The sequence below is a fragment of the Oreochromis aureus genome, linkage group 20 (genome assembly GCF_013358895.1).
Source record: "Oreochromis aureus strain Israel breed Guangdong linkage group 20, ZZ_aureus, whole genome shotgun sequence".
In the NCBI taxonomy this organism is placed as follows: Eukaryota; Metazoa; Chordata; class Actinopteri; order Cichliformes; family Cichlidae; genus Oreochromis; species Oreochromis aureus.
The window spans coordinates 264,188-335,743 of record NC_052961.1 but is presented as its reverse complement, the minus strand read 5'-3'; the positions used below and the strand labels follow the sequence as shown (position 1 = coordinate 335,743).

General features: G+C 43.1%; 2 protein-coding genes and 1 long non-coding RNA gene across 14 annotated transcripts; 1 reads left to right on the top strand and 2 right to left on the bottom strand.

The window, feature by feature from the left end:
- Positions 1-17,624: 17,624 nt before the first annotated feature.
- On the bottom strand, positions 17,625-18,804 carry LOC120435265. Its single transcript, XR_005609606.1, has 2 exons — positions 18,684-18,804; positions 17,625-18,352 (listed from the first exon to the last, which is right to left on the bottom strand). It is a non-coding gene; the product is annotated as an uncharacterized LOC120435265 (long non-coding RNA).
- rgs19 (regulator of G protein signaling 19) lies at positions 18,305-54,477 on the top strand. Of its 8 annotated transcripts, none has more exons than XM_039604493.1 (6): positions 18,305-18,409; positions 28,292-28,399; positions 48,286-48,458; positions 48,804-48,899; positions 49,325-49,559; positions 52,295-54,477. In XM_039604493.1, exons 2-6 carry the CDS (start codon positions 28,385-28,387, stop codon positions 52,487-52,489), a joined length of 714 nt encoding a protein of 237 aa, XP_039460427.1. In that variant the 5' UTR covers positions 18,305-18,409; positions 28,292-28,384; the 3' UTR covers positions 52,490-54,477. The 8 variants fall into 8 exon arrangements, with proteins under 8 accessions (XP_039460427.1, XP_039460425.1, XP_031608924.1 ...); XM_039604491.1 differs by having other exon boundaries at positions 18,312-18,420; XM_031753065.2 differs by lacking the exon at positions 18,305-18,409 and adding an exon at positions 18,845-19,060.
- A 3,324-nt stretch (positions 54,478-57,801) lies between these two features.
- On the bottom strand, positions 57,802-64,621 carry tcea2 (transcription elongation factor A (SII), 2). 5 transcript variants are annotated; one of them, XM_039603967.1, is made up of 10 exons: positions 64,394-64,621; positions 62,680-62,742; positions 62,328-62,433; positions 62,081-62,162; positions 61,813-61,964; positions 61,371-61,427; positions 60,991-61,145; positions 59,096-59,242; positions 58,953-59,024; positions 57,802-58,173 (listed from the first exon to the last, which is right to left on the bottom strand). In XM_039603967.1, exons 1-10 carry the CDS (start codon positions 64,496-64,498, stop codon positions 58,153-58,155), a joined length of 960 nt encoding a protein of 319 aa, XP_039459901.1. In that variant the 5' UTR covers positions 64,499-64,621; the 3' UTR covers positions 57,802-58,152. The 5 variants fall into 5 exon arrangements, with proteins under 5 accessions (XP_039459901.1, XP_039459903.1, XP_031608920.1 ...); XM_039603969.1 differs by having other exon boundaries at positions 57,802-58,118; positions 64,394-64,619; XM_031753060.2 differs by having other exon boundaries at positions 64,430-64,617.
- Positions 64,622-71,556: the final 6,935 nt, after the last annotated feature.

Sequence of the window (71,556 nt, the reverse complement as noted above, 5' to 3'; positions counted from 1 at the left end):
AAAACTGGACCTACCGAACGCATACCATCCGGTGTGCATCAAAGATGGAGATCACACTGATCTCAATCAGTGGAAGACGGCATTTAATACTCAACTAGGACACTTTGAATACCTGCTCATGGGCTTTGGACTCACAAACTTAAAAGGCTTGTCTTTGTATATCTAGATGACATTCCTATCTTTTCATGAGTCCCACGTCCATCTGGTCCTGCAGCGCCTCTTGGAGAATAAACTTTTTGTAAGCAGAGAGAAGTGTGAGATCCACCCAAATTCAGTCTCCTTATTGGGCTGTATTGTAGAGAAGGGGCAGATCAGGGTGGTAAATGACTGGCCCACACCAACCAGAAGCCACTCCGATGCTTCCTTGGATTCACCAACTTTTTCTGCCGGTTTACCCAAAAGCCTTTTCCACTCTCAAGGAACTGTTTGCAGAGAATTCTCTTCTCTTTACATTGAAGATCATTTCACTTTGAGTCATTACACGTTAGGTATATGCCACGTGTGGCTTCTGGGTAACAGTATACCAGATTTACTACTCACAGCTGAGACTTTTCTGATGTGAGAAATCTTAGTATTTTATCCCTTATTTAATCAGATTCCTCCTGAATTGGACCTGTGGGAGCTGATCTGACCTCCACACTGAAACATGTTGCACTGCGACTTTGTCTAGAAGCCCATTAAGTACTTCGACTGACTGTCAATCCAAGTCAGGTCTATTTCCGTAACCAACTTTCCTCTCTGTTTCTCTTTTCTATCAAACGTCTTCCTGTTTCACCCACGCTCTCACCACCTTGTCTCTCCAGAGGCAGAAACTGGAGGAGATAATGGAGGATCACAAATTAAAGCTGAGACCTAATGAACACACACACACATTAATTTGGTCCAAGTGAGTCACACTGAAAGCACTTAGCTTAGTTCAGTCTAGTCTGAGTTTAAGTGTGACGGACAGGAGAAAGTTCTCCTCTATCCTTCCATCCCACAGGTCGGCCATTTAAATAAATTAGATCAGAATCATTAATATTTCTATCAGACAAGCTCACTGGTTTAAAAGAAATATAAAAATGTGTGTAGACCAAAGATTTCCTAACTTTCAGGTGAAAGAATGAACCAAACCAATCGAAGAAGAAAAGTCTCCATTGGTCATATCCATAATGCATGGTTATTTATTTGAAATCTGAGCTGAACAGCAGACAGACTTTAAAGAACCGAGGAATTCTTTGTGGCAAACAGTGGTTTTATTAGTGGACTAGATTAAAGTATCCATCACATATAAATTATTAATGTGTACTTTATGGATTTTGTCAGCACAGGCTGCCTCATCCAAAAATGACCTTTTCATTTTCTCTGTGCTCTAGTTTCATAAAGCTCTGCATTGTCAGAATGAGATGAACTTAACATCTGTCAATGAAAATAATCTCATACCTGCTGACACTCTGTGCTCACTGATAAATGGTCAGTCCGTGGGTTGTCTCGAAGACGTGATATCAGTGATCAGTGTGTCATTCTGTGCTGCACTGTGAGCTGCATTCAGACAGGATTAGTGTGTGTGTGGCGGTCAGATCATTTCATGTCTGCAGTGAAGATGATAATCCTGTCCACATCAGCCCTGGCTGTGTTTTATATCTATAACTAGAGCTGGGCGATAAAACGATAACGATATGTATTGCGAAATAACTTTTTCTCGATAGAAAAATGAAACTATTGCGATAGACCTCATCTCTCTCTTCCTGTCTTATAAAAAAAAACAATAGCCAATAAAAATTAAGTAGCGCAGAGCCGAACCAATCACAGCCGCAGCGTCACGTCACATAACTTGTTATGTACAGCTCAAGTGCCAAGGCGCACGTGTGTATTTGTTTGAGAACCAGCCAGCCGCCGTGCCGGGTTTTTGGTGACCAGAATACCGAAGGAAACACAGATGACGGTTCCAGTGTCGGAGATTGTCGAAAGGAAAGGCCAGAGAAGTTCCGTAGTGTGGAGGTATTTCGGCTATTTGAAGTCTGACAAAAAACAGAGTAACGCGCACTGTAAATTGTGCCCAAAGCATGTTCCCACAAAGTCTGGAAATACAACAAACCTTTTTTATCACCTGAAGCAGTGCCACCCACTGGAGCACGCTCAATCTCTGACTGAAAGCGCTAATTCGTCATCGAAAACAACCAGGGGAATCCCTGTGAAGCAGCAACAGTCAGTTGAGTCGGCTTTTGCCAGCGTCTTACCATATGACAAAAAAGGTAAGAGCCATAGCAACATAACGAATGCCATAGCTTACTGTCTTGCTAAAGACATGCTACCAATAAACACGGTCGAAAATGAAGGATTCAAGCAGCTAATTAAGGTAATGGATCCTCGTTACCGACTCCCTGGACGTAAACATTTCTCTCAGACAGCAATATTATGTAAGTTGGTCAATTTTGTCTCTTTTTCTGTAAAATAAACTAAGATTTATTTTTAGAATTAATATTTTGTTTGTAAGTGGAACTGACAATTTAGTGGTCTGTTTTGTTTGTTCTATTTTGAAACTTAAACGCTTTAGCGGCTGCCTTTTGTGTACATTGTAATATTTGCCTTTATTTTGCATAAAACTGAAGCCTCATTTTAAGTACATCTGCCCTGTTGAACTTATTATGGAAAATGAATATTTAAATCAAAACAAGCTTCTGATTATTTCACATTTTATTTGTGAGCAACATCACATTTAAATCTTACATATATAGTTATTTGGCTTATATCGTGATATATATCGTTATCGCCTGAAATGAAAAAAGCATATCGTGATATGAAAAAATCTTATATCGCCCAGCTCTATCTATAACCCTCAAGATGTTTCCCACACCTGTGCAGACAGGGGGATGTGTGTGTTAATGCATTACTTTGAAATACGTGGAGACTGCTTCAGTCATATCTGACATTGCTGGATGGGGGAAGGCAGAGGAAGACACTAAAGTCATTGGGATGACTTGTCTTAGGAAAAGGCCCTAAAACATACAACATAAAACATCCTTCCACACAATAGGTACATGCTGTGCCCGTAAAGACTAATTATAAATATAATGAAATACAGGAATTAGTTGCTGAGCACAACATTTGAGCAAACAACGACAAATATTACCAGGTCCATGAGACAATGTAATTTGGAATTCAACTTTATTTATATAGCGCCAAATCACAACAACAGTCGCCTCAAGGTGCTTTATACGGTAAGGTAGATCCTACAATAACACATACAGAGAAAAACCCAACAATCATATGACCCCCTATGAGCAAGCAATTTGGCGACAGTGGGAAGGAAAAACTCCCTTTTAACAGGAAGAAACCTCCGGCAGAACCAGGCTCAGGGAGGGGCGGGGCCATCTGCTGTGATTGGTTGGGGTGAGAGAAGGAAGACAGGATAAAGACATGCGAGAGCGAAGTGCTCTAATAGGGTGATATGCAGTGTTGGGACTAACGCGTTATTAAGTAACGCGTTACAGTAACTACGTTATTATTGTGGTAACGAGCACGGTAACTAGTTATTATGCCAAAACCAGGAACGCGTTACTCGTTACTCGTTTTCTCTCTTGTTTATTTATCGCCCACTTTGCGCCAGAAAGAGGAAACCAGTGGATGTCGCGTTAAACAACAGCAGCACGTTTAAGCTTGATCAGCTGTTGTTAGAATTTATTTAATATTAATTTCTAGTATCAGCTGATGTTTGCTGGAGCCACAGCTGTAAAGCTGCTGGTCATGATATCGGTTTGGTTATTTCTCTCAGCTCTCATTCTCTCAGCTCTCAGCGAAGGCGGTCGCACTTTTCTCCTCTCCTGCCCTTATCTTCCCTGCTTAGCTTCTTGTGTCCTTGTCTTGTCTGTGTTTTATTGCTTTCCCTGGAACACTCTCTCACAGTCTGTGTCTAAAACCTAAAAGAGAATTATGGATTTGATCAACTGGTCTCTGAACGCTATTGACACCATCTTCTCAACGAGAAGTCTGGGCTCGGGAGAGCCCGAGTGCCCTGGAGGGACTTTCCCTGCCGGATACACGATGGACGGGTGGCAGAACTGGAGGGTCGTGTGCCTGGCGGGACTGTCGATCGAGGACGCTGAAGATATCTACCTATTCGGAACCATGGTAACAGGGTTCTTGCTGATCGGAGCTGGCTTGGCCCTGGCTTATCGGAAAATTGAGAGAGCGGAGCCGGCTGTCCAAATCCCCACAAGGCTGCCCGCTGGGATTGAAACGATTGGACGAGGTGCGAGTTCTCAGAAAGGGCTCACTGAAAGCAGCAGCATGGTTAAGAGCTTGGAGGCGCTTACGACTGCAGTGAATGCTCAAACTAACACCTCTGAGCGTATGTTGGATTACATCAGGAACGAATCCACCCGAAACAACAACTCAGGGAGGAAGCTGGACTACATCTCGGATCAGTTGGCTGCGGTCGTGAGGTCTCAGGATCTGCTCTGTGAGCAACAGAGTGACAAGATCTCGGGATCGATGGCTAATAACATCTTGGAGAAACTCGAAGCTATAAAAAAGGAGATTGAGAGACCAGTGTCGGAGTGCTAAAAAACAGCCTGAAATTCTTATGAGTTGTTTGCAAAAGAAAAATCACCATCATTATACGGATACCCCTTCGGCGCCAGCTGCGGGCTCAAGGCTGGAGCCGATCAATAACAATCCCTGATAACGACTATGTTGTGACTGTTCCTTCCCATCCCATGCAAGGCCACCTGAGTTGGCTGGAAGACTGTTTACTTAGCCTGGCAGGGCGAAGGACACTGTCTCAGCTTGACTCTGGACATACACACACAAATACACATACACTGATATGCACTCACTGATCCCCTTCCCCTCCCAACGTCTTCGAAGCTTACCTCCCCCATGAGGTGGACATCGGGTCAGCTGGAGGCGCAATTTTGCAGCGGTCCCAGATCAGATGTGCACATTGTGTTGATTGTGTCATATCCCCTACCCAACCCTGTGGCTTGTCATGTCTTTCATAATATTGTGCTGTGGTTGTTCATGTGCTTTTTTTGTGCAGAGGAGTTTTTTTGTTTCCTGCTCCCGTACTGTCCTACCATGGAGGCACAGCATGAGAGGAGGTCTCTTTTTTTCCTCTTGTACTCTCCCGTTGTTGTGTACATTTCGGTGTTCTTTCTGTAACGCTACCGATCTCCGACTTGTAACCCCAAGTGATGTCTGTAATGTATGTAAGGTCGGGGGGGGGTCCCAACTCACTGTGGGGCAACCTGCTAGCGACAAATAAAGCTGATTCTGATTCTGATTCTGGTGAGAGGGGAACATGCAGATGAAACCAGGAGATGTCCTTACTGAATCATCAGAGCTGAACAGGTGATGGAGAAACAGGTTTACCTTTTAGGTGACATGAATGAGTTGAAGGGAAGTTATGAGCTGTTTCTGAGAGACAAATAACACCAAGATCCTTTTCTACGTAGCTGACAGCTGGTAACTGTGCAGGGGCGGGTCTAGCAAAGTGTTGCCAGGGGGCCAGGTAGGGCATTAACAGGGAAACGGGGGGACAAGGAAATACTTTTCTTTATTATTCTCATTTAAAATGTCTCGTTTTTAAAAAAATAATTATCTGAGTCTTACAACAAACGATTGATAGATTGATACATATATACCATCAGAACAGTGTACATCACTGTCACAACAGTGTTTGTTTTCATTCAAAGGCTTTATGATTTTTCCTATAATGGCGGGCCGGTCTCTAGTCAAAATGCCCGGGACGATTTTTTTGTCCCAGTCCAGCCCTGTATGCAGCTCATCTGCAGTCTGGTGTTACCTACATCTTCCTATTCAGAAGGCAGAATTTCCAAGTTCTGAGTACAATCAAAAGCACAACGACTGCAGTTTTTGTGTTGGATGTAAAAAGCAGGCTAGAATCATGGCGGCGGTCAACGACGGTCCAGGCGTGGAATTTCTCTCGTGGAAATGTGCACATTATTTTTTCCTTTCTATTGGTAGGTGGCACAGTGCACTTGTGGCAAGTAAGCAAGCTAGAAGACTGGCAATCTGGCTGGGTATCCAGTTACGGAAGCAACACATTAACAAGAGAATTCTGAGTAAAACCAAAGTTACTTTCCCTAGTAACTAGTTACTTTGAAAGTAACGAGTAACTTGAAGCAACTGAGTTACTTTTTTAGAGAAGTAACTAGTAATGTAACTACGTTACTAATTTAAAGTAACTTACCCAACACTGGTGATATGGTACTACAAGGTCATTAGGATAAGATGGGGCCTGATTATTCAAGACCTTGTATGTGAGGAGCAGGATTTTGAATTCTAGATTTAACAGGAAGCCAATGAAGGGAAGCCAATACAGGAGAAATCTGCTCTCTCTTTCTAGTCCCTGTCAGTGGGGACAAAGAATGAACATCCCCATACCCCCACCCAGAATCACCGATGGGGTTCCTGCCTACGTTGGTCAACGGATTCTGGAGTCACATTGTCAGGGCTGGGGGTTTCAGTATTTGGTGGAGTGGGCTGGTTATGGCCCTGAGGAACATTTCTGTGTGCCATCCCATTTCATCTTGGACCCCTTACCATTTAGGAGTCCATTGAGGAGACCGTCTTGAGACTTCCATCACTGTTGTCCCATACCATTAGTCATGGAGAGTGGGGTCCTGTCAGGTAGCCAGGACACAACACGGGCGTATCTATTTAGTAATCCAGGCATTTTGCTTCATTACTGACATAAGGCTGGATCAGGTGGACCTTAAGTCCTCCATTAGTTATGCTGCAATTGGTCTAGGCTGCTGGGAGGATTCTCATGATGCTTGTGCATTTGTTTTTCAGTTGGTGTTTATACACCACATGTCTGTGAAGGTTCTCAGTCATCCAGGTCATCATAGTCTAAGCAGCTTGGAAAGAAAAGCGTCTGGACTTCTTTAAGTTTCTTGAAGACGTTTCACCTCTCATCCGAGAAGCTTCTTCAGTTCTAGGGTCAAATGGTGGAGTGTCCCAGATTTAAGCCCTGTGGGAGTTTTTACCCCCAAAGAGGGACAAAGGACCCTGATGATCCTCTACCGAATCACATGAGTCAAGGCGTGAAAACGGGTGTGGGTCACAATCAGCCAGGGTTTCGGGTGAGCTCATTGTGAAACCTAGCCCCACCCTATCATGTGATTTCCTGAGGTCAGATGGCCCAGGGTGTGAGTGGGCGTTGAGGCGTCTGGGAAGGATCTCAAAACTGGATTATAGATGGCAGACAGTTGGTGTCGTAAGCCCCACCCTCTGTTCAAAGATGGTCACTCACAGTGGACATAGATGGCCTCTTTCACTCCTCTTTCAAAACATCTGTCTTCTCACCACAAACACACACATTTATACACCACACTGCATTTAATCATTAGTTATTATTCATCACTGGCTCTCTTCTCTAGTCTTTGTCCTGTCTTCCTCCCCTCACCCCAACTGGACCATTGGGGTGAGGGGAGGAGCCTGAATCTGCTGGAGCCACATGCTCATAGGGGTTGTATGAGCGTTGTATTTTTGTCCTGTTCTCTTTCTATTATTATAGGGCCTTTATCTTACAATATAAGGCACACTAAGGCAACGCTTGGTGGTATTTGGTACTATACATATAAATTGAATTGAGTAGAATTGAAGAATATATGACATTTGACAGACTCCTTTGAACTGTCTTGAACATGTTACAGGCTAGATTATTAAAACCTTTCACCAATTAAACAAAACTGAGGTCATCATCTTTGGTTCTTCTACATCTAGGTCAGCTCGCCCCATATTTTAAAACTCATGCAAAAGACCTGTTTTTGTTTTGCTTTGACAAACAAATTTGTTTTGTTGTCATCCATGCCTTTATTACTTCACACCTGGATTACTGTAACTCCATCTACCTCTGTGTCCCCGCAGATGGTGCAGATTCAGCCGACTGCTGTCTGCTGCTAAAAAATATGAGCACATCACTCCAGTGCTGTGCTCTCTGCACTGTCTTCCTGTCCATTTTAGAATTCAGTATAAAATTTTACTGATTGTTTCGAGGCTCTTCATAGGCCTCCCTGTAGATTGTATTACAAATCGTATTCATTTACATTCAGCTCCTGGGTCTCTCACATCCACAAATATCTCTTACATCTTTCAAGGTCACGCCTCAAATAAAAAGCTGCTGCGCTGCGAGTCTGGAATCAGTTACCACTTGATGTAAAAAGAGTGCCCTCCTTCTTTGCCCTTACATGTGGGCTCAAACCCACCTTTACTCTTTGGGCTTTCAGCCCACCAACCTCTCATGTGTTGTTATATCTATAACTCTGTTTGTCTCCTGATGTGCTGTGGTTGTTGTTGTTTTTGTTGTTATGTATCTGTTTATTGTTGAGAGCCTCTTAATTCTGTGTTGCGTGTCCCCTTCCGACTTTTTTAATGTAATTACATGTTTGTGCGTATATACACTGTAGGTATACCTACTTTGTACAGTGAAAGCTGGGTTTTAAATCTGCTTTAGAATTACATTTATTAGTGCAGATCAGTGTGTACACACTTCATTTGACTTTACAGATGATGATGTGTATAAATAGTACATGTATGCATCCAGTTAACACATGTGGAGTTTTCCCTTCAGTAATGATGACGCAAACATCTGCATTATAATTAAGTCAAAGTTTGACCACTAGAGGGCGTCATAACTCCAAAACAATGTGATATAGATCAGTGGTTCTCAAACTTTTCACAGCGAGTACCACCTCATGAAATATATGGTTCTTGAAGTACCACCCTTATGACCGACATTAAAGTACAGTAGTATAGGCCTATTTAACAGCACATACAGTTTACACAAGACAACTTTATTTCTTATATGAATGTTATTTATTTTAACTGTCATAAACAGGATGTGACAAGTGATAATAATAACAACTGTACTACATTAAACATTTACAGCAGGTGGGATATCCATTCTTTAAGTGATGATGTATGAACCTTGGATGACTCCAAACTATTCTATATTTAATAAGGCTGTTGTATTTTTAACATGTTTTAGTGTTTTATGTCTTGTTCTATCTAATCTAAAAACAAAACAAACCTAAAAACAGTCAGTGATCACTGTCGGCTTCTCTCGCTTTTTATCACCACTGTTCATTTTAAAGCTCAGTTTTTAAACCCTTACGATGTAACTACAGCCTAGCCCATGCAGCAGTATATTAATGACTAACCTCGTATTGTGGATGGATTATCTCAGTTGTTCTCCTGACTGAAGTTTGATCCGTTTACAGCATCCTGCCATGCGATTGCATTTGTCCCTAACCATCGGGAACCCTCACGTTAACTTTTATCGAGTGGAAAAAAGTTAGCGTTCATCCTCCAGCTTCACTGTGTTTATGCTATGCTAACATAGCTGTGTCGCTAGCGATCACGTAGCACATCATTATATACCAGCTAGCCCAACTTCAGTAACCCTACAAACGTCACTGCTGTTTAGTTTTCTGTCTTCATTTATGTTGGAAGTGATAGCAGAGCTGTACGTTTGAATTTTTGCTGTGGTGGTTAAGCTGCCGGATTTTTGGCTTCACGACCCTCCTTCATAGTTCCTGTACGTCACGACCCACCTTACTCTCTCACATAGAGTGGGCCGTGAAACTCCTCTCTCTTGGGCCTGGGTGATGGTGACGCTCTCAAGCTCATGGAGAGCATACTGTCTTTGCTAGGAATGGATGACGGCGGATTCCTCTTTACTCACGTCTTCCTCCGACAGTTGCCGGTGCAACCTGGCCTTGCCAACTCCCTGCTGCTGGGCGCAAAGGATTACCGCCCCTAGAAGAAGCGGATCTCCTGGCTACCAGGAGCTTCGGCATCCGGGTGATAGTTCCCGACTCACCGACGGCATCTCCTGCGCCCCCACCGATTCTCCCGGGAGCCTCCGACTCATCGATGGTGGCTTGGATCGCGGCACCGTGGAAAAGGACCGTGTTTTTACCATCAGCATGACAGCGCCGTGGCACCTTTGCAGTTTTAAGGCCCAGGGAAACGAGCCTGCCAGCGCTCTGTAGTGGCCGCGACCGCTGGCGATAAGGAAAGGCTGCTCTTCATAGAGGACTCACACTCGCGGACACGTTTTCTGGTTTACTCTGGCTCCCAGAAGAGCCTCGGGAACTCTCGTGTCGTCTTTGCATACCTCCACAATGATATTTATTTAATCTTAAAAAAAAATTGGAGACTTCCCACGTACCACCAGAGAGAGCCCAAGTACCACTAGTGGTACGCGTACCATTGTTTGAGAAAGACTGATATAGATGATGTAAAGTTGATGAAGCCAAACTGAAGTAACCAGGTCTTCCTTTTTCTGCATCATCTAACCACAATGATTGTCTGTTTGTGGTTTGGTGCAGAGCAGGTGTTCATACAGCAGCCACAGCCTTTCATTAAGCTTTAAATTATTTTAGGAACAAAATATGTCTGAACCTTTGGAGGAAATATGAAATATTAAGTACAGTTTCGACCAAGCTTTGACATTTGACAGTGTGCTGACACACAGTAACACACTGCACCTCAGAGCTGGAGATGATTACCTGCTAAGTCTGGCACTGCAAAACTACTCCAGCATAGCCAGGATCACCTACAGTAACATCAGGATGATCACAGGAAACTGGTCATCAGCTAGCAAAGCTAACCGGGGTTTAACCTGCAGTTCACATGAAAGAGGCCGGGCTGGCAGCATCTGACTAATCATTATTGAGGAGTGGCATAGCTGTAATAATAGAAAAATATGAAGATGTTACACAGACTACAGACTGAAAGCAGGACAGCAGTGTCTGGTTCAGAGTGATTAGAATTGAGCTCTTTGTAGCCTTCAGTCGTTCAGACTGTAAAAGAGCTGCTTTATGAAAAAGTTTAGCATATTTGAAAGAAACCTGGTAAAAATGTGGACTGTGACTGAACGGACTGGTCAGTGTCACAGCTCGATCAGAGGGATTTGTAGTTTTTATTCTCTCAGCTGGAGTTTAACACTCTGAAAGAATAAAAACTGGAATCAAACTCAAGATCAGACTAAATCTGATCTAAGGCCAGCAGGTAAGATAAGATAGATAAGATAAGATCACTCTTTATTGTCATTGCACAGTCATACATAGTACAGTAGTACAATGAAATTGGAAAACTGTCCTACGTCGGCACTACATATAACACGACACGATATGACACATCACAACGCAACACAAACAACACAACACAGTATATTAACTTAGTAAATAAAAAAAGAAGAAGAAGTGTATGTGTATTGCACACTGTTATTATTGCACCTTGTTATAAATATAAATATTATTATTGTTATTGTTTTAAACATTGTTACCTCCCCCCTAAAAAAGTCCAGGGAGGTAGCCAATCAGGTCAGCTATTTGCATTGATCAGGGCTATTGCCCTGTTGTAAAAGCTGTCCTTGAGTCTGTTTGTTCGGGACCTCAGCAGCCTGAACCTCCTGCCAGACGGCAGAACAGCAGCTGGTACAACCTGGTACAACCAACTGCTGTTCTCTGATCAGATATTAATGTTTATAGTTCAATAAAACTAAAGCAAGGGTAACAGTGTGTATTAAACTCTGACGTCCATCATCAAACACAAAGACACCGACACTATTTTCCAGAGATCTTATTGGTCAGCAGACTGTGATTGCAAACCTACCTCTAATGTGGAACCACATCTCAGAACGTTGATAGAAAATACAGATTATTGAGCAGAGGAAGCTCTGCCCGGACACAGGAGCTGCAGGAGACCATGAGCTAGCTCACTGAGACGTCTCCCACTGGGATGTCTGACAGTTTACCGCTGCAGAGTCACAATCAACACAACAGAGTAGTGCTGTGTGTGTGTGTGTGTGTGTGTGTGTGTTTGAATTTATTTATTTAAAAGGGACAGTGCAGTTTAACATAGTTCACGTGCAAGACATGAAACTGATGTACCGCATATAGGTTTATAGCTACTGCTAATTTTCAACAATTGTCCCTTGTTGGGCTTACAATGTAAATAGATACATTTTACAATAAAACATACATTTTCATAAAACCAAATTACATCATAAATACAATTACAATTAATAGACAATAATTTAAAATAAAATTAAAATCATTAGTTAAAATGACTACATCTTTGATTTCCCTTTAACCACACTTTAACCTTCAATGTAAAGGATCTGATGTCTGTAATCCGTTTGATATCGGTTGGAAGTTCCACAGATGGCAGGCCTTTATAGAAAAAGCTGACTGACCGAATGTAGATCGGCGATATAATATCTTGCAGTTGCCGTTCACCTTACTCCTAGTAATACGATTACTATCTTGTCTCTCGATGTATCTATTGAGACACTCTGGGGCCATCCTATTTATACATTTAAAAACTAATTTAAGAAAACACAAATGATTAAAACTCTTAAAACTAAGTAGATTATATTTCTTTAAAATTTGACAGTGATGCCACCGAACAGATTTTTTATCCATTATTTTTAAAGATTGGTTATATAAGGATACCACAGGCTGAATTGTAGATGGTGCTGCTTGGGTCCAAACTGTCATACAATATGAAAAATGAGAAAATATCATAGAATGCATAAATAACTGAGCTGCTGAAGTGGGTATATAGTGCCGAATTAACTTAAAACAATTCAGATTAGCCTTGACCGTCTTAGAGATCTTATTTACATGCTTGTCAAATTTAAGATGTGAATCTAAGATTATTCCTAAAAACTTAAAATCTTTGACCTCCTTTATTTCTTCGTTCCCTAGGTTGATTTTAAAATCATCAGATGAACTTTGTTTCCTAATCGAAAAACACATAGAAACAGTTTTTTTTAAGTTCAATACAAGATGATTTTGTTCCAGCCATTTTTGGACATCATTTAGATGTACCGTTAAGGTGTCTGCTGCTTCACCAGGTGACTTTGTTTGTGTCCAGGTTTCACTTCCACCTTGGCCTGTGCAGCTTTGTGGGTAAAAAATAGAAGAGTTGGTTGGACTCTGATTCTGTGAATGTGGCAGATGAGTTAAGGTATGCAGTATGTGTGTGTGTGTGTTGTTTCTGGATGTTTCTCTGCTTCTCACTGTTGAGTCAATCGGACCTAAACAGGATGTTCATGCAGAGACTTAATTTTTCTGCTTTTCCGAACCTTTAATTTGTCCCCATAATTTCCATAAACAGATATTTGCATATGAATAAACATGTGTCTGGTTGTGCAGGAAACTCTGGTTTATGGTCTAGTGACCAATCACATCTGAGCAAACCATACAAACAATGCGTGCCTCATGCTCTGGAAACCACACACACTGGAAGCGAAACAGCTGAAACATGGACATGCCTTCACTCAGTGCAAAGTCAGTGGAGAGCCAGTGTAGGCGGAGCTAACATGTTCTGTTTTTATTGGCTGTCAGATATGTCACGTTCTGTGACGATGACAGGAGACATTTGCACCAGAGCAATAACCAGCCCTGTTCTGAGCTGATGCTCTCAGGTGAGTCACGTTCATAAACTGACCCAGGATCAGCTGTTTTGAGCTGATGTTTGCTGCAGAAACAAACCTGCATTAAACGCTGCGTGTCAGAAACTCAGTGTGCAGTGTTAGTGCCCTCATGTGGTGACAGTGTGAACTGCACAGTGTGCTGGTGGCAGCTCACCTGTGAGTTGATGTGTGTGAAAACAGGCTGAGAACACCTGAGAAAGACCGCCTGCTGAGTCAGAGTGAGCAGCAGATCAGCTGCAAGTGGTGGAAACAAATTTGATATCAGAGACACAATGCAGGCTGGGTTCAAAGGTCACCCTAATATCAGTCAGTGAAGGCTGCCGCCAAAACACAGCCAGAGGCAGGACAGGGTTTCCTGTTTCCTCCAGCTGTGGTTTACAAATGTGTGGTGTGTGCACTCGTTCAGTGTTACACAGGTGAGTCAGGGGCTGTATCCCAATTCAGGGTCTGCAGCCTTAAAGTACACAGCCTCAACGGTCCTCAAGGGCCGCGTACTCAAAGACCACTAAGGTCGGAAGTGTGAGGCTTGTAGGCTTGTAGGAAATGGGACGGTCTAGCCTCCGTTGCGCTGCTCAGGTTGCCTAGCAACCATGATAGCTGGAAACGTGTGGTTGACAGAAATGAAGGAGAACATATTTTGTTCATTTGTTTCTACATGAGCTTTGTGTGATTTGATAAGTATCTGAGGCTGAGACCACAGGACTGTAAAACATGATTGTTGGGCTTCATATCTGTACTGAACAGTCATTTTAAGATTAGCTAGCAAATAACAATTAGCTAATGTTGTTCATGAGACTAAAGTCAGTGTAAATATGATATGGCCAATATAGTTATTATATTAATCATGATTAGTTATTACAGCAATGAGTTTGAACTCTCAAATCAAATCACTTTTATTGTCACATCACATGTGCAGGTACACTGGTACAGCACATGTGAGTGAACTCTGTGTCAAATACTGAGCTTCAGTAAAGATTCAAGTAGCAGTTATTTATATTTCCTATCACCTTAAATCTTCACTCAAAGACAAGTATCTCTGACAGTGTATATACAGATGTATTATATATAAGAGACAAATATTGTTCGTTTAATATGTTGGCATTACATATTGACCCATTCACCTGGGTCTGGGCGCAGTTTCCCCCTCCAGGGGCAAGGGTACCTAGACCCGGGGCTTAGAGTACGCTTGGGGAGTGTGATTGTGTGTACAGTGTCTCTCTATGTCTGTCTCCACGTTGGGTGAGTGTTGAGAGCATGAGGGGTGGGAATAGATGTTTGTATCTGTGTGTGCCTGTTTGTCTGTGTCTATATGTCAGGTTGGGTATCAGACCCCACCTCTCTGGGGACATCTCAGGCCCTCCAAGGTTTGGAGGCCCATCTCCCCCCACCACTTCCCCTGCCGGTGGCAGACGCCCTCAGACATCGGTGCATTGGTGGTTCTTTGTGTCCGGGGGTGGGCGCCCAGGTACCCACCGGCTCACTCCTTGGCGGCTGCTTATCGGGCATGGAGCCTGGGGCTCGCCGGGCCACTTCGGGATGGGGTGCCCTCGGCCTCTCGGCCCGGGCTCGGTCACTCAGGCACAGCTGGCTGCCGGGCGGAGCTCACGGGCACGCCACTGCAACCCCCTGGCTTCTGCTCGCGGCTGCTGAGTGACCCCTCATCTGGGACTCTCCTCAGCTCTTTCTGGGATAGTGGCGCTGCTGCCCTCTGTTGGTCTTCCTTGGTCTCTTCTGTTCTGGGGCCTCTGGATGTCTGGAGTTTTGATCTCCTCCATACCTGCTTCATGCCCTGGAGGTCGGGGCAGTGGCCCCCACACCCTCTAGCAGATCATTACATGAAGGAACCTTTTAAAACAAGCGCTGTTCATGCTCACAGGTGTACACACGGTGATCACACACACAAACTACACCCTTTTGGGCTCCTACCTCAAAGCACACTGTGCGCTGTCGATCTCACGTGCTGCACCATAATGTTTAATATTTAGTATTTACTGTCATATTCCCATATATCATTGTGATCTTGTTTATTACTCTTGTCTTCTTCTGCTTGCTTTCTTTTTTCTTTCTCAACAGGTGATCCAGGTGATCGATATGTATTTTTTTTTTTTGTCTGCTTATTCTGTTGGTTTTTGTTTTTTGCCCTTTTTCCCCGTCCCTCTTCTCAGGTGTTTTTTTTTTTTTTTTTTTTTCCCTCTTTCTTTCTCCCCTTTTTTTCCACCAGTCAAGTCTGTCCCGTATTCAGCAAGTGAAAATAAAATAAACAATAAAGGTGAATCAGATGGACCATTACGGCAAGGCTGGGATGGTCCATTTGGTAAAGTAAATCCGTTGGGCATCTTTCTTCGCCTTTAGACAATAATTCTGATGGCAAAAGAGCCAAACGGGACAGGTTAAAAAAAAAAATATGTTGGCATTACTAAATTTGGCTCAATGCTTACATACATGTGTAAAAAGGAAAACGTACGAGCTGTGATAACTGTGTCTGATAGAATGAAGATCAGACTGATATATGAAATATTCCTTTATTGGGTGAGAAAATCAGACCATGTCATAACTGCTTTAAGTCATACAGAATAGATATCAGAGCCTTAAACAGGCTGACTTCTGCTAAATGGGTCAAACTGGGCAGAAACTATACAAACACATAACATCCTTATAGAATATGATGTAACACTATAGATCAACTTACCTCAGAATATATAAAGCATATAAACAATTACAGCAATATGATGCAACAAACACAGCAGTGCTACTAATCCAAAATACTCAAAGCTTCATAGAACTGAAACAAACATTTATTTTTAGCTCCATTCTGCTGCTGATACATACTTTAGGTTTCTGAATATTAAACTTGTTGCTGCCTTTCATAGTGTGTAACTTGAAGGCCCTGAGTACTTTCTCCCACACTGAAAACACTGGGATGATAACATTATTTGAACATTACCTAATAAGACTGATTCAGGACAGACAATTAGTTATGTTAAACTTTCCTAGCAGTCCTTCACAAACAGGGAACAGTCTGTCTATTCTCTCCATCTGTCAGCTGCTGCTGGCTCTTCCTCCTCCTCTTCCTCACACACTGCTGAGTTTGTCCTGGTGGATCATCAGGGGTGCAAAGCCTCACAGATGATGTGCAGCAGTGGGTCCCTCAGTCTGTCCTCACTCTGGACACTTGCAGTCGTCACACATGGAAATCAAATGTGTGATAAGCTGCAGGATTCAAACACAAGTGTAACTTATAAATACATGTTCATACTTTTATTCCACAATCAGAGAGAAAGAAACAGAGAGAGAGTGCAGGACAGACAGACAGGTGACAGTCTCAGGTGTACACACTGCTACAAAACAGCACAAGAGAAGGAGGATTTAGTGTTTGTGTTATTACGAGTGCTAAACAAGAAGAGTTCCCAGATGGTCCAGTGGACACATGTGTGACTCCTGTGATTAAAGCATCTTTCTTTCAGCTTAACGAGTGAACCGTCAGCTCGTTCAAACACACGTTAAAGTCCGTTTGGCTCGACACCACCGAACAGAGGCAGCAATATAACATAGCTAACATTAACAGTGTAGTGAATCCTGCTTGTGCCGTCATATTCAGGACTGCAAACCGAGCAGCATCACTGACTTTCAGCTTGTTGTGTTTGTGGATATATGACTGACTTTAATTACGCATAAAATCATCACATTCTCTGTAAGATTAAGGTCGACTATATATATATTTTAAAGTAAAGGCTTTAAAACCAAGTTACCGCTGAAAGTACAAACATCACTAATGTCACATAACTTTGCCGACATGTGGCCAACAGTAATGTTTTAATGTTCTCCATTATTCAACATATGCACATAAATAAGTGACATCATATTCAGTACTTACTTTTCACAGTTTACTCTTCGACCGCTCCGCTTCTGCCGTCTGCGGCAAAATGATCCACACCGACTGCCGCGCTATGAATTGTGGGATATGTTGGGCCACGAAGTCTACACCGCCACGTCCTTAAAATTCAGGGAATTGAAGGATGGCCGCATTTCGAACAGCCTTTGAATTGGGACAGCCTTCGGCGCGTCGCTGTGATGTAATCGGCCTTAAAATGCGGCCTTTAAGGCTGCAGACCCTCAACATATTCTATTTGGCCTCTCACATACCGATAAAATAATTCCAGGGAAAAAATATATTATTAATCTTCTGATTATTTTTGCCAAATTTCACATACATTGTACAAAATTTTCTCAACAGCGTCCAAACATATTTGCTTTTAAAGCCCTGTTTTCCAATTAACTCTTAAGAACAGTACTAACTCCAAAGCATGTAAAACACAAGAGCTGTGTCGAATGTATAGTTTCACTTGACTTATATGTTGTTTATTTATACCTTGAGCACCTTGTTTTTTCTTTCAGTTATTTTGTTTATCTGTTTTCTCCTAAAGTATGCGTTTTTGTTTACGTACTTGTATTTGTATACATAACTTGTTCAAGATACTGCAAGCTGTGGGATTTGTCATACCCTTTCTATATTCTACATTACTATGTATGTTTGTTGTTCAATTGTCTAAATAAAAAAAAAAAAAAAGAAAAAAAAAAAAAAAAAGGCTGCAGACCCTGAATGGGGACACAGCCAGTGACTCCACCTCACCTGTGCACCAGTTTAAGATGATGATCACTGAATGGAAACCAGGAAGGAAACCAATTCACAAAAACTTCCCATCTTCCGGCTCGCTCTTTGCCCTCTCCTTGGTGGATGGCGCCCCCTGCTGTTCACCGTGTGTGTCTGTTTGCAGAAGCCACAGGAAGCTGTCCAGCTGGTTCTTTGACTGAAAAGTTATTCAAGCCCGCAGCATCGCCATTGAAACAGAAAACTCAGGACTCAACATGACTGTCTGACCCCCCTCCCACGATGAGCTGCGGGGACATTTGTAACAATATCAGCATCGAAGCCGAACAATGATTTAAAGACAGGTAAAAAACAGGTGTGTAGGCACTGAGCAGTGACATCACCGAGGCTATTAGTTATCTCCGTTATCTGATTGAAACAAACTGCTCTCTGATCTTAATGCCAAGGATCAGCGCTGGCCAGACTTTAAACACCGGATCAGATACAAATGTTTCCTCTTTTACTCAAACGTCGTTCTGTATAGAAATCACGACACAGCTGCAGGTGTGTGTGTGTGGGTGTGCGTCTGTGTTACTGGACAGGTGGGTGTGGTTTGCTGTCTGGTGTGTAATAACTAACCGCGTGCTTCAATAACGTGAGTAAACAGTTGATAAAGTTTTTTTTAAACTCCAGCTCTCCTGTCTGCATGGACGTTATGTATCTGCGCATGCGCCGTGGCGCCCGTGTCCGTCAGGGCGGTGATCTCTCTCCTGTTCTGCGTGGCTGTCTCTCCCTCTCTCTCTCACTCACTCTCTGGGAAAAACCCGAGTAGGAGGAGGAGGAGGAGGACTCCTTCCTCTTCTCCGTCTTGTTCTGCTCCGGCGGCGGTGAGCGCTGATTGGAGTAAATGATAAAAAGCTCCCGGTGCGCGGCGTTGAAGGCAAGACAGACGCACGCGGATGTGCCTCCGGAAGCGCAGCGGAAGCCGCCCCGCGGACCTCCTTCATGCCCAGATTGTGAGTATGAGCTGCAGAGGAGGGGGGCGGGGGGCGCGCTTTCACTTCAAGCCCCCGTGCGGGTTCCCGTCCGCGGCCACGCCGCTCCCCTTCCCCCCCTGCCAACTAGCGGCCAGTGTGGGGGGGTGGGGGGAGAGGAGTACCCGTGTCTCCTTTCCTGCTTCCTCTCTGAATGACATTGGACCGGCAGCTCTGGGGGAGGAGTGAGGAGTGAGGAGAGGAAGGCAGCTCTTTAGTCTTCTTTCCTTCACTCCGTGCTTGTTTCCTTCAGCTCTCATGTGTGCCAAAGACCTGCGCAGGCTCAGTTAGGAGGGCCCGGTCCAGACCAGCAGGGACAAACTTTAATGGGTTAGACCGGACTTCTGTTCTTCTGCTGTGACAGATGTTCTGGTGTTGTTAGCCATGCTTTGGTGTTCTGTCACAGGTTCTATTTTCATGAAAAGACATTCTGGTGTTCTAGCAGAGGCTAGGATGTTCTGAAAGATGTTCTGGTGTTCTAGCAGAGGCTAAGATGTTCTGACAGATGTTCCCGACAAACGTTCTGGTGTTCTAGCAAAGGCTAAGATGTTCTGAAAGATGTTCTGACAGATGTTCTGGTGTTCTAGCAGAAGCTAAGATGTTCTGACAGATGTTCTGGTGTTCTAGCAGAAGCTAAGATGTTCTGACAGATGTTCCCGACAAACGTTCTGGTGTTCTAGCAAAGGCTAAGATGTTCTGAAAGATGTTCTGACAGATGTTCTGGTGTTCTAGCAGAGGCTAAGATGTTCAGACAGATGTTCTGACAGATGTTCTGGTGTTCTAGCAGAAGCTAAGATGTTCTGACAGATGTTCTGGTGTTCTAGCAGAAGCTAAGATGTTCTGACAGATGTTCTGGTGGGTTAACATGAGTTCTGTTGTCATGAAAGACATTCTCGTGTTCTGAAAGATTTTGACCTTGTAAGAGAGGCTCTGAAGATCTGTCGTAGGTTCTGGTGTTCTGACAGACGTTCTCGTTCTCTGACAGAGGTGTTGATGCCACTGATGTTTTAGTGTTCTGACACAGGTTCTGTTATCAGGAAACATTTTCTGGTATTCTTACAGAGGCTGTCATAGATACTTTATTGATCCCACAAGGGAAATGTTTGTGTTACAGGAGCCTGATAAAGAGTCCAGTCTACAATACACAACAAGACACAACACACTTAAAGGTGCCACAGGCGCCCAGCCAGAGCCTTATACTATAAGATTTAATATATTTACAACAGTGATAAAAACTAAGAAAAGTCCAAATAAAGTTAGTTAATAATGGTAAAAGTAAAACTGACATTTTATAACAGAAGTGCAAACTGCATTCAAAAACTATTTGTGCACTATCAGTCGAACGTTTGGACACACCTTCTCATTGAATGGTTCTTCTTTGTTTTCATGACTGTTTACATTGTAGATTCTGACTGAAGGCATCAAAACTACAGATGGAACTATGTAGTAAACAAAAAATAACTCAAACCATGTTTTAGATCCTTGGTAACATCCAGCCTTTGCTTTGATTCCTGCTTTGCCCACTCTTCTCATTCTCTCCATGAGCTTCATGAGGTCGTCTTCTGAAATGGTTCCCCAACAGTCCTGAAGGAGTTCCCAGAGATGCTGAGCACTTGTTGGCCTTTTGCCTTCACTCTGCGCTCCATCTCATCCCAAACCATCTCCACTGGGTTTAGGTCAGGTGACCGTGGAGGCCAGGCCTCCATCACTCTCCTTCTTGGTCAAACAGCTCTCACACAGCCTGGAGGTGTGTTTGGGCTCATTGTGCTGTCCTGGTATGTGGATGCAGGATGCTGTGGTAGCCATGCTGGTTCAGTGTGATTGGTCCTTGCCATAATATGAATTCTAACAGTTGTCAAATAGGGCTGTGTTTGACAACTGTGAACCCTGACAGGCACACCTGTGAGGTGAAACCATGTCAGGTGGCGACATCATGAAGCTCACTGAGGGAAGGCCGAGGGTCTGCAGTCAACAAAGCAAAGGGAGGCTACCTTTAGGAATCTAAAATATAAAACATATTTAGTGTTTTTATCAATCTTTCTTTGTTACATAATTCCATAAATCTCGATTCATATATTTGATGTTTGTATCTACAATGTCTAAAGTAGTAAAAATACAGAAAAACCATTCAATGAGAAGCTGTGTCCAAACGTTCGACTGGTAGTGTAAATGTAAGAAAAACAGCTGTATGAAGCTGTAATACAGTGACAGGTATGTTCACCTGTCAAAGAAGGAAGACTTATTATCTGTGAGGTCAAATCAAGGTCAAGTTTATTTATGTAGCACATTACCAACAGTCCATGCTGCACAAAATGCTTAACAATGTAAAACTCCACTAAAATAAATAAAATGCACAACAATGATGCAGTAAAACATAGAAGTGAGGAAAAAATAAACGAATAACTAAAACAAGTCAATAAAAACAACAACAACTAAGACTGGTAAAACCAAAATGTTCAGGTCAACATGTGTTAAAAGCCAGACCATAAAAATGTGTTTTTAGTAACTACTTAAAATGTTGGAGTGTTTGTGCAGATCTAATATTAAGACTATTCCAGAGTCTGGGTCCTGCCACAGAGAAGCCTCTGTCACCACCACACTTAAGTTTAGTCCGTGGAATAGTTAAGGTTAGTTCTGACCTCACGGTTCTTCCTGGAGCATAAAGAAACAGGAGCTCAGACAGGTGAGAAGGGGTTCGGCCGGTTAGTGTTTTAAAAACAACAAGTAAGATTTTAAATTGGATCCTGTGAGGAACAGGAAGCCAGTGAGAGGCCAACACTGGGTTACAGGCTCCTTCAGTTTAGTGCCAGTCAGCAGACGAGCAGCTGCATTTTGGACCAAGTGGAGACGATGGAGAGAGGCCTGGTCCAGACCAAAGTACAGAGAACTGCAGTAGTCCAGTCTGCAGGTAATGAACACATAAATAACACGTTCAAAGACATCAGCTGGAAGGCGTGGCTTTGCCTTGCATTGGACTACTGCGCTCACCTGCCTACACCCAAAGGCTGCTGTCAGGTCCAACAACAAGAGTCTAGAGTTAAGGGAATATCATTAGCAACCCTTCAAAGTGCCGCCTCAGCGCTGTGTACTGATTTAAAACCAGATTGAAACTTTTCAGACATCTCGTTAAGATCGAGGTGGGCCTACTGTAAATAGACCACTTTCTCCAGAACTTTGAAAGAAAGGGAAGCTTTGAGATTGGCCTGTAATTGGCCAGAACAGTTGGGTCCAGATTGTGTTTTTTAAGACGAGGCTGAACTATAGCTTGTTTAAAACATGATGGGGCACAGCCTGTAGCAAGGCAAGTGTTGATTAATCTGTGGATAAAAGCCCGACAGTATTAAAAGTATTTTTAAGCATACTTGGAGGAAGCCGATCTGATGTGCAGTGTGATGATCTTTGGTGATGAACTACCACAGACAGTTCACTCAAACTGAGACAGCTGAGCGCACAGGAGGAACACTGAGGTCTGGGGCAGTGGGCGACCAGACATAAGAAACTTTATCAGTAAAAATGCCAAAAAGTCATCAACTATACATCTGACAGCATCACATGGACTAAAAATAGGATTTAAAACATTATAAAGTACCTGAGGCTGTTTGTGGACACCAGGTTTGAGACAAACTGAGTGTTTGCAGTCTGTGCAGCCTCTTGGTAAGCAGAGAGACAGTTCCTAAGAATCTGTAAAGAAACATGCAGCCTATCGTTTTTCCATCTCCTCTCAGCGTGTCTGCAGTCACGTCTAAGGCTGTGCGTATGTTCATTCAGCCATGGCTCTGATAATGGCTTAACACGCACAGTCCTGAATGGAGCGATTCAGTCCAAGATATCAGTGCAGGTTGAATTAAAGGTGTCAGAACGTCCTCAGCACTTTCACAGCTGGAGTTCATTTTTCCACAATCCATAAATGCAACTGAAAATTTAGGTGCTATCAAAGTATTAAGGGCTCGTCCTTTGGGGTCTGCAGTGCACAGCTTATCCACAAACAGTCCAAAGTTAAAGTGAACAGCTCAGGAAAATGATCAGAGATGCACACACACCCAGCTCCTGGGACAGCACCGAGTCCAGTATGTGTGCTTTTTCACGAGTGGGACCGGTAACCCACTGAGTCAGGTTAAAAGAGTCAATAACATTTAGAAAGTCCTTCATCCCAGAAACTTCTTCAGTTCTGGGACTGAAGAAGCTTCTGGGAAGAGAGGTGAAACGTCTCCAAGCAACTTAAAGAAGTCCAGACGCTTTTCTTTCCAAGCTCTTAGACTACGATGACCTGGGTGACTGAGAACCTTCACAGACATGGAGTGTGTTTGTTTGTTGTGTCTTTGCTGCTCAGGTGTGAACTTGTTGGTGTCTCAGAGCAGATCTTAAATGAATGCAGGCATTTCCCACTCACAGGCTTCAGTTCACTTACTGCTAGTCCCGCCCCTTCCTGTGTCGATCACTGTTCTGACACTGCTAGATATCAAGTAGCTTTCTTAGCCTCTTCCTCCTTGCTGGTGATGCTGGTGCTGGTTGTGTTCACTCAGACCAGAACCTGTAGCAGGTGGAGACCTAAGAGAAACATGAAGGAGAGACTCAGAGGACAGGAGGCTGGTTTGATATATTTAAGGAGGCGTGAGCACACATTTAGTGTGCCCGGGAAGTGCCCGATAGTATGGACCGATGTTTGGATCGGGAACATTTCGAGGTGTGGTTTATCAGTGCTGACTCTGGGGCAGGGCAATATGGCCAAAAATATTTATGTATATATATATTTGAAAATTTGCAATAACGATATAACTGATGCGAGACAAAATACTTTACAACTCTACAACTTTATTAGTGCAAAACCTCATCAATGTATTTTCACTTAAACAAGCAGCTGTTTTTTATGTGCATTAACGCTTTAAAGCAGTCTAACAGTGCAAATGCAAATTCCTCGCTGACAGTTTAGCCAAAAGGCATTTCCATATCCTGAGCATAACCATGTATAATATCCACACAAGTTAAAAACAGGTGCTTTGCAACATGAAACTGCAGCGTGCCAAATAAACAAGTCACATATGTATTTTTCAGACCATAAGGTGCACGGGATTATAAGAAAACCAAACAGTCAGATAAGTCAAACTTTACTCATTATTCTTGCTTCCTCCACTTCCATACCATTGATTCATTAATGTTGAATTCTCTGGCAGCGGCTCTATTCTCATGTTCTACTGCGTGACTGATAGAGTTTAAAATCCACTTCATAAGCATGTCTCTTAACAGGAGCCATTTGTGGTCCTTATACACACACAATACGGTAATATTATGGTGAAGCACAGTACGTATCACTCCGCGAGGCTCCTGACACGATAGCCGTAATGCTCCGACAATCCATCAAGCGGTGCGGCTTCGTAGCTTAGCAAAGTTGTACTAAAACATTTTTGACAGATTTTTGAGCGCCGTGTACTGCATAAAATCGGTTCGAGACCAGAGTTCATGGCGCACCGGTTTATAAGGCGCACTGTCGATTTTTGAGAAAATTAAAGGCGTTTAAGAGCGCCTTATAGTGCGGAAAACACGGTAATAACGATGGCCCGCTTGCATGTTTTACAAAAAACTGTGCTTTGGTGGGTATCTGACGGATGAATGCCAAACCAGTTCCACACCACTGAAGTTGCACAATTTTTACAAACCAGTTCTGGTTCATCTGTTTCATTCAGCGATCCGCTTTCGCCCTTCTCATTCTCCGTCGCCGCCATGCTTTTTTCAGCCATGTGCGTATGAAAACAAAGGCGCTGCGCATGCGCGTTTTACCCACACTCGATCCCAATATTTCATTTTCTTATCATTGCCTAACATTATACCGGTATTACCGTGAACGGTATGATATGGTCCAGCCCTAGCTGACTACCCGGCTTTTTTCTGATGTGTGGGTGGGAATTTCAAACATTTCCCACTTGAACCACAATTTTTATCATACAAACAGTATTTTCTGTTTCGGCTGGCTCACTTTTATCACCACTAAATCCAAAATACTCCCCAAAAAAGGGCACGCACACAGCTTGGACCAGATGTGGCCCACATCTGCAAGTTTTACATGAGACTGCAAGGTCCTCGTGGCGTAATTCAGGTCTGCCTGACACGGGCCACATCTGGCCCACAGAACCTGGTCCAGCACCGCATCCGTGAGTCTCCTAACAGGGACTCTGTGTCATTCCTGCACATATGGAAAAAGTCTTTAGCTTTTTCTCTCAGACTTATCTCCATGTCTGTTAGAAATATTGCAGTAGCTCTCATAAAGACTATGAGGTTTGTTGAATTTCACAGGTTAACCTTGATCATGTGTTGCTAACCTGGAATTCAAACATGAGGCCAAGCAGTGTTGCTGCCTTGCTCATGTGAGAGGATTGAACCGTGTTCCTTAAATTTAGAACCGCATTTGGGACAAACGGACACAAAGTGTTCCTTCGTGCTTCCTTCCTTTCCTCGGTGTGTCAAGGACTCGTATAGCTTACATCAGGATAAACTGCAGTATGGGGATTTATGGGAATGTTGTCGTTATGACCATATAGGGTGCTGGCTCTGGTTTCAGGAGGAAGAGACACTGAAAAGCAGAAATAACGTGTTTCTGCATTTAAGGAATCGTATTTCGAGCAGCAGTTTTTACATCCAAGTCCCTCAGAGTGGAACAAACACCTGTCCGTAATCATTACTGATCACCTGTGGGTGCTTCGTATCGACCCTGTTTCCCTTCTGTCTGAGCACCCAGCCCTCCCTTCATATCACTCTTGGTTTTACATATTCAGCCTAAAAGCATGTTGGAGGTGAGGGTTGTGGGTCATTGCAATAATGTGTCTTAATGTGAAAGTTTTTGAAAGCCTATGGAAAGAAAGCTGTGCTGGTTTGTTTGAAGTCTGCTGTGAACTTTAAATAAAGCCACCTCTCAGATAGCCGCCGGAGGACGAGGAGCAGGACGGCTTTTTCTGTCTTCCTGTTGCCAGTTGGTACACACTTCCTCTTCCTGTGTCTTTCTTCATTATGTCTGTTGCTTACTTCCCCTTTTCAGACTGCTCATCTTCTTCCCTTCTGTCTGTTTCTCCTTTTGTCTTGTGTTTCTAGCACTCCGGCCATCTTTGCTTCACCGATGCGTACGTCTGTCGACTTTTATCAGACGATGCTGCTTCATCCGCCTGTTAAAGTAAAGGTCATATTCACTCAGAGAACCACAGCAGTGTGTGTGTGTGTGTGTGTGTGTGTGTGTGATTCAAGATTCAAGAACTTTATTGTCAATACAACAGTATGCACAGTATGCAGTGTACCGAAATGCCGTTTCACCCCAAGCCCCCCCACCTCCCCCCCTCTTTTATATTTATAAGAATATAAAAGATAAATCTCCAAGACATATAAATCTAGGAATTACAAATAAATAGTAACTTAAATTAGGAGATAACAAGGTACTATTACTATCTATACAATACTAACTGTACAATACAGAAAGGACAGAGACAATACGAAGGGGATTGTGCAGCAGGTGACTTTATGATGATGATGGTGGAGACAGAGTGGACAGTACATGAAGCAGATGTGCGACTGACGGAGGAACTTGTGATAACCCGACATTACCCAAGATGACGATCAAAGTGACTCTGTGTTACCCAACGTGTTGCGTAGAAGCGAGGAAACTGCTAAAGAAAAAACAAGTGATAAAATACACATGGAGTCAGCCTGTGACTCATCGTGGTGTCTCCTTAATGTGAGGTCAGTGGTTCGATCCCTGCTCCTTCGTCCTGGATGTTGTCCCTGGAGAAACCCCTGAACCCAGAGGTTTCCTGTCCGCTGGTGTGTCAGGGTGTGAATATAGAAAAGCTTACAGCAGTGAGGGTCTGTTTACAGCCTTTATCTCCCCCAGCCTTACCCCTAACCTCCCCCATTGTCAGCTTTTCCTATTGAAAGTGATAAAGAGTGGTGGCATGACGGCTGACCGCTGATTCTAACCTTCAACAGAACTTCTTCCTTCCAGAGTTGGAGAAAAAGTATTTTCAGAACCAGAAAGTTCAGTTACTCTGTTTTTCGGTCCATGTGTGACAGTGGAAACATCCTCAGCTCCACCTCTGATAGTGGGTGGAGTTCTCGTCTTTACGGAGACTTTGCATGAAATCACGGTGCACGAAAACTTTACTGTGTGTTTGCCTGAATAGTTCATTAACTGGAATCTGATGAACTGGATTCAAATCTGACTGTTTAGTACAGGTGTCATTGTTTCCTCTGCTGCTTTCTTGGTCACATGGTTTAAGCTCGCCACACTCACGTCCTCCAAATCTTTACAACCGATTTAATGCATCAGGAGCTCGTTCATCTCTGCTGATCGATGTTTGAGGTTTAACCCTTTATTGACGATGGGCCCGCCGACAGGCCCATTTTACAAGCGCTCTTTAAATGACGGCAACTCCATGATCGTTTATGCTAGAGAGAAAATGCGAACGCTTGGTGAAAGACGAGAAGACGAGCTTTTCGAAACTTTATGGTACATCATTAGAAAGCACGAGCAACCGACGGTCCAATCACATGTAAGAATTAATGATGCATGGCTGTGGAGAAGTGGCAACGCCCATAAAAAGTCCTGGAGATTTAAAAAACTGAGTGGCCCTAGGCTCAAAAACTTTATTGTACATATTTAGTATAGTTGATGTTTAGAGTTGATGTGTTACATTTTGTTCCTGTTGAATATCAGTTTCCACTTAACTATAAATCTGAAAAAAAAGAGTCTGTTTTTTATTTTTGTCCACTTTCAACTGTTGTTGCATTGTCACAACAATACAGTAATGTAAAATGACTGACAGATATTCAAAGCTGAGGTTATTCTGAAAAAAGGGGCAAAAGCCTTCACTTATAGAGTGATTTCTTCCACCAACATGTCAGAATCGTTTAAATATAAAGTTCATTAAGAATCTTTCAAAGTGTCCTTGCTGTTTTCACACTTTTGCACACGCACACACTCACTGTGGCCTTTTTTCTCTCCTCCGTTTGTGTGTGTGTGTGTGTCTGTGTGTGTCTGTGTCTGTGTGTGTGTGTCTGTGTGTGTGTGTGGACACCTTGTGAATAAATCTGCCTCTTGGTGGATTTGTTGGTGCTGTTTGATGCTGCATTTGTGAACATCTCCATGTGTTTGGATTGTATGTGCGTTTGTGCATTTTGCTGTGTGTGTGCGTGTGTGTGCATGTGTGTGGGTGTGCGTGTGTGTGTGTAAAGCAGAGGTCCGAGGCTGAAGAGTGGATGACATGCGTGTGCCCGGCCTGGTAACATCGCTGACGACGCGCGCTCTAACCGACCGGCCGCTCTCTCGACATGACGGATGTTCTGGTAAAGCCCTCTGACTGTTTGTCCTCTCTGTGTCCATCTGTCCGTGTGCCACACAAACACGTCCTCCTCTAGCAGTAATGAGGTCACATCACCATCAGGACTGTGAGAGTTGTACTCGCGCACCACACAATCATTTCTTTATGGACTTTGCAGCAGCAGACCAGGGAAGGTGCTGTCATGTTGTAACATGCACGAGAGCTGAAACTGGATGTAATGTGACGCTCATCTCGGACCAGAAGCGCATAAAGGGTTTTGTCTGTAATGTGTTGAGAAGAACAAGGACACGGGCCGAGCGAGCAGCTGGGCTGTGACAGCTGGGCTGATGTTGTGATGAGCTGTGAGGATTTAGCCTCAGGGATGTGGTCAGGTTGGTTTTCCTGTGAAAGAGAGAAACTTTGACAAGTCGAGACGGGACTGATTCCAGAGATGAACAAGTTCAAGAATGTAAACACTGCTTTTAGCAGCTTTTTCCTCCTTTTCGTGCCTCGGTGGTGTGAAGAGGTCCGTGCAGTCCTCGTGGCAGGGTTAGCTGTGTGTGTGTGTGTGGACGCCAGGTCTGATTCATCAAGTTTCAGAGAGAAACCAAGAACCCCTGTGTGTCACAATACCTCTGATTCTGCTTCCTGCCCCCCACCCTTCGTCTCTTCCTCCTTTACGGGAGTGAAGGCGTGCTGATTGATGGAGGCGTCGTGGCTGTTAGCGAGCGGCTGAAAGGAAGGAGAAAGAAGGACTGGTTTGTCGATTGTTCGCCGCTGAATCGTCCCGTCTCTGGTGAGCTGTGTGGCTGAATGCTTTCTGTGTGCTGGAGCTTTAGCGTGCTGCCATGGGCACTCCTGTCACCTTAAACATGATGGATGCAGGTACGGCGTGAGTCACGCCATGCTGTCGATACTGTTGATTATCGACCGAACTGAAGGTTCATAACTAAGATTTGAAAATGATTTCTGATCTCTGGGTGTTCGAGGAAAGGCAAAAGTCTTTAGTGGAGCATGCGTCATGGTCAACTGTATTTCTCAGTTCCTGAAAAGCTGAACAGTCTGGAAATGCTGATTTTTGTGTTTTGGCTCATAAACAACAATGAAAGGGCCCAACAGATTTTCAAGTTGAATATTTGAAAGCTGCAGAGGCGGCAGACATTCTGTATTTAAATAAGAAGTACAGATAGTAGTTTTAAAAATACTCCAGTAAATGTTGAATTACTAAATCAACTCTTTGAAGAAGTACCGGCTCTGATACGGACTCAGAGTAAGAAATGAAAGAGTAGCTCCCTGGAGGACGTCTGCCAGCTGCGCACACATACCTCAACCTTGTGGTATAAAAATGAGAGTATAAACTTTACTTGAGATGAATTTTCATTGTAATAAATGCAGTCAGAACATGAGCAGCTACCTACATGTTGGAGCCGGGGGCGGGCCAACAATAACCTGAACTATGCTCAATATAAATCTGCCCCAACTGTAAAGAGCAGTAAATTATATCATTTTTATTATAAAGCATGTTCTGTTAGAATACAGATGTAAAATTGTGGAGTAGGTCATAAACAGGGAAATGTTTAACACATAACTAAGAAATGCTTAATCGTCGTTTTCCAAATGTAAGCAAAGGCAGTAAGGGCCTGTGTGTGTCTGTACACGGCAGCGTGAACTCGGTTTGATTTACCTGCACGTGTAAAACATTGTCCTGTCTTTGTCTTTGCCCGTCTCGCAAACTGCACACATACAGTCTGTGTCTACTGACGTTTGCTGCGCTTACAGAAACGCTGTCATTGACTTGAAAAACGTTACTTTATGCTCCTCCCACTCCTTGCTTCTCAGCTTGATGCTGACATCTACCCTCGGTGAGGGTTAGGTCCAAAACAAACACCAACCACATTAACCCCTGACTACAGTTTTGCCTCTTTCATCTCTTTTTATGCGACGTAACCTGGTGATTCCTACACGAGTAGGATTGCCTTTCATGTCTTACAGTTTAAGCTCATATCGGTTAAACAAAATAACTACTCAAATAAAGTACAGCTCCTGAAAGTTCTACTTAAGTATAGTATTGAGGTATTTATACTTCATTTTTCCCACCTGTGCAGGGCTGTGGAGAATTCCACCTTAAATGATTCTCATCAGGTTGATTTTATATTCTGAGTGGGGGTAATACAGGCAGATCTTCCCTCAGAGTGTGTTTGCTCTGTGGGCTTTCTTTCTTGTCATCTTGACTCTGTTCATTTTATTGTCAGGAAGTCGAGCTACAGCTGATCCTGAGCCTGAATGTGGTCTTTGGACTGTTAATACCACCTTAATACCATTAGTGGTACCTGTCTGAGGACCCTGAGGAAGAGCACTGAAGCTGCTGTTTTTGTTGGGCTCCCATTTAGTTCTGTATATGATTTTTTTAAATCTCTAATATATATATGTGAGTAATAATAAATCCATGTTAAAATCCGTCACTACAATAGAAATGAATGGCCCTTTATTGTCATTGTACATGTACAACAATATTGTGGCTACTCCACACCAACTGTGTAGCAGTAAAAATCACAGAAATAGTAAAGACATCAGGAGTAAACAGGAAACTAGTGTTAACAGTCCGAGTGGCCCGTGGAAGAAGCTGTTAGTGAGTCTGGAGGTGTTAATGACCCTCTGTGCAGCCTGTCTGTCCCCCTGAGTAACAAACATCAGCAGGAGGAGAGCCTGAAGGCCAGCAGCAGCCCCTGCTCCAGGTTATTCTTATTCTAAGTGCAGCCACTGCTTGGCCTTCAGGTGGTGGTGTTGTGAGTCCGGGTGAGATCAGCAGGGTGGCCTCAAACAGAGCAAAAAAGACGTTGAGCTCCTCTGTGAGTTTGAGGCTTCTGTCGGGCATTGGGGCACTCTGGCCTTTGTAGTTGATGAGGGCTTGGACACCTCTCCGCACCTGATGGGGGTTGCTGTCGGTGAGCAAGCCCTCTGTCTTCCTCCTGTACCTCCTCCCCAGGTTGGCTCTGACAGTCCTGTATAAAGAACCGTCTCTCAGCCTTCGGCTGAGTTACGAGTTGTGATCAGAGCCTGGACTTCACTCGTCATGGGTTAGGAAAAACCTGGATGGTTTGGTCACTGTCACATTCTCTACACAGCACTTAATGTAGAAAAGGACAGACTGAGTGAAGGTTTCCAGGTCCCGCGGTTCGAAGATGGATCAGTCTGTCAGATCAAGAGAACAACATCTGGCCTTGTTTTAATGACCCCGGTGCTCAGAGGAGTTTGTTTCCTGAGAGGGGGTGTAGGCAGAGATAAGGAGCAGAGAGAGGGGGTCAGATTGTCCCATGTGGGGAGGAGTGTGGCTCTATTCCTGTACACATGGTACAGTGTCCTGTCCCCTCTGCTAGGACAGTTAACATGCTGGTGAAATTTGCAGGGTAACGATTTTAAACATGCCTTAGCAACAACATGGACGAGCTCTGGGTGCTCTCTCTGCTGTCTGCTGATGGAAGTTGGAGGTGGCTGAGACTTGAGCTAGTGTTGTAAACAATGGTAACTGTGGCTACCATTAACCCGTTCACCTGCACTGAATGGACTGAATGGATTCTAAGTGCGCAGTGACTGTCTGTGAGTCTACTGTTGTTGTCCTGAAGCACATGAGCACAGAGCCCACCACCCCTTCCCTTACCAGAGTCTTTGTTGTGGTCCTGGTGGTGTAACGTCTGGCCCGGTAACTCCACTGAGGAATCAGGGATGTTTGGATGCATCCAGCATGCAGCTACAATGAGTCGACAGCACTCCGGGCAAAGCAGTTGTAGTAAATCTCTGATTGTAGCTCCTTTGTTTTGTTTGTGAGGGGTCTGGCGTTGCTGAGGAAGATTGCGTTAATGTTTTCACACCTAGACGCAAGAGCCGCATCCCCACTTCAAACTCCGCCTCTCCCTGCACTGTTGCTGTTCCCAACAATAACCTACAGGGGGCCCGATGATCCTGCAATCTCAGGGATACTGGCGTACTAATCCGAAGAAGAGTCCGGGTGCAGGCTGAGGCCGATGTCTATCAGTTCGTGACGCCTGAAAAAGATCAGTGTATTGCAGGAAGACGCAGTGGAAAAAAAGGTGCACAGTATGTGTTTGGTGGTGGAGATAGTTTCACGGGGTTGTGAGCGAAGACTCGTTCTGTCTACCACCTGAGCTACAGCCACCCCTACCCATGAAGCCAGATAACACACACCAATGAGTTAAACTGCAGGAATGTCTTAAAGACATAAAGACCTGGATGGCCGCTAACTTTCTGCTTCTTAATTCAGATCAAACTGAGGTTATTGTACTCGGCCCTGAAAATCTTAGAAATATGGTATCTAAGCAGATTCTTACTCTGGATGGCATTACCTTGGCCTCCAGTAACACTGTGAGGAACCTTGGAGTCATTTTTGACCAGGACATGTCCTTCAATGCACATATTAAACAAATATGTAAGACTGCTTTCTTCCATTTGCGCAACATCTCTAAAATTACTAAAAAAATACTCGTGCATGTATTTATTACTTGTAAACTTGACTACTGTCATTCATTGTTATCAGGATGTCCTAAATATTGGCTTTTCTTCATTGGCTCTATAAAGCACCTTGAGGTGACTGTCGTTGTGATTTGCTGCTATAAAACCAAAATTGAATTGAAAAGATTAGGGCTGCTGCTCCCACAAAGAGAGTGTGCTGAAGTCTCCTGTGTGTTTCAAGTTCAGCTGGGAGGGGATCCCAGGGTGTCCAGGTAAAAACATGCATACAGACTGTCTTTAGTTCTTTCTGTAGCTGCTGCAGAAAGTGCGTTTTTCTTAGACTCTGTTTTATAGAATTCTGTCTGTTTGTTTCTTGGCCTGAAGCCCTTTCAGTCGATGCTAACATCCTTGTAGTCTTAAAATGGGCGTGTGGCAGCCTGTTTGGTTGCACTGTTTTTGTGCGTGCTCTGAATGCACGTGCACGAGCATAAACGTGTGTATGTTTCAAAAGGCTTCTCCTAATAAGGAGAGGGGCTGAATCTTGAGTCTGATGCAGTTTGTTGGAGCTGAAAAACCTCAAATGTGTCACCTCAGAACAGTTCGGTTGATTTAGACACCGCTGACTGTGTTCGAGTGTGAGCGCTGGAAAAGGAAACTAAGCCTGTGTGTCCAACATGTCAGTACAGCTCCTTTCCTTTCTGCCCCAGGCTCAAGTCCACCGGTGCTGTCGGCCTGGTCTCATGATGAAACAGAAATGTTCACATTTTTCTCTGCAGTCACCATGACTCAAACATTTATTTCTTTTTTCTGCATTTATGTCTTTCATTGTTCCATTATCACACTCCATGTCTTCATGTCTTTTATCAGACTTCATGTATTTATGTCCTTATAGCTCCAAGTCTGTCCTTTGTCCACATGTCTGCTGTTTCAAAAACAGTTTGAAAACAGAACAGCAGTAATCTGTTTTTGTCATTAGGACCTCTCCCTAACGCACACACACACACACACACACACACGCAGAGTGATGCTGCTGATCAGATCGTGAAATTATGAAGCGCTAATCTCTCAGATTAATATTTGAAATGAGCACTTAATTACTTAAACACAGCTCTGTGTTTCTGTGCGTGTGTGTGTGCTGTGTGTGTGTGTGTGTGTGTGTGTGTGCTGTGCGTGTGTGTGTGTGTGTGTGTGCGTGTGTGTGTGTGCGTGTGTGTGTGTGTGCATGTGTGTGTGTGTGTGTGTGTGTGTGTGTGTGTGTGTGTGTGTGTGTGTGTGTGTGTGTGTGTGTGTGTGTGTGTGTGTGTGTGTGTGTGTGTGTGTGTGTGTGTGTGTGTGTGTGTGTGTGTGTGCATGTGTGTGTGTGTGTGTGTGTGTGTGTGTGTGTGTGTGTGTGTGTGTGTGTGTGTGTGTGTGTGTGTGTGTGTGTGTGTGTGTGTGTGCCCAGCTGTGCAGAGACAAACTGTGCACACAGTAAAGGTATAAAACAAATTGAAATCCCAGGTCACCCTGACCCTTCCCTAAAGCGTGCTTGTGCTTTGACAGACACACACCTTAGTGGTGTGAGAGTTAGACTCTCTGCGCTCTGCGGGTGACCCAACGTAATAATACAGAGAAAAACCCAACAATCATATGACCCCCTATGAGCAGCACTTTGGCGACAGTGGGAAGGAAAAACTCTCCTTTAACAGGAAGAAACCTCCGGCAGAGCCAGGCTCAGGGAGGGGCGGGGCCATCTGCCATGCTGTGACAGAGAGCCAGACATGAGTAATAACTACTAATTAAATGCAGAGAGGTATATAATCAACATTTCTTTCCTGGTGGCCTCTTCATCCCTGAATGGGAGGATGATAATGATGATGATGATGATGATGATGAATAGATGATCCTCTCCCTCCACGGTTTTTTAAGGACGTTTTGCCAAGCATAGGGCAGGCTGTTCTTACTATTATAAACAGCAGTTTAGTATCTGGTGTAGTCCCTGCTTATTTTAATCATGCAGTAGTACAAGCCCTGCTTCAGAAACACACCCTGGACCACACTGTATTGGCTAACTGCAGACCCAGCTCCAAGACAGAACGGTTTCTGTCTAAAGTCCTGGATCACAAATTCCCAGTTGATTGAGAATGGTATACTGGAGGTCTTCCAATCAGGTTCTAAAACCCTCCATAGCACTGAGTCAGCACTCTTAAAGGTCTTCAGTGATATCTTGCTCACCTGTGACTTTGGCAATCATGTTGTTCGTGTCCTCCTTGACCTACCAGCTGCCTTTGACACTGTAGACCACAACATTTTACTGTGTCGCTTGCACCATCTTGCAGGCATTCGTGGTACTGCTTTGAATTGGTTTAGGTCTTATCTGTCTGACAGAACTTTTAGTGTTAACTTTTTAGGGAATAAGTCCTTCTCCACTGCTCTTCAGTTTGGGTCCAGCAGAGCTCAGTTCTAGGGCCTCTGCTTTTTTCATTATATTTACAGCCCCTGGGAACTATCCTCAGAAGGCATGGAATATCCTTCCACTGTTATGCTGACGACTCCAGATTTATCTGCCTCTGAAGCTGAGAGATGCCTTCTCTATTAAACCACTTCCTGCATGTCTAGGAGACATTAAATCTTAGATTACTCTAAAGTTTTTAAGATGTAATTCATGCAAAACTGAGGTGACTGAGTTTGGTCCTAGCGGACTTTGTGATCCCTCCGTTATTGATTTGGGACTCCTGGCTTTGTGTTTTAAGATGGACAGTGATTTTAAATTGGACAATCAAATTAGGGCTACTGTCAAGTCCAGTTTTTATCATTCAAGGCGCTCAGCAAAGGTAAGACTATTTATCCATGCGTTTACTTCATCTCGGTTGCATTAAAGTGATGTAGTTTGGAGTTAGTTGGTTTCTTTTCTCGCGTCTGCAGCTGGTTCAAAATGCTGCTGCACGACTTTTAACCAGAACTTGTAAAAGAGAGCATGTAACTCCCATGCTGGCTTCACTGCGTTGGCCGCCTGTATATCTTAGAGTTTGATTTTAAATGCTTAAACAGTCTTGCCCCACCTCCACCTTAATGTAATGTGCTGATTAATTTAATTTAAATTTCTTAAATGTAATTTATTGGTTTTTGTTTGTCATTTTAAGTGTACAGCACTTTGTTTTCAGCTGGGAGTTGTCTGAACGTGCTATATAAATAAATTGCTTGCTAGATGCTATGACCTACAGTAGCATGCTGTAGTGGGTACTTGGCCCTCAGTGCTGATATAAACAATACAAACCTGTGGTGACATAACAGTTCGTAGCGAGTACGATGGCACCATGTTTCGAGTACACGTCTCACTTCCTCTTTTTCTGTCTGTTTAATGGGATCATTGGGTCAGGGCGTTAATCTGATTTAGCTGGACGACTTAAAGATGTCTCTGACACACACAGACACATTGTTTGCAGTGTGGCTGAGTCTGTGTACACCAGCAGGGTGGATTTTACATGACAGCATCCAGCTGTGACTGTAAAGCAGACGTCCATCTTTAACTACAGTAACACTGTAGGAATGACAGACAATCACAGACAGAGTGGACGGTGATCGGACAAAGTCAGTGACTGTCTGAAGGACCACATGCAGCGTTTCCTCCCTGCAGTCGTTCCTGCAGCAGGCTTCCTGGGCGTCCGCCTTCAGTTTTAGATTTAATAACTGAGAAGCTGCTCAGTTTCACGCCTGCTGCAGCGGTCAGTCTAAAGCTCCACAGACGGAAGATTCAAACCTTTCTCAGGTCTCAGCTGAATTTTGGCTGTTTTTGTGACGTCACAGCCTCGTTCACGTATTTGCTGCATGCTCACACGCTCTGCAGCGCTGGCATCCAGCACACGGCTCACCAGCAGAGCGAACAGCTGGAGACTGATATGAGCAAACGTAACTGATGCAAAGACAAAGAGTGATGATGGTGGCTTTGACCTGGAATTAAACACCAGTGTGTGTCTCTGTGTGTGTGTATGTGTTCATGTTTACAGTTGTTTCTCAGTTTTTTTTTCCTTTCATACAAATGTGTGTCTTCAGGCAAATCATTGATAAACTAAAGCAGGTTTTATACTTTCTGTAACACGTTGGGTCCCTGTGAGGTCAATTCGTCATTGGACAGTGAGGGTGAGGGTCTGAACGGACGTCCACTGATATTGACATTACACTGAACCTCCCACACACTCTCCCAGGAGCTGATCTGCACAGATAATATCTGTAAGGTGAAAGAAACTGACTTAAACGTCAGCATTAGTCCATCAGGTGGTTTGAAGAATCTGCATAGTTCTGTCATTCTTCAGGTTTCAGAGCCAGTTCCAGTCCAGGACCACAGCCCCACCCTGTTAATCCAAACAGCTGATGTTTAGTGGAGGGTGGTGAGCCTCAGTGTTCTGCTCAGAGTGAACCTGCTTGTTTCTACTTTTAGTTTCTGAATTTTAAAGAGTTATTGCACCATTTGTGTTGGTTGGTTTGAGTAAACTCAATCTGGCTTCAGGTTAATTGCTGGTGAACCAGCTGGTCCAGCCCTAACTATATGATAATAATGAATTACAGTAGTCCAGCCTAGAAGTAATAAATGCATGAACTAGTTTTTCAGTGTCACTCTGAGACAGGATGTTTCTAATTTTAGATAAGATAACCTTTATTAGTCCCACACGTGGGGAATTTGTTGTGTCACAGCAGAAAGTGGACAGTGCAAAGTTGCAAAGCAAAAATTAGAACAACTAGGATAAGAATAAGATACTGTACACAATAGAATAGAATAGAATAAAATACAAATGCTATATACAACTGAATAAAATACGACGATGTCAGAAAACGAGTATTTGTACTTAGTGTTATTGGACATGTGGTGATGTGTGTTTGGTTAGTTGAAGTCTTTGTTGTGGAGTCTGACAGCAGTGGGGAGGAAAGACCTGTGAAATCTCTCCGTCCCACACCGTGGGTGCCGCAGCCACTGAAGGAGCTGCTCAGTGCTGTCACAGTCTCCTGCATGGGGTGGGAGATGTTGTCCAACAGGGATGACAGCTTAGCCACCATTCTCCTGTCACTCACCACCTCCACTGGGTCCAGAGGGCATCCCAGAACAGAGCTGGCCCTGCGGATCAGCCTGTTCAGTCTCTTCCTGTCCGCAGCAGAGATGCTGCCGCCCCAGCAGACCACACTGTGAAAGATGGCTGAGGCCACCACAGAGTCATAGAAGGTCTTCAGGAGTGGGCCCTCCACTCCAAACGACCTGAGTCTCCACAGCACGTACAGCCTGCTCTACCCACAACTCCGCCCTGCAGGAAGCACTGGGTGGAGTTCCTCACAGCATTACTGGAGGCCAAGGTAATGCCATCCAGAGTAAGAATCTGGTTAGATACCATATTTCTAAGATTTTCAGGGCCGAGTACAATAACTTCAGTTTTATCTGAATTAAGAAGCAGAAAGTTAGTGGCCATCCAGGTCTTTATGTCTTTAAGACATTCCTGCAGTTTAACTAATTGGTGTGTGTTACCTGGCTTCATGGATAGATAGAGCTGCGTGTCATCTGCATAGCAGTGAAAATGTATGCTATGTCTTCTAATGATGGTGCCTAAGGGAAGCATGTATAATGTAAATAGAATTGGTCCTAGCACTGAACCCTGTGGAACTCCAGCTGTTGGAGCTGTGAGTAGCACATCACAGAAAATCCCAAATAGTTTGTTTTCAGTCTTCCGTCCGATTGTTCAGACCCACAGAAATGATTTAAATCATCATGTCAGCAAACTGTCATGAATGTTACTGTGGCTGTGATTCTCCTCCAGATCATCTCACAGTAATGCGAATTTCCATCCATCCATCTCCAGCCCCCCTCCCCCCATGACTGTGGGAGCCCACAGTGGCACAGAAAAAACCCACAGCCACGTTTAACTTTTATTTTAGGACAAGAAAAACCCTGAAGCAGAGATATTCTTCAACTGTGAAAAATAAAAACATGACTCACACACACACAACTGTGTGTCACATGTTGGGTCTCTTTCACTTCCTCTTGCTCTTCCTCTCTTCTATTCACGCCCTTTATTTTGTAAAACCCTGGTTTCTGTTTCCTCTTTTGTTTTTGTCTCTCCTCCTTTTTGATGTTACTTTGACTCTTTCCTGTTTTTTTTCTCTCTTTCTTTTTTGTCTTTTTTCCATCTCTCATATTGAGGTTCTGATTTTAGATTTTTACTTGTTCAGCGTTGTTTCAGCTGCCTGCAGCCTTCAGTCAATGAGATGAACTTTTTGATGTTGGTGTCAGACTCGCAGTAATAATGAACGACCAGTCGTGCATCTGTTTCTGTGCATGCAGTGAATACAGATTTGTTTACTGCATGATAGATTTATGAAGTAGGAAACATCCCCGATCTTTCCCGATCATTGCACTCAAATATTTCACATTTAGGACTCGCTGTGCAAAACAGCCAGAATGATTTAACCTGAGCAGTGCTCGGAGGATGCTTCATAAGGCCGAACAACCAGTGTAGTTCACTTCCTGTCAGCTCTGTGAGGATCTTCAGGAACAGTTTTCCAGGCTCCTTGAAGGACATTCAAATCTCTTCTTTGGATGTTTTGTTCCCGGTCAGGATGATCCCACGCTGCTTCAGTCATGCTAAGGTCTCTGTTCCCCCGTGCGTTTCTATCCAGCTGTGCTTTCACTGTGTTTGGATCATTGTCATGCGGTGTGTGAAACTCCCACACACCGACCATGATGTGGATCCATCTCTCCATCAGACCTGTTCCTCTGATTTCTGAGTGGTTGTGCGATTTCCATACCTCAGCCTTTCCTTGTCTTTCCCTTCATTATTGCTGTGTACGAATTCAGGGGAAGGATGCTCATAAGGACACTACCTGCCTACGTCACAAGGTAGTGTCCTTAGATGGACGGGTAGTCAGGAAGTGAGCGGCTTGGACAGCCCCCTTTTTTTCTCCATAGAAACTTTATTGAACAAACAATGAGTATCCAACATAACAGATGGGCTGTGGACAGCCTCCTAGCCTTCAACTCCGCCCTTACTTGCGTGTTTTTCCGGTCGCTAGCGCCACAGTGCGAAAACTTTAAAATGGACCCAGAAATGTCGCTCCGTTGTTTGGACAATTTTAATTCTCGAGGAGCTAGAAAAACCTTATCGTCGCCGCCTGCACGTTTTGTACCTTAGGCTCATCAGAGACAATCATATCCAGGTAAAATAATTTCCTTTAATCTACACGCATTTAGGAATTACTTAGCTAATTACACGGATAATTGAAATATCGCCGGCGTTGTGCCAAAAAAGTGTTCGCCTGCTAAAACTGATTTCCAATGTTTCCGAGTGTAATATGTGTAATATCTTTATGTATGTTGGTAAATAGACTTCGGTGAACATGGTTTACTAAGGGGTTTTATATATACAACAATTACCTGTTGTTCAAGTATCTTTATAACTTTATAATGTAGGTACAATTGATATATTTGTTGCGCTGTCTGCTGTTCTCTTGGCCAGATTACTCTTAAAAAATACATTTCTAATGCCAATAAGATTTTTTTTTTTAACTGGATGAATAAAGGATATATAAAAGTCACTGCCAAAAACTGATTGCAGCTTCTACCTTGTTACAGGAATGTTGCTGGTGGCTCAAAGTGACTTGATATCACTAATGAGGGAAACATTTGACATGTTTCACGTATTATAGACCAACAAGTTATTCATAGCAGGTTAAATACGAGCAATCAGTTTAGGGCAAAAACCGGAAATCAGTTTTTGGCAGACGATCATTTTTTGCCACAACATCGGTCATTCTCACACATGTACTGTATCATATAAAATATATAAACTAAATATCTTTGAAACGTATAGAATCTAATCTTTTGTTTGTTTTTTACATAGCACTTTATCAAACTGTTGTCTGCTACAGAGTTACAAGTATTATACTAATAACATAGCATCCACCATCTCCTGCTTGCATATTTCTGTGAACATCTTAGTGGTGTGGCAGCCATGAGTGAGCCCTGCAAACCGTGTGGCTGGAGGATGCAGTGGACAGTGGGAGGAAGCATCCTAAAGCTCTCTTTGCAGACCACCCTGTGTGATTCTCCACTCGCCCACCAGAAAAGACAAACCGCAGGTCTCAGTTGCAGCAGCCCATCCACGTCTGATCTTGCTCCGGCAGATTCAGCAACACTGCCAGAGACTTCCTGTAATCTATTACAGTTGTTAAAGATCCAGGAACAGGTCACTCAGGTTAATCCTGTGTGAACAACTGAAAATATTGTTTTTCCATCTTTACATACTGTGTATTTGAAATATTCTTGTTTAATTGTTATTGTTATTTACTGTATTGTTATCAAATAAATATCCAAGTAATATTGTTCAAAGTTAGCGTTATGTTCATACGTGTTACAAATGCCTGTAAATCAAATTGAGTTCAGCGACAATTACTGTTTGTTTGAATCAATTTATTAATAACATAAAACCTTTAAACTAATGCAACACATATAACAATGTAACAAATATATTCAAATAAATAAATTTCTCAATACATAACTCATTTGGGAACTAATCTTTCTGGAAGTGAAAACAGTCTGTCCGTCCTCTCCCTGCTCTCCTCTCCTCAGCCTCTCTTTGCTGCCTCATGTCCTCTCTGATGAGGTCTGGCAGCTCATCATCTCTTTTCCTCTTTCTCCCTGTCGTAGGTGGCTGAGCCGCTTCGTCATCACTGTCGTTTTGGTCACCCACTGCTGCGCTTGGCCCTGGAGTGTCCTCAGGGAGAGAGGAAATTAGGACAGGAGGCTTAATGGAAGGCATCTGTCCTATCACCTCATCCATGAGGGCAAACCAGGGCCAAGTAGCAGCAGTGGGCTTCCCACTGACCCCCTCTCCTGACCCTGGATACTCGCAATCCTAAAGGCAGAGGAAATCAAAAATGACAGCAGGCAAATAAAAACACCACAACAACTCTTAGTAATTGCACAATTGTTAACTTGTGTTCTTAAGAATTATCTTCTTGATAACACACATACGTACTTTGTATTCTTTAAAGTTATCCCGTTTCTTCTGGCCTGCAAGGGGGTGACTTTCCTCTGCAGGTCCATCTTCTCCAGAATTGTCCTGATCACACACAACAAATAAGAGAAGAAAGGAAACCATGGCAACTATGTTAATCCCTAAGCCCAAAGGTTTTCACAGCAGAACACCAGAGGAACACCGTCTGGACATCACAGGTTCTGTACAGCAGCGGTCCGTGAGTCGTTTGGTACCGGGCCACAGAGTTAAGGCTCCGGTGTGAAATTTATGGTTTTCAGGGGGTTTATCGTTAACTCGGTTTCCCTGAGTCTTTCCCTTGTTGTAGTTGTGTGTCTTATTTTGAAAGAAATATTTACACGTTACCATAGCGACCAGAGAGCATTAAGCGGCAGAGAGGAAGATGTTACTCTCAATGTTGGCGCATTTTCAGGAGGACACTGCTAATAAAGTTACACAGTTACACAGTACATTCACGTTTATTATTATATTTACAAAATACCACAGTTTTTGTCTTGGTCGGATCATTTTATGTGGTTGTATTTATCCGCGATACCTTAAAGGCTCCGTGTCTGACATAAACCGATCTGTGGCGCAAAAAGGTTGGGGACCGCTGCTGTACAGCATGAGGGTTAATAGGACCGCACTCATATGAATATGATGTGTAAATTGATTTATTCTTGTACATCCACGCCGTAGCGGCCCAATTCTTCACCCCAGTGAAGAGGTGATCGTTTTCTCCTCGTTTTAATAAATTAAGCCGTTTGGTCTTTGTTCCCCACAACATATCACCAATTCGAAAAAATCAAAATTAGCTGTATGTAAGCGGCAATACATGAAAAATCGCGGGACCCCCGATACAAGCTGGTTTACGGTTATTTTAAAGAAAAGAAAAGAAACATGTCTATGCAGATGCCCAAAGCTTAACAAAACGACCGCTATAACAATTTAACTTTTGTACAACCAGATTTTCATATACTTACATTTGAAAGTGTTTTCCTCTCCTGCTTCAACCACCATCGTTATCAGAAACAAATCTCCTCTATGACCCGCAATGAATCCTGGGATATAGTAGGACACGAAGGATACATCGGACCATCCTTAGAATTCAGGGCAAAGTAGGACGCATTTGTCGCCACATTTTGAGTGCTCTTTGAATTCGGACAGTCCTTGTCGCGTCGCTGTGACGTCATTGCCTCCAAATATGGCATTTTAAGCATCCTTCCCCTGAATTCTGACACAGCCCATGGCTTCCTGATGCTACCCTTCCAGTCAGACCATTTCTGATGAGGCTTCAGTGAACAGTAGATGATCATCGCTCAGTGTCCTGTGTCAGGTCATTGCTGGACTTGTTCCTCTTTCTTCAGTTTTCACCTGCCAGCTGTTTGGGAGTCACCTTTGGTGCAAAAACACTGTTTTATTTCAGACTTTGTCATCGTTGGTATTTTTCAGAGATTCGACTAAAGAAACCGGCTGCTGATAACAAAAAGTCTCAAGTCTTTGGTAAGGTGTCTGCTGTGTACATCCTTGAGTTAGAAGCCTTTTTATGCAGGGCTGGACTGGGACTAAAAATCGGCCTGGGCATTTTGACTAGAGACCGGCCCACCAGGATAGAGATTGAAAATGTGACGTCATTCAGGGGTAAAACCGCAAAGGATTCTGGGAACTTGTGGCAAGAGGTACTAGCGCACGCAGGCTTTCAATTGAACTCAGTTACACAGCATAAACAGAAACCTAAAAAATGGCAAGAAGCTGTTGTATTATTAACTGCAATAGCCGGTCGCATGACAGCCACGGGAAGCCGACGGGCCGAGAGATCTTTTTTTTTTTTTTATCGGATGTCGTTGAAGAGAAATTTTTTAAGCCATGTTTCCGAAGTAAGAGCCGACGGATGGTCTGGATATACCAAATATAACGTCTCAGAACACTCCAGCTCACATGTTAGTCTGCTCCAAGCATTCCCACAAAGGTCAGTGTTTTGTAGTAGTTAATACGTCATTTTTCTTAACATAATTGGTGATATAGGTTACAAGCAAGTCTGGCACTGAACAGAAATTGTCGCGCTATGCTCCTTTATTTATTGTGCATAAATAGTGAATTGTCCTGACCCAATATTGCATTTCGCTTCTGTTATTACCACGGTACATTGACGAAAACATATACTTTTATTCACAGGATAAAACAGTTGTTTTGTATCACTAATTGTCCAGTGCGATTACAACATACAATATTATTGTCACTGCTACATTTCTGTAATGCGCACCAGAAATTATTTCCACTACTAATTAATTACTGTTGAGCTCAAAGGTTATCTTAATAAACGGTTAACAAATGTGTATTTATGATGACGATTTGTGAGACTGGTAAACTTACCTTTGTTTGTACGATGGTCTTTCGTTCTACACAGTGCATTTCAAGGTCCTGTACCCATCCGTCGGTAAACTGTACCTGAGCTTGTTGCAATGACCTGAAGTTACTAAAAACTTCATGAGTGTATGCACTCACTCCAGGAACCGTATAATTATAAATCTGAGCGTGGTGAAAGTTGGGCAGCACGCTAACGTCTTTTGTCCACTCTGTGTGCTGGTAAGGGTCTGACCCTTTCACTCCTTTGATTTTTTTCCTTGTATCTTTTCTTTGCCTTTTCGTCGAGTCTGTCTTTGTACGGACCGGCATTGGTCTCCTTCGTTTTGTACATTCCTTTTTTGTGCGGCAAAGAAAAACCAAGAAGGTATTGGAACCGGAGAATGAACGTTTTGCGGTGCTGCAAATGCTTGCATTTGATGCGGTACTTGGATTGTTTTGCCACAAGTTCCCGGAATGCAATGCGCGAAAGTCACGTGATCTGTCAATCGCTATAGGAAAAACCATAAAGCCTTTGCATGAAAACAACTGCTTTGATGTACACTGCCTTGTTGGTAAGATAAGATAAGATAAGATAAGATAAGATAAGATAACCTTTATTAGTCCCACACGTGGGAAATTTGTTTTGTCACAGCAGGAAGTGGACAGTGCAAAAGTTATGAAGCAAAAATTAGAATAAAATAAGAATAAATACAGTACACAACTGTACAGAATAGAATAAAATACTATATACAGTAGAATAAAATAGAATAAAATATACAATAAGATAAAAATACAATACAAATGCTATATACAACTGAGTAAAAATACAACGATGCCAGAAAAGATTATTGCACATTAGTGTTATTGCACATTTGTGGATGTGTGTGTTTGATCAGTTGAAGTCTTTGTTGTGGAGTCTGACAGCAGTGGGGAGGAAAGACCTGCGAAATCTCTCCGTCCCACACCGTGGGTGCCGCAGTCTCCCACTGAAGGAGCTGCTCAGTGCTGTCACAGTCTCATGCATGGGGTGGGAGATGTTGTCCAACAGGGATGACAGCTTAGCCGCCATTCTCCTGTCACTCACCACCTCCACTGGGTCCAGAGGGCATCCTAGAACAGAGCTGGCCCTGCGGATCAGCCTGTTCAGTCTCTTCCTGTCCCCAGCAGAGATGTTGCCGCCCCAGCAGACCACACCATAAAAGATGGCTGAGGCCACCACAGAATCATAGAAGGTCTTCAGGAGTGGGACCTCCACTCCAAACGACCTGAGTCTCCGCAGCAGGTACAGCCTGCTCTGCCCTTTCCTGTAGAGGGCGTCTGAGTTATGAGTCCAGTCCAGTTTGCTGTTCAGATGAACACCAAGGTACCTGTAGCTGTCCACAGCCTCAATGTCCATACCTTGGATGTTCAGTGGTTGCAGTGGAGGATGTTTGTGCCTGCAGAAGTCTACCACCAGCTCCTTGGTTTTACTAGTGTTGATCTGGAGATAGTTCAGCTGGCACCAATCCACAAAGTCTTGAGTCAGTCCTCTGTACTCCTTGTCCCCATCAGTGATGAGGCTGATTATTGCAGAGTCATCAGAGAACTTCTGCAGGAAGCACTGGGTGGAGTTGTGGGAGAAGTCTGCAGTGTAGATGGTGAAGAGGAACGGAGCCAGAACCGTTCCCTGTGGGGCCCCCGTACTGCAGACGACCCTGTCCGACACACTGCCCTGAGTCCTCACATACTGTGGGCGGTCGGTGAGGTAGTCCAAAATCCAGGTAGTGAGGTGATGGTCCACTCCAGAGTTCTCCAGCTTGTCCTTCAGAACCGAGGGGAGAATAGTGTTGAAGGCACTGGAGAAATCAAAGAACATGATTCTCACAGTGCTCCCAGCGGTCTCCAGGTGAGCGAGGGAACGATGTAGGAGGTGAATGACGGCATCATCCGCTCCAATGCCAGGCTGGTAGGCAAACTGAAGTGGGTCCAGTGATGAGCTCACAAGGCGCGAAGCTGAGCCAGGACCAACCGCCCAGTGTCTTCATCAGGTGGGATGTCAGAGCCACCGGCCTGTAGCTGTTGAGGTCCTTGGGGCGTGAAGTCTTTGGCACTGGTACAACACAGGAGGTTTTCCAGAGCTGTGGGACTCTCCCCAGCCTCCGGCTCAGGTTGAAGAGGTGCTCCATCACACCACACAGTTGGTCCGCGCAGGACCTGACGACCCTCGAGCTGATGCCATCAGGACCCGCTGCCTTCTTGGCTATAATCCTCCTCAGTTCCCTCCTAACCTGGGTGGTTGAGAGAGACAGGCTGGAGCCTTGTGTTGAGTGTGTATTGGATGGTATATATGTATCAATCTAATAAACTTAAACCTACACCATCCTCCCTATTTTGGATTTTAAACAGTACATAGCGGAAACAAAAAGACTGCTTGGTCGAGTTAACCTCCTGAACTATCTACAACACATGGTAGAAACCTTAAATTAAGACCAAGAACACTAGAGGTGAGACATGATCATTAATTAATATTAAAATTAATAAATGACAGATTTAGTGATATTTTCATAAACACCTCCTTTCCTTTTTTTGTTCTTCATTTTCTTTAGTTCGTCTATAAGATTGCTAAACAAGGGGGAGGGTGCATCCGACCTCCTCGGCTGTAATTGGTCCAGCCCAGAGTCGATCATGACCAATTGGCCAATCCAACACCTTTCATTATATATACCCTTCCTAAAAAAAAAAAAAAAAAAAAAAAAAAAATTCCATCGGCCCATAAAAACAAAAAATCGCCAGCGGCCCACCGGGCAAATGCCCGGTATGCCCGATGGCCAGTCCAGCTATGTTTTTATGCTTTAGTGCTTCATCGGTCAGAGTTCAAGGGTTAAAAACACTCCTGTGAAAATGTTCAGTTACAAAGAGTGAACATGGGTGAAAAAGCAGCCGAAGTCCAAAGAAGAAGAGCTTCAGAAAGCTGGAGAACTGTTGCTCAAGAGCACTTTAAAGATTGAAAGAAAGTAAATAAAACCAAAGAGGGGTGGCTGAAAATATGGTGCAAATGGAAAAGAATGTGTCCCTGTTTGTTTACAGGTGCGTATTACTTGTGCAAGCTCGCTGTCATTACTGTAAACAAAGGTTATTATGGGAAGGCAGATTTTAAGCTCGAGTTTTTTCCTGTGCCCTGAGCAGGAAGCAGCGTCATGATTCTGAGTCGTCACATCATGACTGAGCCCAAGATCATCAGCTGAAGCACCTTTAAACTCAAACTGTTAACTGTCTCCTCCCAGTTTTTTCAAGTGGTCTTGTTTTAGGTTGCACCCCTCAGTCGCTGTAGTACCTGTGCAGGTAGGCCAAACTGAGTGCGTTCCAATAGACCAATTTGCTTAGGAAGGTATCAAACTGAGACGTGACAGGAAGTGTCTGCGGTGTTCCAGTTATCCAAACACCAAGAAAAGGAGCTTCAGTACTTCCTTTAGCATAGGGTACATGCTGAAGTTACTGTGTTATTGTGCCACATGCATTTACGCATTCATGGCTTCTGTGGGTGGAGCTAACTTGTACTGACTGAGCGTGAGCTCTGAGTGTCAGGACAAGGCCAAAGACATTACTGAGCATCCAAGTGCAGCTCACGCCTTCCTTCAACTATCACAAACACAACAGCCATGACTTTTTTTTCTCTTAGATTTTGTTCAATTTGCAGTAAATTGTGTGTCACAGACTTTTTAATTCACAGTTGGGCGACTCAGTGAAATATTCTCCTCCTGAAAGTGAAACTCTTGGAAATATGTTTGCGAGTGTTTACAAGTGTCTTCATGCGGCTGCAGTCATTGAATGTTCCTTCTTCTTTAAAACTCCAGCCTTTTTATTGAAGGATAGTTTTCACATCCTGTTCTCGTTTATACGAAGTAAACTGCAGGAATCTTCTGGATATTATAGTTTCAATACGGTCGACATCTAGCATCATGTTGTGAAGCACAGATGAATGTAACACATGAATTATACTTCTTACTTGATAATAATAATATTATAAATTGAATAAAAACGTTTTTTTCTCTAGAAAGATCAAAAATTGCCTCAACATTAGCTGTAACGTCTTTTCTGGTATCACCCTCAGCATGTATCTGTACAGTACACAGGTCCGATTCCGGCCGAGCAAGGGGCGGAGCTCACCATGGGCGGAGGTCGGAGCGAGACCTCGGCACTGACCGGGACGGGAGGGCGGCGGGGCATGGCCACTACCCAAAATTCCCAGCGTCCCAACACCTGCTGCTTCTGCTGGTGCTGCTGCTGCAGCTGTTCATGGTGAGACACACCTGCCTTACCTGGTGCAAAGATACCTGTGGTCAGTGCTGCCCTTAACATAAGATAAGATAAGATAACCTTTATTAGTCCCACTGGTGGGAAATTTGTTTTGTTACACCAGAAAGTGGACAGTGCAAAGTTACAAAGCAAAAATTAGAAAAACTCTGGAATAGGATAAGAATAAGATACTGTACACAACTGTACAGAATGGAATAGAATAAAATACTATATACAACTGAGTAAAAATACAACTTTGTCAGAAAAAGACATCGTGTGTGACTGTGCTGTTTGTGCGAGTTTGTGTGTGTGCGTGTTTCCTGTCTGAAAGCTGTTTTATCATGTCAGTCTCACTGTCAGGAATGAAGAGGAGAGGCAGAGGTGGAGGAGGAGGAAGAAGATACCGGACACAAAGATGGAAACCATACCAAACTGTGAAGCTTGGTGAGTAGCCACGGTCGATCGTTCTCCGCTCGACCTCAAAAACATGAAAAACACTACTTTTTCTGCACTGCAGAAAAATGCCACCAGGGGGCAGTATGACCTCAGCTGAGCTCAGCGAGCCGTGAAACATGTTGATGGGAGTAGTACACAGTTTGGGAGTAAGCTGAGCCTGAATGTGCGTTTTATTTACCTGCAAAGGAAAAGTGTTCAAACACACGTGTGGTCTGACCGTGCCTAAATCAGTTTATTCTGCATTAACAGCTCTAGGATCTTTACAGACTCTCAGTGTTTAGCCTCGCACCTGCAGTTAAGTCAGAAATATCCAAATATTCATACGTTCAGTTTGATATCAGCTAACAGCAGACCACTAACATACACAAATGAGCAGATGAAGATGAACAAAGCTTTCCCCGCTTCTTCCTCAGCACCAAACCATCGTTAGAAGAGATCCGGCTGTGGTCTCAGTCCTTCGACAAGCTGATGAGGAATCCGGCAGGTCGAAATGTTTTCCGGGAGTTCCTGCGGACAGAGTACAGCGAGGAGAACATGTTGTTTTGGCTCGCCTGCGAGGACCTCAAACAGGAGATGAACAAGAGCGCCATTGAGGAGAAAGCTCATTCCATCTATGAAGACTACATTTCTATACTGTCACCAAAAGAGGTAGGACTGTTTTTCAGCTGGGGTTACACCTGTGGTCACTGTTTGGAGGACCAGTGTGCGAACTATACAACAGCTGCACAGAGCTGTAAGATGTAAGGTCTAAGTCAGAGCCGTGATCGCTCTGTTACAAAAACACTGGATACAGGTTCTGACACCAGGATTCACTTCCTGTTTCCGCATTCTCATTGTTATCATCGAAGGGACCAACTTTAGACTTTTTGGGGAAAAAATCCTTCATTTCATCCCAAACACTGCAGAAAGAGTGCGTATTTCTCCTACATTAGCTTCTAAAATCCAGGTGTTTACAGGTGCACCCTACAGCCGTACGTCTTGGATTTTCAGCACTGGCACTGTCAGTGTTCGGGGTTTTTTTCTCTAAGGAGGTAAAGAAAAGATTTAATTGATTTCAGCAGTTGAAATGACAACTTACAGCACGTTGGACCGACTGTCAGCACCACCAAGTCTGAGGCCATGCTTCTGGAGACTTCTCTCCAACCTCTGGCTGTGGAGGAGCGTCTGCTCTGTGACTTCTGAGTCAGCTGGTCTGTCGGTCGAGCCACACCCGTGGATGTGAGCTGTGGGGAGCAGAAATGTGTCTTCAGTTATCATTTTTGCTTCTGACAGTTCAAAATGAGTCAAACTGTATTTCCATAACATTTATCTAGATAGCATCAGAGAGAAAAACAGAAAAGTTCCCAAAAGCAGGTTTAAAAGGTTTTTAGCTGCTTTGAGAAAGAACCCAACGAGGTGTCAGACTTGACCACTTTCCTGGGAATTCTCCAGATGTTAAGATTTTCTCATTGTGAAAGTGGAGGCTAGTGTAACCCACGGCAACATTCAGTCACTTGCGTGTGTGTTATTGTGGCTGCTTCATTTCATCAGTGCTGCAGGAATCACACCGTGTGTGACTTTGGGAGATAAGATTCACGCCTAGCTGTCTGCATTTCTCACCTTGTGATGACCTCATGTATCATTTAGAGAACATCCCATTATTCTGTGAGGTTTGTCCTTTCAGCTCTGTTCATACATGAAAACATAAAATCATTATTCTTTCATTTTACTGCACATTACTCTCCTCGCAGCTTCACGGAGACAGAATGAACCACAGTATTTAAGAGTTTCATGAAATATAGGAGGACAGACTTTCTCCATCCATGGTGGAACTATTTGGAGTTACTTTGCTACTTAGAAACACCGGGAGGAGACGCAGGTCCCGTTTGGGGCCAGGAAGAGCAACCAGTGTAAAAATCCAACATGGAGCTCTGCACAGTGACTCGAGGAGCAGCTGAAACTCAGATTTTTCAATAAGAAAATTTGCTTCCCGTATCATGTAGGTGGGAATGCACCCATAAGCATTTTGGTGCAGTCCATTGTTGTAACTGCGGCTGTCAGAAACTTAGGATTCTTTTAATTGAACAAATTGGTAATCAGTTATGGAAGTTACAGTTATCGTACCATAATTTCTTTATGTAGCTTAGAACACATGGCTGACCAAAGTGCTGTACAGCAGAAGTATAAAAAGTACAATAAATAACTAACAATAGAATAACAGTGTCAGTTACCCACTGAGTCAAGGGCCAGTGAATAAAAATGAGTTTGGTTTTTTTTGTGATTAATATTTTATTGTATTTTTAGAACACTACAGTCCACTGTAGATACAGATTACATCACATAAAAAAAAGCATCAGCATAGCAGCAGAACAGTAGAGAATACAAAACCAAAATGAGGGGGGACAAATAAAACAAGAGATAAACAAACAAACAAACAAAAAAACCACACAGCCAGCCTTTGACTACGTGGGTCTTACTGCATGCCACACTCTGTCATCCCTGAGAGTACTTCGTCAGTATTCCAATGTCTGTCAAGCATTGAGTAATATTTAGAGACTTCATGACCTCCCCCAAAGATTTTTTTGATGTAGCTAAGATATTCAATAGTTGGAGGTGGTGTGGAGGAGGAACCAAATGTTTTGAGCAATAACTGCTGGAGCTGCAAGTACCTCCAAAACTGACTCTGTGGCAACTGAAACTGTGCTTTAAGGTCATTGATGGACTTGAGAATTCTCCCCTGACAAAGGTCTCCAAGAACAAGTATCCCTCTCTGGACCCACAGTCTCTAGAAGAACAGAGACTTATTAAGGCAGAGTTTGGGATTGAGTAAAAATTAGTTTTTAAAAACCACCTCTGAAGTAGACCGCCTGACGTGAAGAGGAAGAGCTTCAGGGTCTCCTCTAAGTTTCAGCTGCTCAGCTGACCGGAGTGAACGTATAAGGCACACATCCTAACGTTTCATCATCATCATCAGGTGACTCCTCCAGTCTCAGCTGACTGCAGGTTTCAACCTTATAAACAGGACATTTGCACAATGACTGAAACTAGCAGCACTGAATGAACAATGGGCTGGGAGGTCAGTTCCTTGAGTGACAAAACGTTTCTCCCACTGAAAACCTCTAGATGAACAGAATCAGCCTTTTGGGATTTACTTACCTGGATGACTGAGCATCAAGACATCCAACGTTGTTATTGTTATTTCCATGTTAAACACATGTGGCGACAGTAGCCTGAGTTGGGTTTAGCAGCAGCTGTTCAATGCTGTGTGACGGGTGAAGAGTCTCCCGTGAGCTCCTATCAGTCACGTCTCCAGCTCCAGGTTGGCTGGCTCATTAGTCACACTCTTTCTTTATGCAGTGAAACCTGAACTGCTTTGTTGCATCAAAGTGTGTTTTTCCCTGCAGGTGAGTCTGGATGCTCGGGTTCGAGAGGTGATCAACAGGAAGATGCAGGACCCGACGCCACACACCTTTGAAGACGCCCAGCTGCAGATCTACACGCTGATGCACAGGGACTCCTACCCACGATTCCTCTCCTCCAACATCTACAAGGCGATGGTTCACGGCGGTTCCCGTACGCCCTCTGAGTCCTACTCCTAAACATCTTCATCCAACCTGCGCTCCGCCTCCATCCAAATCTTTTAAGCAGTCATCACTCCATCCTCAGCTCTTCCCACGTACTCGTCTTCATCGTCTCTCCACTTCCTGTTTTCTTCCTTTTAGTCACACTCCTGCTCACTTTATTCTTCTTTTGTAGTCACCTTCTCTTAATGTGGAGATGATCATTTTGAAAACAAGAAAGAAACCCTGGAAACAGATTTACAATGTTTATAAAAATCTATATATTTTTCTCGAATTTGAAATCTTAATCAGGCCTTTGATGTCAGTTTGACCTTTTTATGTGCAGGATCAGAGTGTCACCATGAAAAAACTTTATCCTCAACTTTTCCATGAAGAAGAAAGAAAAGCTCCCATTGTGCATGTTTTATAAAAGTGCAGTGATTAAAAACTAGCAGTTAAATATTAAGACAAACTCCTGGCCAATAGTTTCGGCTCAGCGAGGCTTTGAGCTCAAACAGATGAATTTTAATAGCAGTGAACTTATTGATTTTGGGTGATTTATGAGTTTTACTTCACTGAAATCAGACTGAGCTGATCCCTGATCCATCCCTGCCTTCCTCCTTCTCACGGTTCTCCTCCGCTTTGGTTCATGTTTCCCACCCACTCCTGAGGGCACCAGCGAGTGACACTGAAGTTTTTCTGGGACGATTGTTTTTTCAGTGGGAGAAATATTCATGTGTGCCATCAGCTCTTTGTGGATTTTTACCAGCCTTGCCCCTTAGCGTCTCCTTTCACAGAGCCAGCTGACTCCTCCACCTCGCGCTTCAGGAATGATGCGGCTCAAAGAAAAAGATGGATGCTGCGTCGTTCCCTTTCTCTGTTGTTGAACTGGAAACACGACGCTTCCTCAGACGCTTCATCTTTGGTAGTTCGCTGGATCGATGACTTTACTCCTGACCACAGGGGGGCGCCGCTTCCTCCAACTACTGATTAACAAACGACCACATGAATATTTTATATCACAGAACCGAACGTGGAACATTTCACCTACTTTTGTTTGTCGTGGTCTCTCCTCATCCTGGTTTTTCCAGAAGAGGATGACCCAATGAGACTGATTACACCCAACACACGCACACACACACACACACACACACACACACACACACACAGAGCAATAAAAACACTGGAGTTTAGAAAACACACACACAGACTCAACACTTTCCTTCCATTAATGGTCAGAAAGACACACATTTGAGTTTCAGTGTAAACGAAGCTGCTGTGACCGTAATGATGATTATTATTAATAATTAGTCTGCAACCAAAAACTACTATCACTGAGAGATGAAATGTAGAGAGTGCAAAGCTGCAGGTGGACGTTTGTGTTGTAATAAATGAACATTGTGTCTGCCTCGTGTCGCAGAGACCACAAGAAGGAGGTGTTAAAAATGACACACAGGAGGTTTTGTTTGTGCGGGTGGAGAACGTTTCACTGTTTACGACCAAGAATAACGCACAGGTGAAGTTGGAATTTTATCTTCTTTAAGTCAGACGTACACCGCCATCACGTGTGGCGTTTATGGTCGCCACATCTGTTTTTTTTACAAATTTATAACAGGCCCTGTTAGTATCACACACACACAGACACACACCGGGGCTGCCTACCTGGGCGTTGCTGCTGCTGCTGCTGACCTCTGCGACCTCTCACTTTTGACCTCACCACTGTCTGTGGCTCCTGATTAGCTGCAGGAGGCCACTGGGCTCATCTGTGGTTGGTCCATTCAGGAAGGGGGGCGGGAGGAAATCCCAGGTGCAAAAAAGCAGCCCATGTTGTGAGGCAGACGCTTCCTGCAGTGCTTCATGGGAATGCTGGTGTTGTAGATGGAGGCGAAGACCACAGGTTCCAAACAGGAGATGCCTCCGTCTTCAGCGGACCGGTCACGCGATGCATTTCTCTTCGTATTGTTGATGTTATTTATTTTCTATTTTGTTAAAACTGTGATTTTAATTGTACAAATATAAAGAGAAAACTGAAGATCCAACGAGAGGCTGCTTGTTTTGTGACAGAAATGACCTGAGAGGTCAGACAGCGTTCACACCTGTGTTAACACCAAGGACCGAATCTCTAAAATCTCCCAGGCTAAAACGTTGTTATTATGATAACTGACCAGCACCAACACACACACAGATTTCATTAACCATGTCAGGGTGCTAGCTCGCTGGTTTCCCATGTTCTGATGGTAGGATTTCTTTCTAACCTTCGGTCTCGATGACGAGGAAAACCTACTGATCAACGGTGACTGCAGGGTTGGTGAAGTCGGGCCAGCTGATGTGATGATGAACCTGAGGGCTCTATGCTCGCCACAGATCACCAACACGTTTATCTGACTTTGTGGTAAAGTCACAGACTTCGCTTTAATCTGTGACAAATCGTCCATCAGGCTGTGGGACAGGAAGCTTCGATGTTTCCATTGATACCGTCTAAAGTCTCACAGCTTTAAACAAACAGCACCGAGTCCATTCAGACGCAAAATAATTCAAATCTTTAGATGAACCAGTTTCTGCTGCTGTCAGATTATTTTACCATTAGATTTTATCTTTTCCAGAGGTGCTGTACTTTTATTTATCCTCATCATCTGATAAAGCATCTGAGCAGGGGGCGCTCACAGGGATCATTTGATAAGAAACAAGACTGACGTGACGTGTCAAATACCTTTTTTATGAGCCCGGCTTAACAGAGAAGGCTGGTAATCACGATACCTGTTATCTCTGACTGGGGTTTTAGATTTTAGTCCAAAAGGTCAGGATATATAGAACTTTAGGTCACGGTTAGCTACAGAGCTAATATAAAATCATCAACACAGGAAGCAGGAGGGTAAGGGTTAAACTGTTCCCAGTAAAGGTCACGCTGTGTGAAGGAAGGAGACAAACACCATCGTACGACAGGAAGAAGCTTAAAATGAAGCAAACGTGTCCGTCCACCGCTCGAGGTCAGTCACTAATCTGCTGCTGCCTGGTTTGAATGACTCTGTGAAAGAATCCTGATCCTCAGTGTCGTGTCTTGGACGAGGGGAATTCTTTGGAGTCCAGGACACAACTTCTTTGCTGCTGGGTTAAGGTCAGACACTTTCTTATAAACAGTTCTGAGAGCACAACAGGAGCCAAGAGTACAACTCAATAAAGTTTCCATGAACACAGAAAATAATGAACCAGCTTCCTGAAATCTATCATCTCAGACTTTTTCCATTGAGCACCGATTATGTTCTCTCACAAATAGACCTGTGAAAAGATTCATTTGTACATCTTTTTCCTGTGTAATTTGCAAGTTTTTAAAAATGTAAACTGTTAGTTTTTTCATCACATGGAACATTCAATCTGTTTTCTCTGTCTCTCTTCATGCTCATGTATGGGAAGAGCTCAGCGGTGTTTCCACAACAAACACAACAGGATCCTTCTCCGCTCTGCTTTCCCACCACTCTTCATCCTACCCGTCAACACACTTCCAAACACCAGCAGCATTTAGAAAAACAGCATGAGGCCTCTGCTCTTTGTTTAAGTATTCTGTCTTTGGCTGGAAGCTTGGTGGAACAGTGTTAACGTCCACATTTATTTAGACGAATACTGTTTAACTTCTCGAAAGTGAGCGTGTGTTGGTCTGTCCAGGCCAGGTTAGATATGCATCAGACTGCCACATCACAGATCTGTTTAATCTGCCTATCAGCCAACCAGCCTCATCTGTTTAGACTTGTCCTTGACATTTTGGGGCATAAAGCTCCTTTCGGTTATAGCCTGAAAAAGATTTGTGAAGTCTCGGTGGAAAAACCTTTCCTGAGTCTGTGTGAACATTTGTGTTGAATTTGAGGCACTGAACACCTTCAGGGGTGATTATAACCAGGATTAGCAATCACCAGGGTTCACTGGTACTGTAACCAGTCAAGTAGAGGAAGAAGGTTTGTTGTCACTCGCTGACTGTTTTGCACAAACTAACGATGGGAATTACAATCCATTAAATAGAGGATTAGAGTAACTCTGCAAATAGTGTGAGGATAAATTAATCTCATTTTCACTGACCGACAGTGAAGATTAACTGTGAAGGAATGGAGAGACAATGCTGGTACCTCAACGCTGCACGAGGTCATTGTTCGTTCGTCTCGATGAGCTTAAAAAAAAAAAAAAAAAAAAATCACACTCAGCTAAACAACCATCAAGATTTTTTTTTTTTTCTTCAGATGGCACATAAACCAGCCGAATCCTTCTCAGTTTGTATTAATCACAACATTTTTCAGATTGGAAGCCAGTCCAGCCTACATAATGACTGAAAACACAACACATGGTCAGTTATTAGAATCAAACCCAAGTGCTGATGACATCATACTGCCACTGACTCAGTCTAACAAGTCTTTGGGGAAATTACAGTGAGAGAAATCATTATGTGATGAAAGTTTTCCCACAAAAAAAGAAATGGTCTCTGGTTCATTTTAAAGAAGACAAAATATTCTGCATTAACTCGAAGCTTCAACTCTCACCACAGACTTTTCATCGACCTGACAGGAGACTGGCGAGGACAGTTCATAATACCCCATTCTGGTTCTTCGTCTTTAGCCAGTCCTTGGTTCTCTTGGTGCTATGTTTAAGGTCTTCCTGGAAAACCCACCCACAACCAATCTTCAGCGTTCAGGTTGAGGGGAGGAGGTTCTGGTCCAAGATTTTAATGGTACATGGCCCTGTGCTCTGAAGATGTCCTGTACACGCAGAAAAACAACTTCAAGCATGTTTCCACCTCCATGCCCGACGGTGGGGATGCTGTTCTTTGGGTCATACGGTGGGTAGAGCTGAGTTCCATTTTGGTTTCATCTGACCACAGCACTTGCTCACCCGGCTTTCCTGAATCATTTAGATGTTCACTGCAAACGTCAGATGGGCCTGCTTGAACATTTCAGTCCATCGTCTTGTGATGATCCTCTCCACATGAGGCAAGATCTTGCTCCAGACCGAGAGCAGCTGATGACCATTTTAAATTTCTGAATAATCAAATGCAATGCCTCACCAAGTTCATGGTGGTCGTCGTTTACTTCATTCCAGCCTTGGGCAGGTCTACGGTGGGAACCGGCATTCTACCTGGGTTGTAAAGGATCAAATACTTATTTCACCCAATAACATGACATCAGTTTTGTCTAATGTGTTTCTCTAGATTTTTGGTTGATATGCGTCTCTCCATTCAAATGAAATTCTAAAAGAAAGACTGCTGATTTCTTTGTGGGTAAACTTCCAGGTTCAGCAGGGGGCAGGGATGGTTTCCCTTCTTACTGATGATGGTGATTTCTGAAGCCAAAACAATAAAAACAGCGATTCGATGGTCTTCATCCAAGAGCAGCTTTAATATGTTCAGCACATCATGGCAAAGAAAGGCATACTGTTTCTGTGAGCTGTGATTTGAATCTGGCTCAAAGCACCTTCAGAAAATAAGTCTCAGTCATCAATACAAAACCAATTCAACCAATGGACAACATCAGCTGGCTTTTATCTCTCCAAATACATTGCAGCATTTAGTTTGATATATAAAAAGAAATTACACCAAACAAAAAAAAAAAAAAAAAAAAAAAAATCAACTTCAATAACTTCAATTTGCTTCTTGACAGAAGAATAAACGGCCAAGTTTTCTTCAACAGAACTGAAAGACAAATACAAAGAGAGAGACACCCCAATCAGCCCCAATGCAGAGAAACCTGAAACAGTCAGAAACAGATCAAACTGTCAGTGTCACCTGGCCCTAAACAGAGACTATGAATCTCAGTACCTCAGAAATCAGAGGCAGAACCTCAGTGGAAAAAGGTCAAAGTGTGGTGGAAAAACACACCACAGAGCTAACAAACAAATGCAGATCTGGTAACTCAAATCTTTTCACTTTGAGCGGCTTGAGGCAGCTGTTGTTGTGATTTGGCATTTTATAAATGCAAATGAATTGAACTGAAGCTTTGCTCTTCTCATTAATCACCTGCTTCTCCAATTAGTTGCTTCACTTTGACCTGAGTCAGCAGCTAAATCAGCTAAGTCGGGGGTGAGAGGGTATGGTAAGAGCAGAAGCTCAGATAAAGAAGGTTAGCATGCAGATAGAGCTGAGAGGAAGAGGGAGAAGCTGTAGTTCAGCCTCTGCTGCCACCATCTGGAGGCAGAGGCTGCAAACCTGAGCTCAACCATTCAAAGCAACAGACAGTGCGCAAGACAAGTGAACAAATGCTCCACAAAAGAGGAAGACCTCAGAGAGGACTCATGGATGTACTGAAGGAAGGAGGGTTGGTGTGACTGATGTGGAGACCTCTAAGAAGGTGAAGGGTGATGAGGAAGAGGGTAGGTCGATTAGCTATTTGTCAAATATTTGCAGAAGAGAAACTTTTATATGGCCCTAAATATTTCCAAGACAGCGCCGTGTGTAACACTGATCAGTGTCAACGCCATTTCACGTGTCCTGTGTATTTCTCTGTAATATCAGAGTCAAGGACCTTACCTTCCATCGGTTGCCGCAGTCGTTACACAAAACAAAAGTGGTCATGGGCTCATCAGCGCTGCGGGTCTGCACCTGAACATGAGAATGAGGTGGTGAAAACTGGTCAGAGAACAGCGACCATCAGCCTGAAGATGTGCTCGTACCTGCGTGTACGTGCAGCTCTTTCCATGACACTTGCTGCAGATAAACATGTCCGTCTCAGTTCCTCCAACCTTGGAAAGCTGATGCTCCCTGATTGACTCTTTTGTCAGAGCCTCTCTCATCTGCTTCAGCTCTGCACTCGCCATTTCCTGCAAACACACACACAAAATGCTTCCTTCGACCCACTGACTCCACTCCTTTTTGTAGTTATCCAGTTTACATTCATACAAACCAACGCTGCACAAATGGGGATTCTTACTGTTTCACTCTATAAGCTCAGTAGGCTCTTGACCTCATCTCACTAACGTGAAACTAAAAAGAATTACTTCCTATTTAGACTTTCTGAATAAAACAATATTAGGCCTATAGATATTTTGACAGAGACAACTGTTTTCTAATTTAGGCTCTGTAAATCACCACAATCAATTTAAAATGAAACAACTGAGATGCAGGTGAAGTGCAGACTTTCAGTTTAATTCAGTGGTTTGAACAAAAAGATTGCATAAATGTCAGGAACCAAAGCATTTTAATGCAATCAAACACAAAACAGAAAAGTAATCGGACAAATTACATATAATAAAATGTTCATTGCTAATACTTGGTTGAAAACCCTCTGCTGGCACTGCCTGAAGTCTTGGACATCACCAGATGCTGCTTTTTAACGCTCTGCAGGCCTTTACTGCAGCAACTTTCATTTGCTGTTTATGGGCCTTTCTGTCTGACATTTAGTCTCCAACCAGTGAAACGCTCAGTTGGGCTAAGATCAGCTGACTGACTTGACCACTGAAGAATCTCCCACTCCTTTGCTTGAATAAACTCCTGGCTGTGTGTTTCGGGTCTTCTGTATTATGAAACACAATGACTCTGACTGCATGTAGCTGTATGTGAGCAGGCAGTCTGTCTCTGAACACCTCAGAGTTCGTTCTGCTGCTTCGGTCACATCATCATAAACACTCGTGTCCCAGTGCCACTGGCAGCCATGCAGGTCCAAACCATCACACTGCCTCCGCCGTGTGTTACAGATGATGCTGTATGCTTTGGATCACGAGCCGTTCCACGCCTTCGCCATACTTTTCTCTTGATCTTGGCCTCATCTGTCCAAAGAATGTTTTTCCAGAGCTGTGCCGGCGTTTTTAGATGTTTGTAGCTGATCGAGCCTTTCTATTCTCGGGGTTTATGAGTGGTTGCACCCTGCAGTGAACCCTCCGTGCTTACTGTCATACAGTCTGCTCTTTATGCTACACTTGGGTATCGATACGCCTTCCTCCTGGAGAGTGTTGTGACGTTTGGCTGACGTTGTGAAGAGGTTTCTCTGCACCATGATTCCATGCATCCACCACCGTTGTCTTCCATGGACGTCCAGGTCTTTCTGCCTTGCTGAGTTCACCAGTGCTTGCTTTCTTTCTCAGGATGATTTTGTCACTCCTAATATTGCAGCAATTTCTCAGACGGGTTTTTTCTGTTTTCGCGGCTTGTTTCAGAGCTGCTTTGACTGCATGATGTCTATTCACAGCAAAATCTTCCAAATGCAAGAAGCAAACATCAAATCAAAACTTTATCTGCTTAAGTGATAATGACATAACAAAGGAACTGCCCACACCATCAAACGGCATTTTAGTCCGTTGTCCGATTACTTTTGGTCGCTTTAAAAAGAGGGTGGGACATGTTAAGGAGCTGAAACTCTTAAACCCTTCATCCAGTTTCAATGTGGATACTCTTGAATGAAAGCTAAGAGTCTGCACGTTATGTCCATTATACAACTGTAACTGGAATATGTTAAGTAAAAAAAATAAAAAAATAATATATATGGATCTAACTGTATAAGTAATACATTTACACTGCACTGTATCGTGAAACTCCACCCCTGACCCGTATTTAAAGAGGAAGATGCACTGACCTCAGCAGTCATACAGGCGATGCGATGTGGCGAGATGTTTCCACACAGTACGTTGCGGCGCAGTTCTGGGTTCTTCTGGTCTTTCAGGTTGGAGATTCGACTTCGTAGACGGGTTTTATATTTCATGTCTGTCGACTTAAACTCCTGGAAGATCTGTGCACACGGCGAGCCGTCAAGGACCAAGACTGTGTGCGAAATGTGTTGGAACTGGAAAAACGTGCAGAACATTTATTGTAGTGCTGCATGTGTTCATTAATACTGAAGCTTTTATGTAATCATGAATGAAATCTGCTCTAGTAAAGCGAGATCCTTCCTGTGAGGACGCTCCCTCTGACACTGTTCAGTGGTCAAGTTTCAGCAATAGCAACACGAAAGGATATGTTCTTCGATTTGAGCCGCCAGGTGCTCGCAGTCCACTCTGATGGCCTTATGGTCATCTAAAACACAAACACCGGTTAGCTTCATGCTCGTAAACAGCACCACAAACACCGACTATCAACTCTGACAGATTCCAGGTGAGGAGTGAACAGGAGATTACTGAAACACAGATTTCTCATTTAGACAGTGATACGATCAGATAAATCTGATCAAAACTCCTCCAAACAAACTGTGACAAGAAATAAAGTTTTACAAGCTTTCTTTTAGCCTTGCTGTCGGATTGAGCAGTAGATTGTTCCAGTTCTGGTGTAGTATATGCTATTCTAGTCTTCCTAAGTATAGAACCTCAGCCTGTTGAAACCTGAGCTTATATGTCTGAACTCTTCTGGTCAAATGAGGCAGGGTTCAGAGTCTGAAAAGGTCCAGACTTCAACATCTTCTCACCGTCCGTCTGCAGCGCCACTACCAGCAGCTCTCGACACTTGCTTCTCACGCAGTCCGTAGTTACGGGGGCGGGGGGGAAGGAGGTGACCTGAGAGAGGGTGGTGGTAGTTGGGGAAGTGGGGGTGGATGGGGGCCCCTCAGAAGATTTACTGCTGAGGAGGAGGTGGAGAGAGGAAGAGAGTTCTTATTCAAGTGAAACTTTCTCCTGATCGCAAACATGTAAACAAGCTGACGCCTCCGACAGTGACGCCGTCAGGGTGCAACAGACCCTTTTTCACTGCTGCCATAATCCTTGGAGGTGGATGAAGACCTGACCGGAGAGCTGTCCTTTTTCTTCTCCTCTGAACCATCTGTCAGATAAAAGCCAACAAATGACTGCAGCCATAATTCTACTTCCTGTTTGTACACTCAGGATTACGGTTTCTAACACTTGATGATGCAACTTAAATCATGCGAACTGACAACAGACACCTGGAGGCACATTATATGTCACGTTTCTGTTTTTCTTTACCCACCCAGCAGTTTCTTCCAGGACTTGATGAGAGTTTTGGCTAAAGTCTGAACTTCTTCATTTGAACTTTGTTTCCTCACAGCGTTCACCGACATACCCACTCTGGTAGACTACACACACACACACGCACACATGTGAGTTTCTGCAGTGATTTAAATGAAAATGTTCACAGCAATGACAAATGGATTTGGTCTAATGTATTCATAAACCTCGTGGACTTTAATCTCACCGGTGTGTTACTCCACACTGAAAGTAATAAACACCGAGTCCTATGTTACCTTCAGTTCAGTTAAATCAGACACGCAAGTGAATTTCAGGCTTTTTCGTATCGTCATATTTTTTGTGCAGTTGCTCACCTGCAGCGTCTCCAGAGACATCTTGATGTTCTTCAGTTCTCTCAGCAGGTCCAGAGCACTGTCCTGTAAACAGAACCACCACTTTATTATACATACTTGTTTACTTGATCTAAATAAACGTGATGTGAAAAAGTGTAAGAAGGTTTCTGTCTGAATGTTAAAAAACTATTAAAGTTTGTTCAGTAAAGCTTCACATTTGAATCTTTGTGCAATATTATTTTTCTTTGGTCAGCACACCTTTACATTCAGGTGGAATAAAAACACAGCTAATATTTCTTTTATCTTTTACCTCTTTAATAACAAACAAAGTTTCACCGAGAACTCGAGCAGCTGCATGACAAGACGACAGATGAACAGAAGAAAGTTCAGTACAGTCAAACAGCGCAAGTGCAGCACAAGAGAGTAACAGCAGAAAGCAGGACAAGACTGCTCAAAGAAGTCCTGCCATTAATTAATGCTTCAATCTTAAATATGATCAACCTATCTCTAATAATCGGCTATGTACCACAGGCCTTCAAGCTGGCTGTAGTTAAACCTTTACTTAAAAAGCATCTCTAGACCCAGCTGTCTTAGCTAATTACAGGCCAATCTCCAACCTTCCTTTCATATCAAACATCCTTGAAAGAGTAGTTGTCAAACAGCTAACAGATCATCTGCAGAGGAATGGCTTATTTGAAGAGTTTCAGTCAGGTTTCAGAGCTCATCACAGCACAGAAACAGCTTTAGTGAAGGTTACAAATGATCTTCTTATGGCCTCTGACAGTGGACTCATCTCTGTGCTTGTCCTGCTAGACCTCAGTGCTGCGTTTGATACTGTTGACCATAATATCCTATTAGAGCGATTAGAACATGCTGTAAGTATTACAGGTACTGCACTGCAGTGGTTTGTATCATATCTATCTAATAGACTCTAATTTGTACATGTAAATGGAGAGTCCTCTTCACACACTGAGGTCAATTATGGAGTTCCACAGGGTTCAGTGCTAGGACCAATTCTATTTACATTATACATGCTTCCCTTAGGCAGCATCATTAGAAGACATAGCATAAATTTTCACTGCTATGCACATGACACGCAGCTCTATCTATCCATGAAGCCAGGTCACACACACCAATTAGCTAAACTGCAGGAATGTCTTAAAGACATAAAGACCTGGATGGCTGCTAACTTTCTGCTTCTTAATTCGACCAATATCTCAGCACGAGACAGGAGGACAGAGGAAGGCTTCACAGCTCCTCCTCACTGACATTCAAGCTTCAAAATGAAACGTCTAATGGATTTTAAAGAATTTTATCCAGCTCAACTGACATCAGTCTGTCAGCAAATAAATCGGGTTACTACAGTTTCTCATAACGGTTCCTTGAGTGATGATGGGGATGTAGAGAAGATATAAAACAGGAAGTGGTTGTGGGACACGTTGCTGATGGTAAATGATCCTCCTGACATCACAAACACAGAGCACGTGCTCTGCTCTGACAGCTTAAATTCAAGCCTACAGTGTGCCTCTCCGTCAGTCCAGCCTCAGAGGTCTGTCTGCATCATGCTTAACTTCACACGTTGGTCACATTTGGAGTTCAGGAAACTACAGTTTGAATATTTTGTGCGATGTAATGACATCACTAATCACCTGACTGCAGGTGATTAGCTCTGAGCTGATTCCAGGTGTGTCAGTTTCAAATCTGGACTGTGCCATGATTTCAAAGTGTTACCTTCCTCGCTCATCATCACCTGTCGGCTGCTTTCACTCACCATGCTCTTCTTCTGCACCATTTTATCCAACTTCCTGGCGATGCGCTCCACTTCCTGATCCTTCACCATGTCTGCGGCTGCCTCTGCGTCACTGCGCTGCGGAGGAAAGCTCCATGGATGGAGCGCAAACTCTTCTCCGCCCTCTTCTCTCCTCTCACGGCCGGTCGTTGTGTGCGAGGCATTGTGGGAGATGGAGTCTTCTTGTCTCTCCAGGCTAAATTTCGTCTTCTTTTTCTTACTTTTATTGGCGGTTGGCAAACAACAAAATGGCGCATTACCGCCTCCAACTGGTGTGGAGTGTGGACTGGACCGTCGCTCAAAAAAACCCCAAACAAACAAATCCTCCCGAACAGTTTACCCTCTTTTACAAACTGGAATAAGGCCTGATAACTTTCACTTCTTGGGTCCTTTTGCAGTAAATCAATAAGATCCAGTTTGATTTTCATATCACTGAGGTTTTGTGTCAGTTGTCTTCTCTCCACCTGATACTTCTAATATAACATGTTCCATAGTTTCTTCTCCACAGTCGTCACATTTCCCTGTATTATGTTTCCTTATCATGAGCAGTGTAGTGTTCGAATCAGTATGTCCATTCTCGATATGACCATCGTCCCCTCCTTTCCTCCTCCCACTGTTTTTGCCATCTTTCCTTCATTTCTTGCCTTACCATACTCTTTATCTCTGTCTGACAGAGGCTAATACCCAGGTCGACTACCCCATATTTCTGCCTTCCTTCGCAGCTCTATCTGCCATTTCGTTTGCTCTGACTCCACAGTGAGCTGGAATAAAAACACAACTGTAAGTCCCATCATGTGTATTCTGTAAAGTGTTACTGAACCTCTGTTAGGACATCTGCTCTGCGTTGTTTTAAATGCACCTGTGCAGAGTCTCAGTGCCTGATTCTGAATATGGTCTAACTATGAAAGGGTTGTGTCTGCCGCTGAATTATATGCTACACATAATCTAACACCGATTTGACCAATCCAGTGTACATGGCCCTCAAAGACTTCCTATCTGCTCCCCAGTCCATCCCAAGTAAACAGCTCATTATATTTATTATCCATTATTCCCTGAATGTATACAGCCCATGTTACCCTTTCATCCAACCACAATCCAAGAAACTTACATTTAGTCACTCTTTCTAACTCCTGACCATACAACTTAAGTTTGACTTCCTCTCCAACTCTTTTCCTTGTAAAATCATTGTCTTGGTCTTATAAACCGAAAATTTAAAACCCCATTTAAACGACCACTCTTCAGCTTTTCCAGTTGCTCCCTGTAGTTTCTTTACAATAAACATTTTTATTGTAAAGAATAAAAATGTTTTCCCTCTCCATCAAAGTGAAACCCCCATCCCACCCTGTATGTCATTAAACACATGATTTATCATTAAAGGAAATAACAAAGGCCTCACTCTGCTCCCTTGATGTGTACAGTTTTCTACAGGAAACCTCTCCAAGTGAATCTTCCCAATTCTCACTTGTATTTGTCTTCCCCTTAAAAAATCCTTTGCCATCTGAACATCCGCCCACTGATACCCAGTTTCCTGACTTTAATTAGAAGGCCTTCTCTCCACAACATGTCGAAGGCTTTTTCTATGTAAGCAAACACCACCACTACACTCTCTTTGTTTATTTGTGCTTTCCTGACTTCATGTTTCAAACACAATACTGGATCCTCTTCTGAAACCACTTTGATGTTTAGATATGTATCCCTTATTTTCTATATGGTACATGAATCTTTCACCTATCATTCCCTCCATTATTTTACAGATATTAGATGTTAACCCTTGTATGGTGTTCGGGTCTGTGAGACCCATGCCATTTAGAGGCCGTTGCCCCTTTAGGCAGTATATACCATCAAAACCTGCAAAATATGGTATAAGGATATGTACACTTGATTAGAACTGATTTTATTTTTTTTATAACATTTTATTGACAAAAAACGAGAAGCACATTAATTCATAAATGTGATCGAACAAAGGTAAAAGGAAAAAATTAACCATGTTTGCTGTTCACATGGCTCGTAATTGGGATAAAGTAAACATCTGTTGAGTAATTTAACATAAAATTGTTTGATAGTGTTAATTGGAAAGCCAAAACTCTAGCAGGTCCACCAGACCCATGAACACTGGCTGAGTAACAAAAATACGAACACCATACAAGGGTTAAGGCTATTTGTATCATCCTTTCCTGGCTTACATATGGGCCAACCCCCGACTAAATCTTTCACAGATTGCGTTTGATGAATGTGCAGACTTGATGACATCATTGAAACGCTTTCTATATTTTTTATTCGTTTCTGCAAGTAAATTCTGTTTTTTCTCCAGAGCTCACATGTGACCTGAAACTCTCGCTGAGCACGTTATTAGGAAAACCTGTACAAACCCACACTCTAAGAAATGAAATACTGCTGTTGTTTACACGACACATGTTTTTTATGGTGACTTTACGCTACTAAATTAGTTTTTTACTCTCAAAATAAGATAAGCAGGCTTCTTAGTATTAAAGTAATACCGTGAGATGTTAAGGCTACAAAATCTTTGCTATTCAAATTACCGTCTCAGTTCAGAAGGCCTGGCCCTTAAACTGCACGGTCTTGCACATGCGCAGTACTATACAACCGGTGGGGTCTTTCTATCTCTTGAATTTGGGCAAAAGCAATAACTAGCTGACATTAAAAGGGGGCTTCTTAGATTTGATTTGCTTGCCTGTGTGTCCCTTGATACACTGCTTTAGCTTAAGATCTGCCAACAATCATAATGTCAACACAAAATGTTGACATGTTAGATGCTTCAGCTTTGTCTTGCCCAATAGATGCAAAGGGTCAAGAAGGTAAGACTTCTTGACTTCTTGACTTCTTAGATGTTACAGTATTTGCTCCACATCTATTGCTCTCTTGCTTGAATGCTGTCTCTCTATTTCAGTTAAAAGGGAAGATAAATATGGGACATGCAGTGCTTTTAAAAAGTCTTGTTGAAAAACTGTTTCCCACAGAGTCCGTGTGTTGGTTTAGCCTCAATACAGCATTTAAGCTGACTGTAATGACTGTAATTGATTGCCTACGATGCAGGTGGATCTGAGGGTCACATTTCTTTCCAAATACTCGTGTAAAATATATCACATAACAAAGGAGAATGGACCAGTGATGCTTACCCGGGCAGAGTAAACTGAGGATTTCTAGGGGAAAACCCCAAATCTACTCTAAAGACAAATATTTGGTTGATCTGTAATGATCGTGCTCTGTCCATCTCACCTGTGAACAGAAAAAAAGTTTAAAAAAGGATGGGGAGCAATGTGTTTAACATTTACTTTTTCTAATTGAATATTTTGTTTAACTTGTGCTTCTGTAACCAGGTGTTAGAGATGTTCCCTTGTTAATGCCAACTGTCTTCATGTTAGACTCTTTTCACATCACTGTAAATCAGCACAGAAAGTCACGTCAGTTGGCTCTGCTTTGCAATTTTGGTAAGTTGTCGTGAAATATAAATAAGTGTATTTTATAGGAAGGATTTTAATGAGATAACAATGAGAAAGCATAAAGTGACACAAGTGTTACAGAAGAATATAGCTGTGTTTAAAGTGGCAGAATGAGTCTAAGTGTAAATAACTTAAACCTTCAGAGTCAGCTATAGTTAAGAGAGCAGTGGGCTAGTTTGAACAGATTCAGGTGTAAAACCTTTAAAAATAATAAAACTTGATTATCAGATCATCAAGTGAGACATTCACTGATAAAGAACTTTCATTTTTATGCATCTTTATTTTCTTCACATGGGGTATACTTAGGTACATATGCAGTCTTTGTAACTGTATACTTATTTTTCTCAGTACACATAGTATGCATTAACTACCGATACATGTTGTGTGCATGTTTTTCTTTTCTGTTAGATGCCTTGTTGGACAATGTTCTAAATCAGAGTTTAATAAAGTCAGGTTTAGATAGAGCTTTATTAATCCCTTGGGTAGGTTCCTCCGGGAAATTCAGTTTCCAGTAGTAGAACACCGACAGAAATTGGCATAGTAGTAAAAAATTAGAATAAAAATTAAAGGGGGGGAAAGAGAATATAAGCTTAAATACAGCATATATAAATAAGCTATGTAGCAGCCAAATGTGTATTGCATAGTGATTGGTTCTTATTTAGTGTTTGTTTTTTCAGTTGTCCCCGCCCTCCTTTGTCCTCCTGTTCTCCCTTCCAACCAGCGAGGAGTTAAACAGTGCGATGGCGTGCAGGACAAAGCAGTTTAGGTCTGCTGGACCAACAGACTTAAACTTGTCTGTTGACTTGTCGCTTTACTAAAGCAACTTAAGTTTATTTGACCTGAAAACTTAAACGGTGCAGTTACGGTGCAGCTATGCTGTACAATGAACATAAGCTTCTAATATTAATACTCATCATTTGTATTTAGCGAGCTAAACTTAATCATTAATCAAATTGAACCTGTTGTCAGTAGATCCAAGAAGATGATTTTAGTTAATGTAATTTAACTATATAACTTGATTAAGTAAATACAACATTTTATTTCTTAGCTGAACCTTTGTTCCGAGTTACTGCAGAAGTGATGTCAGTTTACAGATGCAGGTGTATTTAAAGGTGTTCGCCACTCATTAATATACACCAGGACATTAAAGTTTATTTTTATATACTTTACCCAAAAAACCTGCCGAGCACAGCTGTCCCTAATAAACTAACTAAACTGAAAACTGACACTAAGTGTTTTCAGGTTTTTTTTAATTTAATGTTCATTTCTATAGTAATGATGTGTTCTGCACTTCTACAGGTGACCTGACCTTCAGCTTTGAGCAGCTCAAAGACAAACAAAGAGGACTGACTGATTGTTTTTTGTTTTGATTAAATTGTGGGTGTGAAGAGGTTCCTCCAGGGGGCGCTGTCTTCCTAAACATGAACCCTGTGTGCAGACGCTCCATCCCCTTCAGAGGTGCAGCGCTATGTTAGTCAGCTGAAACAACATGTTGTTACTCCTTCAGTCTCAGCTGACTGCAGGTTCCAACCTTATAAACAGCACATTTGCACGATGACTGATACCAGTGCACTGAAGGAACAACGGGCTGTGAGCTCACTTTATGATCATTAATATGCAAATTGTCTTGGCTATTGATCAGCAACCACTTATCATTGATCGATGGCCATGAGTACCATTCACAGAGAGTTGGGGAATGGCTGCAATCACAGCATCGTAAGATGGTGACAGATGTACCCTTAGGCCCCCTCCTCCATTCAGAGATGGTCTTTCCCTTTTCATGTAAATGTCCTCCTTGACTCTGCGCTCAAACCAGCGTTCCTCCCTGTCCAGGATGTGTACATCCTCATGAGAATAAATAAGTGTGAGTGTGTGTACAGGAAAAGCTGAAGAAGAGAATCTTGTCCAATAAAATAAGAACTGATTCTTCATCACTCCTCCCTGTTGTCTCCAGAGTTTCTCTCTTTGATGCTTCCTTCTTTAATCGCTCTTCTTCTTTATTTTTTCTCTTGACTTTTCTTTTTTCTTTTCTTTCTTCACTGGTTTTTCTGCCTTTGTTTTTGTCTTCTTCTTCTTCACTGATGTCTCTGAGGTTTTTCTCCAGTGAGTCGTATTCATCTGTCTGGTATTTACCTAGAGAGAGAGAGAGAGAGAGAGAGAGATCAAATGTCAGGTATACACATATTATACGTATGTAAATATTTCATTTTGTTGGGTTAGTGTAACAGGATCATAAATCACATTGTTATAATTACACAAAATATGTTCTAAACCCCCAAACCGTTCCTTTTATACCTGACTTTTAGGACCTCCAAGCCTGTAGTTATGTTCATTATTAGTTAGAGCCCCTCCTCATTCTCTTCTTCTTCTTCTTTGGTGCAACCCTATAAATACAGTGTACCCCTTTTGCCTCTCCACTTTTCTACAATTCCCCTGTGGGAGAGGTTGGTGTAATTTCTTTCCCAACACTGTAAAATGCTCATATAATGCATATTTATCCACCTGGATGTTTCTGATTGCGATTTTAGTTCAATTATTGTCATTATTATGCCTGTTTTTTTGTTAGGTGTTATAAGTGTGTAGTATGTGTATATCATAAATGTGATTTAGGCGCCATAAATGCTAGCATGAATATATACTTCTTGCTAGCTTGGAAGTTGTGGTGGGTTGACCTAACCCTCTTCCCCACTGTTTGTATTTGGTCGTAGGAGCTGGAGTGGGCAAGCTATTTACTTGGAGGTCTTTCTTTCTTTTACCTTTTATTGCCAGACACAACGCAGAATCACACCGGTTACATTAGCTCTTAGTTGCACTGCAGTATGTCCTCCGGGCTTGTCACTACTTGTTGTTGGTGTACTGTTGGTGCAGTAGCAGCACCAACAGCCAACATGTTGTTAATTTCACACATTTCCTGTTTTGCTTTTAGTTTCTTTTTTCTTTTGGTGTCTCAGCTTTTCAGCTGCACCGTTTTGCCACTTCTTCCACTCCAAACTTTGTTCTGCACAGTGAAGGTGGGAGAGGGCCCAGTTACATTAGGATACTCTTGGATTCAATTGACAATCTGGAGCATCTCATAAGGACTGGTACCTTTCGCATTACTATGAGACGCCTCGGGACGTGACAAATCGTCGCTATGTTACGTGTTGGGAATGAGAATGCTCTGTTGGCAATACGCTGTCATGAAAATGAACTAATTGGCTGTTCTCAGTGCGTGTGGGGCCAGTGCACAGCGGCCCTTTAATTGACCCATCAGCCCAAAAGTATATCGGTCCACTGGTCAAAATGCCTGGTTTGCCAGATTACCAGCGAAGCCCTGTGTGTTACTCACATGTGATATCCTGAAAACATCTCTTCTCTTTACTGATGCAGACCCATTTCCCACCAGCGAGGATGAAGGAGCCAGCTCCACACAATACTTGGCAAGCTTTCTGAAGGAAATGAGAATGGCTCCATCCATCCAGCTGAGAGGACACTTCCTGTCTCAGGTCATTACCAGCAGTGACTCCATAGATTGATTTTAAGTAGAAATGCCACTTCCTGGTGCCGAAGGTCAAATGAAGGAAAGTGTTCACTTCCTGTTTCAGATGACACTTCATAGATCAGGTTGGAGCAGAGAAACACTTCCTGGCGTCAGAGGTCATTTCGTAT

Coding starts and splice junctions, on each gene's coding strand:
- tcea2 (XM_039603967.1), bottom strand. CDS start 64,498: ATGGTGAAGGATCAGGAAGTGGAGCGCATCGCCAGGAAGTTGGATAAA. Junction 62,434..62,679: donor TGTCTCTGGAGACGCTGCAG/GTGAGCAACTGC, acceptor GTGTGTGTGTAG/TCTACCAGAGTGGGTATGTC. Junction 61,965..62,080: donor TATGGCAGCAGTGAAAAAGG/GTCTGTTGCACC, acceptor CCTCCTCCTCAG/CAGTAAATCTTCTGAGGGGC.
- rgs19 (XM_031753063.2), top strand. CDS start 19,004: ATGTGCCTCCGGAAGCGCAGCGGAAGCCGCCCCGCGGACCTCCTTCAT. Junction 19,061..48,285: donor ACCTCCTTCATGCCCAGATT/GTGAGTATGAGC, acceptor GTATCTGTACAG/TACACAGGTCCGATTCCGGC. Junction 48,459..48,803: donor TGCTGCTGCAGCTGTTCATG/GTGAGACACACC, acceptor TTATCATGTCAG/TCTCACTGTCAGGAATGAAG.